Source organism: Ciconia boyciana, chromosome 16 (genome assembly GCF_034638445.1).
Source record: "Ciconia boyciana chromosome 16, ASM3463844v1, whole genome shotgun sequence".
Lineage (NCBI taxonomy): Eukaryota > Metazoa > Chordata > Aves > Ciconiiformes > Ciconiidae > Ciconia > Ciconia boyciana.
In genome coordinates, this window is record NC_132949.1 from 8,171,760 (window position 1) to 8,222,356 (window position 50,597).

The 50,597-nt window shown below is 45.3% G+C and overlaps 2 protein-coding genes across 11 annotated transcripts; both read left to right on the top strand.

Annotated features, from left to right (window-relative positions):
• The first annotated feature begins 3,427 nt into the window (after positions 1-3,427).
• On the top strand, positions 3,428-13,711 carry TSEN54 (tRNA splicing endonuclease subunit 54). Its single transcript, XM_072880894.1, has 11 exons — positions 3,428-3,500; positions 3,644-3,802; positions 5,179-5,242; positions 5,387-5,470; positions 7,365-7,463; positions 7,773-7,825; positions 8,178-8,276; positions 9,414-10,048; positions 10,606-10,666; positions 11,372-11,488; positions 12,582-13,711. Exons 1-11 carry the CDS (start codon positions 3,472-3,474, stop codon positions 12,730-12,732), a joined length of 1,551 nt encoding a protein of 516 aa, XP_072736995.1. The 5' UTR covers positions 3,428-3,471; the 3' UTR covers positions 12,733-13,711.
• Positions 13,712-14,525: 814 nt separating this feature from the next.
• On the top strand, positions 14,526-49,820 carry LLGL2 (LLGL scribble cell polarity complex component 2). Of its 10 annotated transcripts, none has more exons than XM_072880884.1 (27): positions 14,526-14,955; positions 23,238-23,345; positions 29,716-29,813; positions 30,808-30,889; positions 32,127-32,242; positions 32,855-33,013; positions 33,796-33,958; positions 34,139-34,271; positions 35,070-35,124; positions 35,316-35,470; positions 38,820-39,037; positions 39,543-39,610; positions 40,603-40,756; positions 40,867-40,971; positions 41,266-41,558; positions 41,817-41,970; positions 42,308-42,458; positions 43,160-43,276; positions 43,812-43,978; positions 44,721-44,985; positions 45,706-45,859; positions 46,536-46,573; positions 47,048-47,095; positions 47,635-47,677; positions 47,915-47,969; positions 48,405-48,466; positions 49,181-49,820. In XM_072880884.1, exons 2-26 carry the CDS (start codon positions 23,271-23,273, stop codon positions 48,456-48,458), a joined length of 3,120 nt encoding a protein of 1,039 aa, XP_072736985.1. In that variant the 5' UTR covers positions 14,526-14,955; positions 23,238-23,270; the 3' UTR covers positions 48,459-48,466; positions 49,181-49,820. The 10 variants fall into 10 exon arrangements, with proteins under 10 accessions (XP_072736985.1, XP_072736984.1, XP_072736986.1 ...); XM_072880883.1 differs by lacking the exon at positions 14,526-14,955 and adding an exon at positions 15,576-15,710; XM_072880885.1 differs by lacking the exon at positions 14,526-14,955 and adding an exon at positions 15,576-15,710 and having other exon boundaries at positions 49,184-49,820.
• The last annotated feature ends 777 nt before the right edge of the window (positions 49,821-50,597 follow it).

A 50,597-nucleotide genomic window follows, 5' to 3' on the forward strand; every position in this document is an offset into this window, starting at 1 on the left:
CATGTATTGCAACACACACGAGAACTGAAGCACTTGCCAGTTTTAGGGAGTTTGTAACATCCTTTTCTGTCCCAAATCACATAGGGTATCTACACACAAAACCTCCTGGTGTCAGGACATGCTCCATGGCTTGCAACAAAGTCGAAGTGGATGGGCCACGTTACCCATCTCAGACACTGTTTTCCAAGTGTTACCATTTGTTGGCAAATAGATAAAGTCTGAGCCATGAACAGCTGAGGCACAGCTGGTTTCTGCAGAGTTACTACAATATTTCCAAATACCATGCCAGGAACTGCAGGAGTTGTTAACACAGGGATTAAAGCAGGTAGCCATACCTGGCAGAGCTGTTTAGCTCAAGCATAGAGCATGCAATTCCCACCTGGCTGTGCCTTGCATGCTACACGAAACTAGAAAAACAATCCCAAGGCCATATTTTATCCTATTTTCTCGAAAAACACTATGAGTCGATTTACACCAAGTTCATGCAGGAGTTAACCACAAGGAACTTGTGATTACAGGGACTGCACAAACATGACTTGGACACAACAGAAAAGGACTGAAAGGGCTCAAACCCATCCTCTTGCACCATGGCTCTGCCCCACTCCCCCTGGAGTGCCAGGATCAGCAGCAGGAGGGAGAGATGGGAGCAGGCTGCCCCATTCAGAAGAGGCAGTCAGCCAACATTTTCAGTCCCGAGAAACTTTTTACACTTTATCAACATTTTTTCCATCACTAAAAGAAAAAAAAAAAAGAAAAAAAAGAGAAGATAAGTGAGCAAACCCACCACACTTACCTGCTCTGAGAGCCCACGGTTCTGGTGCACAGCGCTGGTGCATTCACTGTTGTGTCTTTCCAGTCAAATCAAACTCGTTTCCCCTTGGGGTGAGGGCAGCATCCCATAGGGGAGTGAGGAGCAGCCTTGGCCTCCACCATCAACTTCCTCTGTGGCTGCTCGATGGCTGTACATGCCACTCAGACGACGAGGGCTGGATGCTGCTCTGCTACCTAGTGCTACACACCCATACTCTTCCTCCCTGGGAGCCTCCAGGCTCACAGTCCCACATCCATCCTTATTTCAGCTCACAGGACCCCCCAAGCAGACCATTCGCTCACAAAGCCAAGTTTTGCCACTGCTCAGCTCGATGACCATTATTTTAGCTCTAAGAGGAACTGCTCCAAAAGCAGCTGTCCACCTTCTCACAACCCTGTCACAAAGAGTCGCTGCAGAGAGCCCAAGACAGTCCCCATCAGCTACTTTTTAGGTTTCCTGCCATGCACAGCTGCTCCACTGGAGATGCACTAGGGTCCCACCCAGAGCAAATGGAAAAAAAACCCCAAACCCTAAAAACCACCATGAGCACCACAGTCATGGTTTCAAGGCAGCTGCACAGAAACTTAATGTTAAAAATCCTACCTTAAACCCAGAAAAATAGGTAAAGAGAAAAAACAAACCCAGCTCGCCCTCCGTTCATAAGCAGGGAAAGGAAAGTGCAGCCCCCCAGGACCATGCACACCCAGCAGGTGACATTCAGTCAATTGGGGCTGATAAAAGGCTTCAGCTGGGGAGAACGTGAGTCCCACCATGGACAAGGCTCTACTGCTGCCCCTGTGAGGAACAGGACCGCCCCCCCGCCCCATGACAGCTAAAATCCCAGTATTGAAAAGAAACGTGAACTGAGATTAGTCTTGACATTTCTGGGTCTTGTAATCACAGAGGGTGACAAAAGCAAATTCTGGATCAGAGCCTTTCCCCAAGTAATTTAAACACATCTATTTTAAGGAGAGACTGAGTTAAACAAAGGGGTGACAGGCCGTGAGTTGAAAGCTGCAGGACATGGCGTCCTGGGATTATGTTGAAATCAGGCAGTCTGAGTAGCTTTCAAAATACATATTTTTTGGAAATCGGGGAGAAAAAGTGCTGCCACTGCACAACCCACTGCCCTTCGCGCCATCTGCAAGTCCTCGTCCCCCTGCATGCCACAGAGAGTTACCGCTGACCAAAATTGCTTGACCCCCTTGCAGGATGAAGGCTCAATTCAGAAGGAGGAAATAATCAGGCAGGAAGCAAAAATTAAACCATTCAGTGGAAAATGGAAAGGAATGGTTTTTGCATTCATCTGCCTATGCTGGCATCTTGTCAAAGAACTATTACTGGGAAACCGCGGTGGGAACCAGGGAGTCCGGTGGGGGGAAAGCTATATTTTTCCTACTTGAGGCTCATTGACTCCTGTGAGCTATCCCGCAGCAACAGGAGACGGGCTTGAGGTGAAACTCGAACTTTTGGTGCATTTCCCTGTCAGGTCCGTTCACGCCTCCCCAAGCAGCAAATCTAGCTGCATCAGCAGACACAAGGCCATGGTGCAGGGAGGTTTCTCATTTTCCAGCCCAGCCAGACCGCTGCATGCTCTGCACAGCCTGGCGGCACTGGCAGCGGTACCGGCACCGTGCCAGCTGCTGCTGGAGCCTGAGCCATGAGAAATACTGACGCTCGCCAAAGAGACAAGCCTTCTTCCCTGGCACTGCAGCTTCTGCTCTGGGGGCTGTGGCACATGCCTGAGTGTGCGCAGCACCAGCTTTGGGGGGCTGTGGGGGGCTCTGTGAGGAGAGGATGGGGCTGCCCCGTGCCAGACACAGCCACTTCCAGATGGTTCTGGCTGGTTCCAGATGGCTCCAACAGCCCCACCGCAGGGCACAGCTGAGCCCATCAGTGATGCTGGTAGTGCCTTTGGGAAGAAGTATTTAAGAAAGGGCAAAACGCTATGCAGCAGTGAGGGGAGAGGGGGAAAAGTGTGAGAAATGTCCCCAAGAGCAGCATGGTCAGGGAGGAAGGGAAGAAGAGGTGGTCGAGGTGCTGGAGCAGGTGTTCTCTGGAAGCCCCTGGTGGAGTCCCTGCCAGAGCAGATATCCACACCTGGGACTAATATTAATTGGCAATAAATTAATTTTGCCCGAGTTGAGTCTGTTTTACCCATGATGGTAATTGGTGAGTGATCTCCCTGTCTTTATGTCAATCTGCGAGCTGTTTCACCTTACTTTCTCCCCAGTCCAGTTGAGGAGGAGGAGTGAGAGCAGCTGGGTGGGCTGCTGGCAGCAGCCAAGGTCAGCTCACCCCAACGGCCCTGGGACACAGCCTCGGGGCAAAGCTCGGTGAGCAGCCCTGGCACATACTGTACTGCAAGGCCCTGGTGCACAGCTCAACGCGCGGCATCAGCGCCCAGGTTCTGTGCATGGTGCAGCACGCAGCCCAATGTGCAGTTCCGCGCACAGCTCAGCGCACGGCCCGGCGCACGCCTGATGGGTGTCCCGGTCCCCAGCCCCGGAGCACACTCCAGTGCCAGCCCCGAGCCGCTCCCGGCCCCGCTCCCCGCCGCTCGCAGCCCTCCGAGCCCCCAGGGGGCGCGCTAGCGCCCGACTCGCTCTGCCGGCGCTAGGGCCCGGCGGCGGAAGGAAGGGGCTTCCCGCGACGCGCCCATGGAGCCCGGCGGCTCGCGCCGCCTCAGGTAGGGCCCGCCCGGCGGGGAGGCCTCGGAGGGGGCAGCGCCGGCGCCGCGGCCCCGGGGTTGTGCCCGGGCTGGGCGGCTGCGGCCGCAGGGTGGGTGTCGGGGCGCTCTCCCCTCACCGCGCCTCCCCTCTCGCCCCGCAGCGCGGCGGAGCTGCTGGCGGCCCGTGGCCGCAAGGCCCCTCAGCGCCCCCACGGCCAGAAGGACTTCATGCCCGACGGCTCGGCCGAGCAGGCGGAGAAGCTGCGCCGGTGCCGGGAGGAGCAGTGGCAGCTCCTCTCCGAGGAGCGCGTGGAGCGGCTGTAAGTCCCCGGGGCTGGGGGCGGCCCGGCTGCGTCGCTGGAGCGGCCGGGGGTCGCAGGGCTGTGCTAAGCCACCGAGCATGGGGTTGTAAATTCCTTTTTTCCCTGGGAGGGATCATATCGGGGGGGGGGCGGGTGGTGATCAGAGCACAGCTGCTGTCCATTCAGGTGTTATTATGAATAGAATCGAGCTGTTAATAGCAGGTAGGTGTTAGCACAGTAAGTTCCCGTGCCCGTCCCCTCGGTTCACCTGCTCACAGCTCCCTGGCTGGAGCAACAGCAGCGCAGCTCACCCCGGCTGTTCCCTCAGGAGCAGAAGGTCATACTGGCACACCAGTGGCTTCAATGTGGGTGTTCAGAAAGTTCCTCAAAAGGTCTTTAGTTTTCTCAGGTGTGTGCATAATCCTGTAGCCTTTGCAAATAGCAGCCAGTGTCTTCTTGGGCATGGTCTGAGTTACACAGCCCCTTGTTGATGCTCGTGTGGCCTTGTGCAGATTTGGCTGACTCTCAATGTCCCTGGTTTATCAGTTTTGGTGGTTTCAACAGCGCTACCAGTCTCTGGAGCTTATCATTTCTTGGGAGATTTTCACACGCTGCCTGTCAGCACACACTTTCCCTGTTTGGCCTGTTGTTTTCTGGTAACAGTTTCTCTGTCTGCCCGATCAGTAGCAGCAGAAACTGTTCATGTAAAACCACACCTCTGGGGACTAGAGAGAGAATGGCGACCTCCAGCAGACAGGCAGGTCAGACAGGGTGGACCATTATCTTCCACTGTTGTCACAGTCAGGTTTGTTTCAAGTACATCTGTAAATGCGCGTCTGGGGCAGCAGTGAAGACTCTCAGGATGGGAGGGCGACTGGGTAGGTTTAGGTTTGCTTTCAGATGGGGAAACTGCGGTACTGACTAAAGATGTAGAGCAAGTCCATGGTGGACCCTACAGGTCTTACGTTCTGTTTCCTTGAGCCAGCTGCTAAAAATGCATGTTTGCATTCTTGCAAAGTCGCCCTCCACTTTTTCTCAGCTATTAATTTTTTCCTATGAGACCATGTGGGTGTGATACAGTGATTTGAGACACTTGGCAGCATCCGAACAATCGTATGATATATCATGTCCCCGCATCTCCAGCAGGCTGCTGTAGCCTATGGACAGATGTCTGCGGTGCTGGCTGAAGACACTCTTAACTAGTTGTTGGTGATAAAATCTTCAGCTGGTACTGCTAGATCCAGAGGATGACGTCCTTCTAAGGCCTTACCCTGCAGAAATGCCACCTGGAAGTTTGCTGCCCTTTGATACCTTCCTGAGCTTGTTATGTTGCTACAATAGCAGTTGATTGTAGGACATGCTAGTAATAACAAACTCATCTTTAACCTTCTCAGGGGGAATCTGGTGAAAGCTGAGTGGAAGCCACGACAGAGCATCGTAGAGCTGCAGTCCCCTGCGGTGAGTCTGCTGCAGAGTGTACTCAGTGCCATCATCTCCTGCTGGCCATCACAGATTCCTTAATTTGCTGCTTGAAATGGGAGAGAGCCTGTTTGTCAGCAGGGAACAGCCAGAGCCCATCACTGGTTTGTACTTCTGTTCCAGGGGAAGTTCTGGCACACCATGGGGTTCACAGAGCATGGCAAACAGTGCCTGCTGCCTGAGGAAGCTCTGTACCTGCTGGAGTGTGTAAGTAGGATACATTGCTTGGATGGGGCATTGGGTCCTTCCTGAATGATTGGGGGAGCTGTAGCAGCTTTAGACTGAAGTCTGAAATCACTTGACTTGTGTTGGTCACTGCTGCTGTTTGAGCAGCTGATAAACACCTGGTTCTCGAGGAATTGTCTCTTTTAGCGTGTTGCTGATGGAGCTGTTTGTCTCCAGGCCATGGGTTCATATGTTGTACTCTAAAGCAGCCTCTGTATCATTGACAGTGCATGTTGGTTGGATCAGTGGCCAGTTTATTCAGCTGGTATGGTGTTTAACCCACTTCTATGTCAAATATGACAATAGAGACTAGGAGAGTTTTAGCTGATCTGAATTTCTGTAAGTACAGCAGTAATAAGTCAGCTCTCTTACCAGTGTGAAAGAAGCATGAGGAGCATGTTTCTAAGTTTTCTTACAAAGTTACGAAGTTTTCTACTGGGATCTCTACTTTCTTGCTCTGGGAACAATAAAGCACACATTTATATATCAGTTACTTCTTTACCAAAACCTGTGTATGGGGACTTGAATGTCCACAGTCCAGGAAAACTCACTGTTCTGAGAATTTCTGGAAATGGGATCAAACCATTATCTTCTGTTCCTTGTAGGAGTTAATTGGAATAAAAGGTTTGACACTGAGAAATCCTTTTCCTCAGAACTGGTATACAGTTAATTAGGACATCTGAGACTGGTCAGTGCCTTTTCTGTCATAAGTTGACTTCCTCCCTTATCCAGTGTGTCTTACATATTTTGCAGTGACAGGGTTTGTAAGTTCGTTAGCACGGTTTTTCTGTGCTTCCCTAAGAAGCTGATGGGAATTAGTGAAACTCTGTCCAGCTTGGTAGAGCCACATTAGCAGCCAGCGCTGTACATGCTTTACACTTAAGCAGAGATCTTTGGGGTTGCTACTTGGCATCTCTTCCTAGTATATATGGCAGAAATAAATTTAAAATGTGGCAGATGGGGGAGTGAGACCAGGTTGCTTTCAGTGCTCGTCTGCTTGCAGAAATGCTGGTTAGGGCTCAGTTGGATTTCTTTGCTGTAGAGAGGGGGTTTTTTGTCTCTCCACTGAAGCCTGTTACCAGTAGAATAGGTGCACCAATGTAAAGGGGAGCCTTTTTCCCTTAGCAAAACTTAATCAGATTATGGGCATCTGATGCCATCCCTTAGATCCTAACTGCAAAGGTAGGGCTTTTTTACCTCTGGCAATTTGACAAACAATAGATCGTAAACAAATTGATGAAAATAAAATCTAGCCAGTTGCTGAGTACAAAATCTCTCCCCAGAAGCAGAAAAGACCTGTTAGGTGCCTTCAGCCCATCCCATGGGAGAGGTGTGGTTCCTAGTGTTTTGTTTTCTTTGTTTATGAGTAAACACATTTAAAAAAAAATAATGGAGGAAAAAGAGGCGTAGCCTAAAACTGCCTCCTGGATGTTAGTTGCTATTGCCTGGGGAATCTACCTATGGGATCACTGGGGCTGCAGTAAGTGCATCTGAGGATGCCATCAGTTCCTCTGCTCCAGCTCTCTCAGTTGTGCTGTGTCCTGAATCACTGAGATCATCAAAGTTAAAGAAAATTGTCTCCCAAAGTAGTGATTATTTTAACAGTTGAGCATTGTACTCCCAGCTGCATCCTCCAAACAGATGCAGCGCTGGAACAGGAGCTGACAGCTGTGGGTGGGAACTTCTTACCTGGCTGCTAAAACCAGGGCATTGGGGAACTGTGCATGGGAGAGGGACTGTAAGGAATCTAGGTGGCACATGGAGATACGTGGATATCATGTGAAGGAGGGTTCTGAGACCAGTGGGAAGAGACTGGTGTGAGCTTGCATAGATTTGTTCCTTGTGATTCTCTCAACACCAAGCTTTTGCCCTGCAGGGCTCTGTTCAGCTCTTTTACAGGGATTTGCCCTTGTCAATCCAGGAGGCCTACGAGATCCTGCTGTCCCAGGAGGCAATGAGCCTGCCACATTACCAGGTGTGTTGGGACCTCCAGCTATTGCAGGGAGGATGAAGGCAGAGAGCCCAGCCTCTGCCACGCAACCTCTTCTAATGGCTGAGAGCAGAGTAGGACAGTTAGGGAGGGAAGGGGAGTCATTCTCAGTTTTTCCCACTCACCTTCTTCCAGATGATCAGTTCCTGTTTCCCCACCTTTACTTTGGGTCTGAACCCTGTCATTTTCTCCTCTGCCAGTGCCACACTGTGTTCACTCAGTTGTAGTGGAACTGAAGTAAATTGTTTGGTTTTAGGGTAGTCATTTAACCCTCTTGCTTTCCTTTGCTCTAAGGTGTTCAGCCACTTGAAGCAACTGGGTTATGTTGTACTGAGATTCGACCCCAGGTAACCAGCTTTTCCTTTCCACGCTGCTTTCTCCTTTCTGAAGACCTTGAGCAGCTCTGTGCCCACTGTATGGCCCCAGTGGAACGGCAGAGAAGAGGACTTTGACCCTGCATTCCGTCTCTTGGGAGGATTAAAGGCTGAAAGTGGCACTATACCCTTCCTTGTTCCTCCCTCTTGAGGAGGTGATTGGGAACATGAAATGGGGCATGAACTGAGGACCATTCTGGTCCTGCTTGTGGATTTTCTGTGCCTGGAAGAAAAGGTTTTTGTTGCTGTATTCTGGGGGCTGAGCAGAAGGGTAGTTTCACTACCTCACCCTGCTCTCAGCCTCTGTGTTGGTGTCTCCTTGCAGCACTGTCCTCTCTCCCTACGAGAGGCAACTGAACCTGGAAAGTCACTGCAAGAGCTCTGGGAAACACCATCGCAAAAGGAGGAGGAGTTCCAGCCCCCGGTAAGGATGTGGCCCAAAGCCGCCTTCCATCTTCTCCTAGGCTCTGCAGCTTGGGAACAGCATCCTCAGCCCTTTGTGCTGTGGGTGACTTGTCTGGCACAGCTGCTCTTGGCTGTCCCCTAGCAGTGCAGTGCTTTTCCTGAACTCTTTGCAGTGTGCCATTTTGTCACGTCTGTACTTCATGCAGGGCTAATAGGGGCAAAGTGCTCCTGAGCTTCCCAGCTGCAGTGGTGAGATGCCAAAATAGAAGGGTAGAGAAGAGAAGTGCAGAAGAAACATGTGGCAGTTGTCTCCTTTTGCTCTTTGTTAGAGGGACACTGCAGTGCCCATCTTGCACTTATCCACCCCCTCAATGCAGCTTACATGCTAGGACTGTACAACAGAGAGCATAGTTGTGTCCTGGTCCTTGCACACGGCCTCTAAAAGTTGCCAAAATGCAAACAGAAACTGATGTAATTATTAATTTTGCTAATAATTATGATAGCTTCCAGTAGGTGGCGTCATCCTTTAAGAAACAAGGAGGATGAGACTGGTCTGCAAGTCCTCTCCTGTTGACAAGTAACTCGGTGCCTGAGGAGTTATGAAATTTTAGGAACTGGGAGATAAAACTGCTGGTTTAAAAACTGCGCCGTCTTCTCTGGGAGCCAGGGACTGAGTCTCATACCAGTAAGAGGTGCTGGCAGGAAGATTTCTGCCTGGCCTGTGCTCGTTTGGCTAAAGTTCATCATGTTTGCGTGGAGGTGTTTGGGTCAGTATATGTATGGGGTGTGTGGAGGCTGCATGGCAAGTTGGGAATGTGTGTCTATACAAATAAAGGCTGGGATTCTCCCAGGCATTGAAGTCAAACCTCATGCAGGACTGCTGAGAAGTTTGTTCTGCCTTTGGCATTCACTGCTTGGTTTTGGCCTGCTTTTTTCCCTTCTCATTTTGTCACACAAGTAAACGCCCTCCTTCCAGGCAAGAGGTTGTTGTCAAGGGTTTTCAGACCTGTCTGGGGGTTCCTGCCACCTTTGCCGTCCTTCCTTCAGGCTTGGCAGACTGCATTCTTCCTGTCAGCAGGGTGGAGGCAGGATTCAAAGGGGATAAAGTTCCACCACACACTCTCCCTGTCTTTTATGTTGCTGCTTCTGTCTTTAGGTCGCATGAGAAGAAACACAAGGTATCCAAGGACCTTCCAGAAGCTGAAGGGACCTCTGAAAAAGCTGGAGATGACTGTGGAGACTCCAGCTGCCTTCCCATGGATGAAAAGCCCTTGTCAGAGCAGCCAAAGGAATCAGATGCTAGCAGTGGAGAGAGGGAGTCAAACCCAGTTCCTCTTGATACAGGACAAAAGGACTCCCTGAGCCTCTCCAGGAGCTGGGCTGGAGACCACAAGGAGAGCAGCACTGGCATCCATGCACCCCGCTGGGATTTTACCACTATCATCTTGCCAAACATGGCCCCAGACCAGCCGTGCACACATCTACCCTCACCTGACAACGGGCTCCTGCCAGAGAACGTGCTGGGGAGGGAGGTTGATGCAGCTTGCTGGTGCACACGCATCAATCAGAAACAGGAGAAGCTGTCACGGAAGGAAAGGGAGCAGCGAGAGAGGGAGAGCAGGTACAAGAGCAGCATCAATGCTGACCGGGAGGTGAGGCGCTGCTCCAACTGGCAGGAGTACAAAGCCCTTGTGGAGCAGAGGAACCAGCAGAGGGTTTGGAGACGACCACCGCATCTTTGGGACCAAGCTGTCACACCGCTTTTGTGGCCAGATGAAGCTACCTCATCAGGTAGTGGCTCTGGGAACTTGACAGGGACCCCCTTCTACCCCCCAACTCTGTGAAACATTGCCTGGTATGAAACAGCAAAAGGGATGACATGGAGAAGCTGAATATCAGTTTAGGGGACAGTACCTTGAGAAGGAGGATCTCATTAGAAGGCCTAGGCAGAGCAGGCACAGAGGAGCCCAGCCATGGTCATGGGGAGAAAGAAGAAAGCTTGTCCTCTGCCTTTCCATCTCTTTCTATAGCCCACTGAAGTGCCAGGATAAACAGGACCTTGGGAGGTCTTCTAATCCATTCCCCATGTCCTACTGTATTGCAGTCCTTCCTGCTAGGCTGTTAGGCATGTGAAATCGGGGCTAGCAAGATGCAAAGCAATTGCAGGGTGTTCTGGGCTGTGTGCTGGGAGGAGATGAGGAAGTTGAGGTCTTTGAAGTAGCCAGGGGTGACTGTGGTGCTGCCAGCCATTGTTGGAGGAGGAAGGCTTGTGGGTGGTGGTGGAGTGTTTGGAGTGCCCTGAGAGAGAAATAGCTGGTCTGATCCTTTCCTATTCCTTCTCCCTCTAGCTGCGCTCCTCCAGCAGATCAGCGTGCTGCAGCCCTCCCACATCCTGGATGGAGCCTCCCGGTTAGTATCCAGCCAGCCAGCTTGTAGCTGTTAGGGAGTGGGGATGTCTTGTGACTGTCCCTGCTTGTGAGGTCTGTGAGATGCTTCCAGCAGCAGCTTGAGAGCTGCCTGGCATCCAGAATGCCAAGAGAATCCTGTGCTCTGCTCTGTGACCCTGTTGCATCTGTAGTGAGTACCAGGTCCTGCAGCAACAGAGCTAGGGTATTCCAGGCCAATTAAAACATCAGTTACTCTCTTTTCCTGGTGTTCCCTCTCCGCCCCCGGCCAGGTAATCTCCCCCAAAGGTTTGGTTGGGTCTCACCTGTGCCTCATCCCTGGAATGGACTGCCATCTCTGCTGCCGTGATTATAAAACCTTGGCTTTGGGACTTTTGGTTCTGCTCTTGCCTCAGAGAGTCTGTGTGGTGTTTGTGTGCAGTCCCTGTAGGGCAGAGCAGTGCATTGCTTTTGTGTCTGTTAGTGGTGCTTCTTGCAAGGGGGTCTGCAGAGAAGGGAGTGCGGCAGGAGCTTGCTCTGGTCCGACTACAGGAAAGATCTGGAAAGTAATTAGAACAGTTGCAGGGTCAGTCCTTTGAGGAGTGAAGCCTTTCGAAGGGCTCAAACTGGCCAGGCTTCAAGACCTTTTGCTCCCTCTTTCCTCTGCCGTATCTATACCCTACCAATGTTTCATTCCCATATGTATGTGGATGTGTTCTGTCTTCTCTAGGCTGCAGGAGGACCCAGAGGGCATGAAGATAGACTTCAATGTGTATCAAGCAGATGCTGTGGCCAAGTTTAAGAAGACAAACCCTGGGAAGCCATATGTCAGGATGTGTGTTCGGAGGTATCCATGGGTTTTATGCTGTGTTCTGAAACATAGGAGCTGCTGTTGCAGAAATGAAGTCCTAATGATCTGTAAATGACCCAGCATCTTGTGAGCTTTACAGATCATCAGAGTGCCTCCCTTGAGGGTGGTCCTGGCCAGAGTTGTTTTTTTTTCTTTCAGTTCCTTCTTTGTTGGAGGCTGTGGATGACAATTCCCCCAGCCCTTGCACTCAGCCCACACTATTTGGTCATCTGGTTGCTGCTCATGTCTGAGTATTACTGGAGTCAGGAATAAGAAGCCATGACTGTATTTATGCAATGTTTGTGAAACTCATGTAGAGCTCAGTTTTGCAGGGAGCCGTATGGTACCTCAGTCCTCAGCCAGTGCAAGATCCCCATGGATTTCTGCAGAGATGTACCTCCCCAGAGCTTGCTATAGGCTCAGGGCCATGGGTTTAGTATTTTGATCTTTGTCAAATGTAACTTTAAGGTCAGTACGAACAGAGGATAGGTGTCCCCTTTCTTGCTGGATCCAGAATCTGATACTTAAACTCCATAGGCAGGTACAAAGTTCAGTCTCTGCTTTTTCTAATTTTGATATATACTAAAACTGTCCCTCCTCCACTCTCTACAGCTGTAGTAGCCAGAGCAAGGAAGCTGGTAATGCAGTTTTACAGGTCTGTTGTGAGCAAGTAGGATGATCCTTGCTTTATAAATATTTTCATTTATGAGCAAACAGACTTTGCAGAATTAAAAGGAGGGAAAAGCAGGTCAGATGTTGATCCCAGCAACCTAAAGATCTTCCTAGCACAAAGGTATTAAGATTGCACTGGATTGGCAATTCGCCAATAGCCCTGTGAGCTGCATGTAATAGGCACAGTGTGGAGTAGTATGCAGTTGCCCTTGTTTTGGCAAAGGATTTGACAGCTCCCAGTTCCCAGCATGCAGTGTACTCTCTCCGGGCTGGCAGCCTCCTGCTTTGACTGAAAGAGGTGGGGAGGTTCACTACCAACTCCTAAGACCAAAGTGAGCTGTTGTGATCGTTAGCCAGGACAGTTTTGTCTCTGTATTCTTCTTGCTTTGAGAACAACGGGATATTTTTCTCTCTGCAGCTTTGACGAGCAGATTCCATCCCTTCGGGCTTTGAAGCAGGTTACATATCAGAGTGGGGACGTCCCAGTGGTCTTTGCGCTGGTCGATCATGGAGAAATTGCCTTTTATTCACTAAAGGAATTCAAGCTGCCAGTTGATGTTAATCACTGAAGTTGCTGTCACTTGCAGAAATGGTATGGGATGAAGGGAAGAGCTTTACTCAGGATTTGCTTTCTTCATTAATGAAATATTACAGAAAATAGAGCCTGTGATAACTGGAACCTTGGGTAGTTGACCACTTTATTCACTGTTACAGACTTCGCCCAACCAGATGGCTCAGGCATAATAGCAAAATGTACAGCAAACAAGTGTGTATGGCTTAGCTGGGCATTTCTGGACTGGAATACACACTGCTTTGTTCTTGAAGCCACTGGTTCTCCAGCTTTCTCATCTTGTGGACTACTAGTTTCCATGTCCTTTTTGGCTGACCTGTGGACCATTAGAAAACACTTTGCTGGTGATCCTCTTGTCACATGTTAAGAACCACTGTGCTACACCAGTCAAATGGTTGGAGAGCCGTTGAGGTCAGTCAGGGACAGAATAAGCTGATCAGATCAGTGGTGGTGTCCTGAGCATCTGTCATTCAGCTACGCCAACAACCGTCAGATCAGATTCTGATCTGAAAAAGGCACAGCCATAAAACTCAGCCATAAAACCATAAAACTCACAGAGTAAAGTTTCTAGGCACTTGAGAGCAGGAAACTGTGCCTTGAACACTATTTTATTAGCCAGAGGTCACAGAAAGCCCCAGAGCATTGCAGATGGCACCCCAGCCTCATGCTGTAGCAGCTGTGCTGAGATGTGTTTTGGCCACACAGCATTATGTCATGTTCAAGTTTGGCCACTGATATCACCACACTGTATCTGATAGTCTCACCAGGGCTGTACTGCAACCCCCTCGGTTTCAGCATGACATCCTCTTTCCTGGCTGTGGATCCTTGCCTTTTCTTTTGCAAGTGAGAAATCCCTGAGTAAAGAAAGAAGCTACAAATTCCTCATGAGCCTTCCAGTCCTATGGCTGTTGCGCTCCAAACTGAGGACATCATTGCTTTCCAGGCTCTACTGTGGGAGCTTTCCACCAGGATATCCAGGTACCAAATTTGCTTTTGCCTCTATGCAAAAGTGCCAGTGACAGGTGCCAGAAAGCCTGCCCAATGGATAGAAGTGCGCTGAGCATGGCTGTGCTTGGTATCGAGGTTCTTGAGAACTGTAATAGCAACTGGTTTAGAAGCATTTTATTTGATAATTTTTGAGTTCCTTTTGGAGATGGGGAGAAGGCTAAGCAATAAAAAAGCCTTTTCCAACAGTGTGAGCTCCTCAGTGTGGTTCTTATTTCCTGCAGAAATGTTAATCAGTTATGCAGAGGGAGACACTCATGGGGAGGCTACTGGGACTCCACTAGCACCAGCTGGTGAATGCCTGCTCATGGTCACACAACCCTGCAGCTGCGTAACCCTGCTTCTACAACCATCTGTGTTTGCATCCAGCCGCTGCCCCATTCCCTGGGAGGGCAGCGTGACTCTTGAGCCTGGAGGAGTCTGTACATCCACGTGCAATTCCTGTTGGCACACGACACCTTGCCATCTTCCTCCTGTGTGGTCAGAGGTATGGTAGCCCAAGGTGGCAGGGATCTGCTGCAAGCACTGCGCCTGGTCCTGTTTCATGCACGCACCCCTGTTATCAGATGCTGGAAGTCAGCAGGGCTGTGCTGAGGTGAGGGTCTGACAGCTCTTTCCACATGCCCTCCCCTTCCTCTTCCTCCCTCCTTGAAGCAGTGCTTTTGCTCTGAGAGTCCTCTTTAAATGCCGGGTTTGTCTGCAGCTCCAGTCTGTGCCATCAGCATTCTCCCAGACTGTTTTGCAGATTAAAGGCAGTGGGAAGAGAGTTTCTAAGAACAGGCGCAGCCTGAAGAGCTCCAGTCTGACCCACAAGGCTCACTTTTGTCCTGGAATTAGGTCAAACTCACTGCTGTTGATTTCGATCAGTCTCATCTGCTTATGCCAAGGTGGAATTGTATCGATGAACTCTACAAGAGCCACCCAGTGAGTTTCGCTGGGGCAGAGACTCCCTGATTCAGCACAAAACAATTACAGTTTAATAACCACTGCAGGGAGTATTGAGAAACTGTGGCTGCCTTGCTCAGCACCACAACATCTGACGGTGCCTTTACCAGGATGGGATTATGATGCAGACTGATACCACTGCTTCATTTTGGCCCGCCGTGTGGATTGGCTGGATGTTGCAAGAAGATGACAGAAATGAGTATTTTATTTGAAAAACATCACTTTTGGAAGCTTGGCTGAAACGTTGACCGTTACTGGCCCCTTGTCAGAGGTAATTTCAAACTTTTGTATGGATGCAGAGAGGTTGGCAGACCTTGGCCTGCAGTTGCACTCCACATAACTACTGATTCCTCGCCCAGCTGTTGTTGTTTCCTGCAGTAGGACACGGGCTGTCTGCAGCCGAGCTGTGTAGCAAGATAGTGGCAGTTGTGTGGCTCTTTCCAACTAAGGCTTCAACTTTCTGTGAAGCCTCTCCATCTCTTTCTTTTTTGCGGGAAGGCTGGCACCTTCCCTCGGCTTCGCGCTAAGTCCCTGCTCCTCGCGGGGCTGGCGGACGAATAGAGCCGGGAGGAGGGGGCCTGACACGGCATGGGAGCAGGCTTTCCCGGCCCGCTATCCCGGCCTCGGCCGGTGCCCGGTATCCGGGTCTCCCCGGGGCCAGGGCGGGCGAGGCTGGGGGGGGCGGGGGGGCGCCCCGACGCGCTCTCCTCGAGCCGGGCAGCGCGGCCGCCCATGTGGCAGTGGCCGCTTTCTGATTGGCTCCGAGCGAGCGGGGTGCTGAATTATTCATGACCGAGCCGGAGGAAAGGGAGGAGAGGCCGCGGCTCGACTTAATTTGCATGCGGAGCCACGCCCCAGGAGGGCGGTTTGCATAAGTGGGGCCCCGGGCCGTGGGGGCGGTTTGCTTCTAGGCCCCGCCCTGCCGCACCCCTCCCGGAGGTGTCTGGGGAGGCCGCCGCCGCCGCCGCCGCGCAGGCGAGGGGGGAGCGGAGCGAGGTCGGGGCTGCCCGGCTCCAGGCCCCGCAGGTGAGCGCGGCTCGCTGGGGCTCCGCGGGGGGGGTGCGGGACCAGGGTCGGCCTGGCGGGACAGGCTCCGGGGAGGGCGTCCTCATGGGGGGTCCGGCCAGCGCGGCCCCGGCAGGGCTTGCTGCGGCGGGCCGGGACGGCACTCGACCCTGCCCGTTCCTCCTGGGCTTCGCAGCGCCCCGTGGGCTTGCTCCCGGAATCCCTCTGGTGGGGCTGGCAGGTGCTTCACCGGTCCCTCCGTCCCCGGGGGGTCCACTTCGCCGGGTGCCCGGGCCCTCCGCGCTGCCCCGCTCCGGCGAGCCCGGCTGCCGGCGCCGGCCCGGACGTATTGGGGCTGTCCACACCTGAAGCCCCCGTGCCCAAGCGCACCCCGGGACACCGGCCTTGGCTCGCCCATAAAACTTCAAGCACTGGCGCTGAGGGGTTGGCTTTGTTCGGGGGTTTTGTTTGCCTTTTTTTTTCCCCCTCCCTTACAAGTTTGATGTACTGTGTTCGTTCTGGCCGGAGCGTGTAGCTGAGGGGACCCGCACGGGAGCTTTACATCCTGGGATTTTCTCGCGGAGGTCGCGGCTGTGGCCGCTGGCTCCATAACTTCCTGGTTTAGCCCTCGGCGCGAGTGGGTCCGGGCCGGGGCCCTCCCGGGGCGCTGAGCCGCCTTGGGGGGCTGCTGGGAACGGCCCCGTGAGGGAAACTCCAAGAGCCGCGGCCGCTTGGGAGCCGGCCCGGAGTGGCCCCTCGTCCTGCAATGGGAGATGTCCCTGCCTGCAACCTGGCCTTGTAGGTCTCGATCTGCTATGACTGGCTCGAAGCAGATGTGATTAATAAGAATTGCAGTATTTCCTTTGGGACTCTCTGTTAGCATTTTCTTTTTTTTTTGTTTGTGTTTTTTTTTTCCCCTACAAATCCTTGCCCATATTAAATATATCGTATTACGTTTTTTGGTTTTTTTTCCTCCCCAAAGTTGTAAGACCTTGATGGGTGAGGGAGCATGTTACTTCTAACAGACAGGGAGCAGGTGAAACAGGAAGGTGAAACAAGTTGTTTAGCCTTTGTCTCAGGTTGCCCTGCAGTTGTGGCATGGGAACAAGGTGGTTACTGACATCTCATCTGCTGGAGGTGAGGCTAAACCTTGGCTTTGGAGAAAGTTTTGTGTGTTTATATTTAGCGTCGCTAATGGTGTAGAGCAGTTGAAGTAGACTTCTGGGTCTGTGTTTCTGCAGTGTAGGGGCACAAAGCTTTACACTCGTGTGAGGATAGTGATAAGACAGGAAGACAGCTTCACTGAGGAGATAAAAATAAAAGTTGCCCGTTGTAATGTGTTACTCGATGGGGAATGCTGCTCTTTGTAGTCATCTGAGAGCACTTCAGTCAACTGGAATATCTTGCTTTACCATGTCCCAGGTGAAGCTGTATGCCCAAAGCGGCTGCCTGGTGACTTTAGCTTTGATTCGGGAAGCTGGTGCTTCTGGCAAGCGGAATGCAAAGCGATGGTACGTCCCAAGGCTTCTCCGTGCATCCTGGCACGTTCTTTGTAAAGATAACCTGGCCCATGGAGGGGACAAGGATGATCTGTGCAAGCAATGAGCAGTCCCAAATCCTGCTCAGTGCTGCTTGTAGCCACTTGAGGAGCTCCATTTAGTTTACAGTATTGAAAAGGAAGAAGAGTTCTCAAACATCTTTGAGGAAAGTCTTTTATTTGGTTTTGAACAAATTGCATCTGCTGTAACTACTGACTAAAGAAAATTATTGGAGGAGTTAAACTAGTTGAGAGTCTTATATCTTCTAGTGGCTTTTTGGTACAGTAATATGATTATTACTGGGAATTGCTTATGGAAGAGGTGTGTTTTTTTCTTGGCTGACGTAAAAGCTTGAGAGATGTTGAAGAGTAAGAGGTTTTAAACATATATAATGTAATGCAGTTAGTACATGGCAATAAAAGTATGTGATACTGCTAGTAGCCTGATCTTTCTTTAAAATAGCTACCACGAGTCCATCCTTTGACAAACTAAAAGTTTGATTTCTGTGCAGAAATTCTATAGAAACTCCAATTCTCATCTAAAAGTTTCTTCTAGCTGGATCTCTTTGTGTTGCTTTAAGAAGCAAATGCTTTCGTGGTTTACTCCATTGACCCACTATGTTTGGTGTAAAATGTTGTTCCAAAGTTACAAGCTATTCTTCCATTTTAATCATGCTTCTTAGTAGAAATGTACAAAGAGTTTTGCATCATGTGCAATGATGTTCAGTGCAAAGACTTTGTTCTGCTGTAGCGTTTTGAAACTTCATGTTGTCATGCTCCCATGACAAGGAGAACACAATAGGAGTCATAATGACACACAAGGTTTGCACAATTAGTAAATTCATTGTGAGTGGGCAGTCCCTGGTAACTCCAAGCACGAAGCTGTGAAAGTACCTGAACTTGGCTGATTTGTATGATTGGTTCTCAATTATTTTCCAAGAGTTCTTGGGGAATCTATCTCTGATCTTTTAGTTAATATTTTCTGTGTTTTGGGAGGGCAGCCACCTGCCCATAGTGTTGACACAGTCTGTTCAGTTGTTCATTTAACTGTCTGTGTCTCCAGGTTCACAAAAATAAATCCTTTTTACAGGAGGATCTTTTGGCTTACCTCTCTGCTAGTGCCTCACTACTGTATGCAAGGTACATCTGAATGCTCTCCTGTTTATAAAACTGCGAGTGCTGGGGGGCTAGCAGTTGATCAGCAGTTGTGTTGTGTAAGGGAGATCTCTGCATGGTCTCATTAAACTATGAGATTAATGTTGTTAGAGCATCTTCCCGGTGAAGCCTTATCCTGGGAAAAGGGGGTGGTATCTTACACTTCCAAGCTTTCTGCGTACTGCAACTGTTCCTTCCCTTGCTCTAGCTGTTCTCCTTGGCTTGTGCTTTCTTCTTGAGTATCTGTCTCAACAGTGTGTTACAGCCGAGTATGATTGTAAGAGATGAACTTTACAGTGACAGTCCAGTTAAAGAATAGCTAGGGGTTGTTTCATCGATTTCAAGCTATAAGCGTTCGTAAACTTGTCATTTCACAGTGAGTCATGTCTGTAATTTCACAGTGAGTCTGATGGCTCCTGTAATCGATAAGCTTGATTAAGACTAGTATTTAAATGATGCTTTGATAATTTTTGTTGTTGTGAGATCATTGGTGCTAAGGAATAGCTTTTTCCTGTGCAATTGATGTGGCTTCTGTTCTGTTGCTGCTGACTGTGTTGGTAACAGGAACAAGGCAAACTTCTGGGTGCGGGAGGAAACCTAGTTCAGACAAGGCCATGGTGGTGACTGTTTGTTATAGGAGCACTAACTGCTTGTAGTTCAAACAAAGCTTGTTGATAAGGCCTCTTTTATTTTAGCAGGGTTGATAAACTATTATCAGATGCATAGGTAGAAGTTCTCCCTTTAAGGACCTGTAAGCAGGAAGGGGTGATGAGGAAGGAATGAAAAGGAGACCTAAAGCAAGGCAGGATTTAAGAGTTCTTGAGATACTTGATGGCATTTTGAAAAGAAGGCTGTTGGATCTTATCCCGTTGAAAACCTGTTCAAGTTGAGTAAAGGTTCCCTAGGAAGCACACAGATGGTACCTTGCAACTCTCCTATGTGAGCAAAATAAACTCATTATGGGTATGTTTTTGTTGTGGGGTTAACTTGGGACCATATCCACACTTAATACTGTCTATGTAGTAAAAACTTCTGACCTGGGCTTCCTCATCTTGTAAGACTGGATTAACTTGTGTGATTGGGACTTACAACATTGCTTCTTTTATACTTTTGGCTGGAAATTCCAGTATCATGGGAGGACATAAGCAAAAATTGCAAAGAATTTCTACAAAGGGTAATTCCCCCCCAGCCCATGCCTAGTTAATGGAGAAAATCCAGAATGTCTCGGCAAGCTGTGCACAGGCATCAAGAAGCATTGCTGCATGCAAAAGCAATGAAGACAAAGCAGAATGCAGAGCTCTGATGGGATTGCTAACAGACAGCAGTGAGGTACAATTAATGCTTCTCCTAGGAAGAAGTATTTGGCCTTCTATTGAATATGGGTCTGTCGTGAGACGTGGCATGTGTACTTGCCATAAATCTCAACATCTAAAATGAATGGAGCTGAGCAAGGAAGCCAGAATGAAATCTGGTTTCAATGTTAACTGCTCTTTAGTCTGTGATTGGAAACAGGATCATCTTGCAACTCATACTTTCATTGCCTTTCTATATGAATAGTGAAGAGCTTTTGTTTTGTGGCTGGATCCAATCAAATGAGGTGAAAAAGGGTGCCTCATCATATTTAGCTAAGCATTCAGCTAACGAAGTGGCAGGAGGTTGATGTTCAGGGCACTGTGAGCTTTGCTGTCAGGTGTCCATGTACAGAATATGAGCAAAATTGGGATTGACTCAGCCTATAAACAGCTGACCTCAATGCATCTTAGAAGAAGAGAATGTTGCACATAGTTTCTGGTAAAAGTCCCGTCTTTGAAAGCCTGAAGAATTGTCCCCCTGGAAATAAGAACATTAGATACATGCAGACCTGGCATGGCTTCAGAGGCTACTGGAGAATTCCTCTCTGGCTACTGGTAGCCACAACTGTTACCATATGGTTGTAAATGCTGACTGGCAGATAACTGCAGAGCACATGGGATTGGAGTTTTATGTAAGATACTGAAGGTGTGTGGGAGAGAAACTGGTCTGCTAATATGTAAATGTGCATCTGGAAGATAAGATTATACAGATTGTGGAATCTTTTTTTCTAGAATTGGAAAAGGCACTTGCTTATTGTACTAAAAAGAAGGTTGTTCTTGTTGATGAGAGCCATGTAAACTTGTAATAATAATTCTGTTTGGACAACCTGTGCTACAGTGGATGCCATTCTCTTTGCTGTTCCTTCTTTGCCTCTGCTCAAAACTGCTTTTCCTCTCATGTCCTCCCATACTGTGACGCTCAGAAATTCTTTGGTCAGGCATGAAACCCTGATACAAGTCAATGAGAGATGACTTTTGTAGCATGCCTTCTCTGATCGTAATGGGCACATCAGCTTGCCAGGATGATGTTTCTTCAAGTGAGTTACTGCTTGATTCTGAACTACTGTGCTCCTTAGCCAGTTGAGCAAGTTGTTGTGGGCTGGAGTGTGAATGCTAGATCTCTTGCATAAGCAGGTTAAAACAACATGCTTCTAGATGCAATTAATATTTCAGGACAAAACATTTTAGCAGGTGTTAAATATAAAGTTGTGTCTCTCAAATCAAGCCCACTCTTCTTTTTTCTTTGCTCGTAACAGTGAGTTTGTCTCTGCTGTCACAGCTGAGGACGTCTCTTTTCTAAAGTGGGGAGGATAATTAGTAGAGTTTCTCTGTGGGTTTGCCTAGTTTAACAGGTCCAGGATATTGACTGACAGTGGGAAAGGGTGCGTCTTTTTGGCACTTTCCTTTCCTTGTCTGGCTAAGGGCAAACTGTGTGTTATACATGGGTGTGATATGCTCTCCTTGCATAGCACAGCAGCTTGTCACTGCTCCGTAGCTTTTGCTAACTTAGAGTAAATATAGCCTTGTGTAAATATGTCCATCTTTCAGGAATGTCTGGTAAAAGAAGACTTATGATCTGATACAGTTTTTGAAATTTTAGTTGAGGTACCTAAATCATGGTAGAAGAATATACTTTCCAAGTAAACTACACTTTTATTCTTCCTCTCTTTTTTGGGGTCCCCTGCTATATGTGTTTCTGTGCATATTCTTCACCCCTGCACGTGCTGATGGCATGGTTCACAAACACAGATGCCTGTAGCTGCCTGCTCAGAGCCACTTTTCTCCATGGTGAGTGGAGATGCTAGTGATTCTAGGTGGGGACTAACTGACTCAGGCTCTGGGTGCTGATGTGATCTTCTGGTCCTCTGAACCAGGACTGCATTGCAGTCCTCTTAGTGAGCTCTGACAGTACTGTGTAGGTGGCCGGAGATTTTGGAGTGTGAGCAGGAAAGGTAAAAGGGAGTAATGCATCAAAGGGATACAAGTTCTAGCTTAGGGATTTTCTAAAGGGACTTGTCAAAATATGGGTATGGAGTATCCTATTTATAATACCATTTTCTTTTCCTGGTCCTTCACAGCTGGTGAGGCCTTGCTAGAAACCATTTGAAAAACAACTCAAGCTCCTCAGGAATGGCTCTCTGATTTAAGTCATTAACCAAAGGCCATCGTTATTGGCAGGAGTGCACAGATAGCCACTTTGTTTGCCAGCTCTGCTACTCCCATCTGTCCAGATAGACTAAGAAAGCTCTATTCCCGTAGTCACCATCCAGCCCCGCAGTCTGAACAAGGGCCCAAGGCCCTCTGTTCACTTGACAGTCCCTTTAGTGCTCCTGGTCCCTCTCTTCCACTTGTGACACTAGCCTTCTCCCCCCTGCTCCCCACCTTGCTGTACATGTGTATGTACCTCTTCTGATGATGGGTACTATAGAATTTCTATGCTGATTCTTCATTGCACCTCAGAATTTCTGGCCCCCACTGTGCGTGTGTGTTGTGTACAGAGTAGCTGGTAAATTGCTATAATTTCCTGTCCAACAAATTAAAATAAAATACTGACTGGAGCATCCAGTAGCTGCTATGAACAGCTGAGCTGTCTGTACGCTGGAAACTGGAGCTTGTGAAAGATGGCCAGGGCAGGCAGGAGGACTTATGCCAAGGTAGGTTCTCAGGATGCAATTCAACTTTGCTCTTGAGTTGGCAGAGTTTTACTTGCCACTTAGCACCTCTGCAGAGGGGAGATGTGACAAAGAATCTCTTGAGCTGTACAGAATATGAGGCTGTAGCCTGGTATCTGCAGTGTGATTGCTAGGTTGCAAGTCAGGTCTAATTTGTGCTGCTTGGATCCTCTTGGTACTGTGAGACACACAAGGCAGTAAGATAAACTGAAAGGCTTGTGCTTCTAGCTGCACATTGAACTGCAGGTGCAAGATTTCCTTCCCCTACCCCCACCTTGAGCAGGGAGTTAGGCTTGATATTTTACAAAAGCAAGTTAATAATTAATGCGTTACCCTGCAGGCAGCACAGCGTCCTTTCTGCTGTACCCATGGAGCTAGCTGAAAATGTGATTCTCTCTCTTTTTAGCTCAATAGCTGGAGGGTTACCTGGGGTGAAAACTGATACTAGTCAATAATGCCTCTGAGCCTGGGAGTTAGCCTTTAGATTGGGTTTCTCTAAATGTTTATGCAAATGCTGCAGTTTTGCTTGCCTCTTTGGATAAGGTCAACTGAAGTGATCGCAAAAAGGCCAGTGTAAAAAACTTTTCTAAAATCCTCTTAGCTTATCTGTACTGGTTTGCTCTAGCAGTGTGAAAATGGTATTGTGTAAGTCCTGCACCAGAGATGCCACTCTGTGGTGGTATCAGGTTTTAGTTACTCAATAATGATGTTGTTTCATTCTGCTCTGGCTGATTTGCATTACTTGCTAAACCAAAATAAATAACCTACTTCTGCTTGCTTCTCTTCTTGGGCTGCTTTTGTTTATATGGCTTTGCTTTTTTTTTTCTGTTAGGTTTTTTGATGCCAAGGTACTACAGCGAGGAAAATGAGAAGGTTCTTAAGACCCGGACATGATCCTGTGAGAGAGAGGCTTAAACGCGACCTTTTCCAGTTTAACAAGGTACAGTGCTTTCCTCAAGCTTCAAGGCATATGTGTGCGAGGCAAATCTATCCTGAGCCACTGCACAGTGTAAAGGGAAGGAAAAACTACTTGAGTGTGGGTGGAAAAGTTAAATTTAGGAGAGGTGGCTTGTTCTCTTTTTCAATTCTGCCCTTCTTTCCCCAGTGTGCCTGACTAGTTTTCTTTAAGCTCACGAGCATGTTCTCAATTCTGGCTTTCGTTTTCAAGAAAAAGGATATTGTCACACTGTTGAGTGGCACTTGCTGAAAGAAGAGATCTTCGCAGCAGCTTTTATATACTCTGAGTGTTCTATAGTTTGTCCTGCTATGTGCTGTGACTACTTATGTTATAGGTAATCTTTGCAGTACCACTGTGAAAGTAAACATTTTTCTAAAGATACACAGTAAGACACAGCTTATGATGCCACTGAAGCCAGAGTACTTTGTCCGTGATTATACTTTGGGTTTATAAGTATAGCTCTGTTTTTTTTAAATGTGAATTTCAAAGTCTGTGGTAGAAATGGGGTAGCACCTAGGGAGCACAGTGGTCATTAATAATGAACTTGCTATTATCTTAGTCTGAATCTAGTTTTTTTCCTTCCCTCTGTGAAGAGGAAACGGCAATGGCTGTGCTATCTATCCAGTGCTCTGGGCATTTTCTTTTGAGCCCTGGCCAGGAACACGGGGCTTTCATCTTTGTAAATGCCTAGTATTAATTCATTGCTAGGCTAATGGCTGCTTACAAACACCTTCATTGGGTATCAGAAATATATTGGTAGGTTTTATATGTCCAAGGTTTAAATGGAATTTTGCTGAAGAGTATAATGGATAAATGAAGTCAGCCTAGGAAATAAGCTCCTTGATTCATTAAAATCCTAGTGTAGATATATACTTAAAGTGGAACTTTGGATATTTGAGATGAATGATGTAATGTAATTTGGTACTAACCCGCACCATTTCCATGCATACCTCCCTGCCATTGGGGAGACAAAAGGAACTCGAGTGCTTCAGGGCTATTTTCTGCTTGCTATCATGAGGAAATGTTAGTGCAGATGCAGTAAAAATTTCAGTAAATGAAGACCAGGATTGAGTTGCTTGCACTTAGCTGAATGCAATGTCAGCTTCAGAAGACATCCCAGGGATGGGTCAGAATTGCTTATAAGCATATAAAATTGTATACGCCTTGGAAAAACCTTTGCAGGGATGTTTCTTCCTTGAATGTGCCTTTCTCTTAGGAAAAGGTTTGGTCAAACTCTCTTATGAGAATGTTTGGCCAGAGACAGGCTAATTTGGATGATGCGAAACAGGGTTGAAAGAACTAGCTTTTGCAGCAGAGGGAAACTTCCAAATATATTAGAAGTTGGCATCAGGATTTGTGACTCCATTTGATTCAGTCCTGAAGGTAAATATTGCATCTTGTTTCTAGGGAGGTGACTACTTTGGACACTTCCTAATGGTTTACTCTCATTAACAACTTGGTAATTAAAGGCCTTGCAAAATGCATTTGCACTTGTAAGCCACAGTAACTTGGTGTTTTCTAACAAGAATCGGAAAGGGAATGAACATTATACCATTACATTATACCAGCATCTTTTACGCTATACTTTTTTCTTGCATAGTTTTCTTTTTCCAAGTCTTGTGTGTCCCATTCCAGTATTTCCAGAGATAATGGATCATTTGAAAGCCTCTACCCTTTGGTACAATAAACATCTACTCACACCTAGGTAGACTGAGAAGATCTGGGAAAGTCAGACCTTAATTCTGTCCTGTTGAAAGTTGTGGCTTCAAGGAGCCAAGAAACATAGTACTTTCTGTGCCAAGACTGTCCTTGTCTAATGTGCTAGTAAAGCAAGCACATTAGTGCTGGTAAGCAAGTTTTTAAACACTTGTTATTTGAGGTCTTTGAAACACTTATGGCTGAGAACCTGCTTGGGAAATATTTCATGGGACTATAAAGTTGCTGATCAGAGAAACTGCATGGTGTATTCGCACCTCTTCATTGTGTGATGCTGGTAGCAACTAAATGGAAGGTCTGCACCTTAAAAGTGCTGGGGATTCCTGCCCTCATTTTATTGTTTACACTGAAGTTGAATATGAATGCATGATGCCACACAAGTTTAGTGTTAATACAGTGGAATGTATTTGGCCATGCTGACCTAGTAATGGACTTAAATTAAAAAAGTCTTTTTAATTGGTGGTGGATTTTTTTTGTTTGTTTACTCCCTCAAGTATAAATAGGTTGCAATCTTTTTACTGTTTCCCTCTTGCATTTCTGTTCCAGATAAGAGGTGGTCCAGATGGTTTTAGAGGACTGATTGACCACTGAGCTAGCTCTTCAAACTGTGCTCAAACTTGTGTTTGTTTCAAAAAACACCTTCCTAAATTCTGCTAGTCACTTAGCTTTGCGTATCTGTTTCTCTGTATGAGTAAGAACTTCCCATACTTGTGTGTACCTGTTGCAAGAATCTGTTTTTAGCTCAGTGGATAGAATGAAGGATAAGGTATGTGAATTTGGCAGTCTACTTCTTTAAGTTTATCCTGCTTTTGGAAGTAGTATTTGGATGCCTTTGGCTCAGTCCAAGCCCTGCAGAACAAACGTGTTCAGGCTGGCATTGTCAGACTAGATGATGGGTAACACACAGGTGAACCAGCCTGTCTTACAGCTGAATGTTACCAAACTGGGAGCATTGCATTTAATTTATGGCTTTGTGTTTTTTCCCCTCTTTTTCAGTCTTCCTAACCCTTTGCTAACCCTTCCTAACCTTTACCTTAAATCTGAATTAGTGTCTATGCAAAGTAGATTTAACACATACAGGCTTCATTGTTTCTTCAAAAGACATATTAACAAACTTACAGGGTTTGTATTGCCTGTGGTTGGGTTTGTCTCTGCTTTGTCATAAAACAATCTCAGAGGACAAGCGGAGAGAAATGAAAGAAGGAAGACAGCACTGAATTTCATCTGCACAGCTTTAGTGTGGGCTGGGAACAACTGTTAAGTTTGGCCGTGTTTTTCCTGCAGTAAATATGACTGACATGAAGCATTTCTGTTAGTTAATGCTGCTGACATCAGGCTTACTTTTACTGAGTCTGACAAATCTGTGGTCTGAGGAAAATGAAAATGAAAGCTCCTACCTTTCCTCAAAGAAACAAAGGCCCTTTTGAGAAGGAGGGCACATTGTGGGCACTGCAGTTTCTTGTTTCAGCTCTGCTGAAAGGCTCCATTGTAACCTCTCCTGCCTTCTGCCCCCCTTGCTCCCCCTTGCTGGGTTTACCTGCTGAGCAGGTGAAAGGATTGGCTGATGAAAGCTGCCGGAGAGAGGGGAGAAAAGGAGGCCAGCCGACTTGATATGATTTAGCAACTGGGTGTAAATAAGTACAAGAAAAAGATCTGGGTAATCAGTACAGTGAATGTGAATGCCTGGCCCTGGTGGTGTCAAATACAGCCAAAAAGCCACCCTTGCCTGGCTGTGGGCTGTGGAAACATATGAATGACATAGGAGGGAGTTATCTTCCTTACGTCTTATGGGCATCTTGGTTAAAGATTCAAAGCTATCAGAAACCATTAGTACATGTACTTTACTGCATAAGCAGTTGTGTAACATGCTGCTGTTGTTACTGATACTCTCTTCTTGTGCTTCTGCATGTGGTACTATTTTCTACAGTGGCCTTCTATTACTAACAGTTTACTCCTGGATGTAGTAGTTACTGTAGCTTTTGCAAATTTGTCTATGGGATGGGGGGGTACTTAAAATTTTCTATTGAAGGAAAACCTGAAGAAAAATTTGCCCTTCTATTATTGTTACTGAATGGTACACACTCAGTTATGCAGTTCATAGGTCTCTTACTTGAAAATTAAAGCTTTTATTGACTTGTCTAATGTATTTACAAATGAACACATCAAAGCCAAGATATCATTAGACCAATATTAAGGCTAGTATTGACAGCTTCCTAACAGGCAGTACAGTATTGTATAAGTCATGGTTTTCTATTGTTAGAATTATGGCTAAAGCCTTATCTTCTGGGCTGGAAGAAATAGAATAAACACAGTTTCTAATTGAAGTTTCATTGAAAATGGCACCTAGTTGTGCTGATGACATGACAGTGCAGTGACTGTGAACAAGCTGAAACTAAAACAGTGGAATTACACTGGTGTCTCCCTAACAAGTTCCTCACTCTGTTTTGGGGGAGAGTGGAACGGTGTCTATTGCCCATGGTATACCTGATTCAATTAAATGTCTGATTTGTTGTTAAGATAACATGTTATCTTGAGTCTTCTTCCCAGAATTGTACACCATGGCTTCATACTCCCACAACTCTGACAACTAGAAAGCTTTTCTGTGTTGTCTCAGTAGCTATCATGGCACAGAGAAATTCCTCTTTGCCTGTGCTGTATTAGAAAACCACCCTGTTTTAATTCTGCGCCTACAGACAGTTCCTAATTTCATACAGTCTCCTCTAGGAAGTTTTATATGTGCAGCTAAGCAAAGGTTGGTTAGCAACAACTTCAAGGCTGACATTAAAAAGATTGACTTCTCAAAATTTGTTTTTAATAATACAAACTTAACACTTAAATTACCTTCTTAGAATATAAGTAAGGCTGAAGATTAAGTTGTCATAAAGGGAAATAAACTCAGTGGTCTTAAAGCCAGTAGTACTAATCTTAATTTACTACATATAAAAGGTTAAAAATTAGTAACTACTCCTTTGCCCAGTCTTATGAGTTGGCAAGAAGAAAATTGGGAAATACTCCAGTATTTCCAATTTTATGTCTTCTGAAATGGCTCATGTTCCCCTAATAGGACCTCAGGCTGGGGTAACTGATGATTTAGAGGAAGGAGGTCTATTTTTACAATTTAGGAATTGTGAGCAAATGGCTAAAACTGAAGCAATCTGGCAGACTGTGGAGTTAGCCACATCCTCCTATGCCTGTGTCTTTGAGCAGGAGCAGTAAAAGGGCATTAAACTACTTTGTAGCAGCTGGGAGCATGTCAGGCTAATGACATGACCACAGAAATGAAACCAGCTTTATTTGATTCTCCTGCAAGGGATTAAGTTGGGAAATCACTATGCAGGAAATAAAGTCCAGGTGTTACTTTTAGGTTGAATAAACCATAAAGCCAAGTGATGTGGTAGCTCTGTCTCAAAGACATGATGGAAATGAGGATGGGAGTGAGGTGCAAGTGCTTACTTCTGTAGATGGAGGGTTCTCTGCTTATTCAATTTTTTTTTTCTTTGTATGAGTGGTCCTCAGGCTGTTTTGTAACAAATTCCTATTCTGTAGCTGACCAGCTTGCCTTAGAAGAACATATTTTCCAGAAGCTGGGACTGTAACGATAACAGTGTTTTCCAGGAAGTAGCTCTATTAATCTTTGGGCACACAAATCCCTCTTTACATGGCTATATGTTGTTGAACACTCATGCATACTTGTTTTGTCTAAACAATGATAATAGCTGTACATTAGCGCTTCTAAAAACTTGACTGAGCTATTTTACAAGCAGCTTGGTTGCATCCTGTAAATATGGCAGAATATTATTTCATAGTGTGTAAATGCATCAGGCGTGCTAAGTGTGGTGTGTACAACATGCTCCAAGTCTTCCTCTTGGTGCAGTGTAAATTGTACTTTAGGGAGGCCACTAAGGCCAAGCAACATACTGCTCCCCATGATAGTGACTGACATCTTTTTATTACCAAATGGCTTTGAATTAGTCTGAGGTGGCCTAGCAGGCTCATGCTGTCATTAAATTCCAGTGTTCCTTGTGCTACCTCTGGGAAATGGATATCAGTTACATTAGTTTTCCTGACTGCCCCATAGGAAATCTGTTTAGTTTTCTTGATGAACATTGATGTTCAGTCAATAGTTCTTCATAGCTTTGCACCATTTCTTGATGTCAGTCAACAGGAGGAGGTTGTGAAGGCTGAGCTGTTGTGGAATCTGGCAGATAAAGCTGACCTTACAATACGCAGTATTTGTGTCAGACTTTGAAATTGTGCTGAGCAGTTGGTTTATAGAAGTAAAGTTGATGTGGAGTGATGGAGTGTATTGTGGTGTCTGACTAAGCTGTGCTTATGCAGAGTTATTTATAATCTTAACATAAAGAGCTGATTGGGTTACTGTTTTCAGAATATTTCTTTTATTTCTGTTACACTTCTGCATATCCTGGCTGCGGAGCCAGGGGTTCTTGGAATAGATTCATCCTTAGGCTATTGTTCAGCAAATCTAACCTGTGTTTGAACACTTTTCAACAGAAAAAGCTGCCATTAAGTGCTGTCTTTCAGAGTGCCATGCCATATTTAACTTCTGTTTTTTACCGGTATACAACAATGCCTATGAAACATGCTGTTGATCATGATTTTTCTTTCTCTCTACCAGACTGTGGAACATGGATTTCCCCATCAACCCAGTGCACTGGGCTATAGCCCATTTCTCCGCCTTATGGCCATTGGAACGCGATCAGGAGCCATCAAATTGTATTCTTTTGAACAACTTTGGCTAGATTTCTCTGACCGCATCAGAATGTGCAACTTTGAAGACACTGTAAAAAGCTACGCTAAGTATAAATTTGCAAGCAAGGGTTACTGGAACATTGGAACAGTTTGCCTAGGTTTGAAGTGATTTTGGTCTGATCAGAATGGGATTATCTTGCCAAGAGCTGAACTATAGCTCAAACAGAAGCTGAGCTGATACAGATATTACACAAGACTCTTTGCTCCTGCTGTGCAGAAGGTCAGACTAGATCTGGCCTAAGTTTAGCAATCATTCATGTTGTAAATTCCAGGGCTGTTTAAATATTTGGGGCAGGGTTCCTTTTTTTTTTTTAAAGCAATTCTATTTCAAAGGTTAAAACTGAAGTCAGAAATGCTTTCAGCTTCCTGAGTTTTTGACCATCCAGGCAGTAAAGACTTAAACATTGAAGGTAGTGACTTTTTTTTTTGCTAATGTTGTCCAGTCCAATTTTTGTGTATATGCAAGGCACTGAGGTGATTCCCATGGCACAGTACCAGCTAGGCAAGCTGTAAAACAGGCATATCACTCAGCCCAGAAAGGAAAAGTTGGTGCTCTCTCTGCCTGCTTAATCATTCATTCCTGGTGTTGTTTGTGTTCAGAGGCTGGACTCCACATGCAGGCGGTAGCCATCTGTCTCTTGGTTACAAATTAGTTAAGCAGGATTGTAGTGTCTGGGAAACCACTAAATATCTCTGAGAAAAACCAGGGTCCAGGCACCTCTTCTGCATATGCTCAAAGGATGAAGTAAACTTCCATGTTCTCCTGTAGTGTGCATAACCTGCCACAAGCATATAAAATCAAAGTAGATTTGCGTTGGTTCTTTTCAGTCCAGATAATTAACAGTAAAACATGGTTTCAAACTAATCCCTTTTCATCTTGCTTGCTAGCAAGCTTCTTATCAATTAATTCTAGCTGTGGGTCATCTTAAATACTGTAGATCCTCAACAAACTCTTCAGATATGGTGCTCCTGGGGTGGAGTTCATGGGTTTACATGAAGAAAACAATACTGTAATGCAGATTCACTTTATACCTGATCAGGTAAGTGTATCTTCAGTACCTCTGCGACTTATGTAGACCTCTCTTAAACAGGTGTTGAGTTTGTTCCATGCAACTGGGCTCCTATTACCAAGTATATTCAAATGCTGCTTGGTCAGGAATACTTATCCCACTGTATTTTGTGCTCTCAGCAGCACTTGTTGCTGTGGAGATGCTTGGTAAAACTTGAGAGCAGCTTTATTGTTCGTAACTGTTAGTCATTTATCTCAAGCAACATATTGGGAATGGTAATAAGGCCAGAATAGTTCAGGCAATCTGTTGCAGAAGCAAGAACTTCCTTCTTTCAATAGGACTGGGTGGTCTTTCTTCTGCAGAACAGATAGAACAGTAGCTGCTGCTGAACTGATTTGATTATTTTCAGGAGTTCAAAACAGTACTGCTAACCTTGCCTGCTGTTAAGCTTGTTGCCTTTGTGTTTTGGGGTATTGAATCTTGCTCCTGGGGATTGCCACAAACTAAAAGTAGGAAGGCAGAATTTTCCAAATGTCTGGTGGTTGTCTAACCGCTTTCCCTTCCCTTGACTGGCAGACTGATATCTTGGCCACATACTTTGTTGCCTGATGCCCCCAGTGTAGAATGAGTGCCCTCTTTATGACAGGGACTTAATTCTTGGGGCGGTTTTGGGTGACTGTTTGCTTAACTAATGGTATAAGCTGAAACTCCCGTGGGGAGTGTTGCACCAGGTGTGGCTTCAGCAGGTAAAATGCTTCAATTTGAACATACAGCCAGCATGTATGGGCTCATAAAAGGACTCTGACACAACCCTCCAGAATGAGGTTGGACGCGAAGAATGCAAGGAGTGTGGTGTAGTAGACTGTATCAGCCCCACCCAAAGCTGGGGTGTGTTGCAGTAAACCATGCTGAGCGAGAAGGTGGTGAGCTAACAGCCTGCAGCTGCCTGGCTAAGCTTTACAGCATAGGCTGATCTTTTTGAAGAGCCTAAATCCTTGTCATCCCCCTCAGTGATAACCTGTGCCTTTGTCCTATATAAGAGGGTTTTCAGCCTCTAGGCTACTTCTTGTCTCACCCCAACCCCCAAATCCCTCGCTGTTAGCTAACAGCATTGCTGCATTATATACCCACCGCTATAAAGAGCTGTAGCTGGCTCCTCAGTCCTGTTTTAGCAGAGAATTAAGAACAGCAGCAACTTTATTGCTAGATTTACTGTGTTATATTTAATATTGTGATTCTGGAAAAAACATATTGTGTGGTGTTGTAGTGCCAGCTGGTGACATTGCTAGATGATAACAGCTTGCATCTCTGGAGTCTGAAGCAGCACAGTGGAGCATCTGAGCTGTGGGAGGAGCACCGCTTCACCTTGAAAGGGCCACCTGGGTAATCTGCAAGAGTGTTTTTGAGCTAGTTTGAGGATAAGCAAGTAAGAAAATTCTGCTATTCTAGCTAGAGCTTGTCCTGTTCTTACACACTCTCTCTCCTGTGAATCCATTAAAGGGGCATCCATGGAAACCAAACAGGAGTTGGCTAGGGCCCGGGAGACCACCTTTTAAGTGTTGTACCAATGTAAAGGGTGACATCTTTTTTTAACATTGTGCATCCACTTCTGTGTGTACAGGAGCTGTAAATCTTAAGGTTAAGTCAATCTAAGCATCCCTTAAGTCAGAGTTTAAAATACTGCTGTGGTTTTAGTTTCACTTGATCTTGCCAGTTTTGGGTGAGCTATTTTTAGCTCCTTTGGGGACACTTAAGAGAGGCTTCTGTAAAAAGGCATCTGGGTCTTTGTCCACATGCTTGTCAAATTATGTCTTTTGACATAATTTATCTTAAAGCTAGTGTTTTCCCCCTTCAGAAAAATAATGCCTGGCTCAAAATCTCTGCCTATAAAACAAATGACACTTGTAAATGTCCTTGTTGAGTTGTTAGTTCTCTCAAGTTCAGTAACGGTAGTCGTCTTGCATGCAGTTGATGAGAATCTCTTTGCATCCCCAGGTCTCCGCCGAGTGCCACACAGATAACAGCTGTCCTTCCCTATTCCTCACGGGAAGTCCTGTATCTTGGCACAGAGAGTGGCAACATCTTTGTAGTGGAGCTTCCGTCATTCAGAGTGCTAGAGGACAGGACCATAACCTCTGAGGCTGTGCTGCAGCGGTGAGTGAGCAAACAGGCACTGCTGTGTAGAGGTGGAATCCCATTAGCAGGCATATCCTTTGTTAAAATGTCACCCTAGATTATGTATTGGGGCCTCAATGTTGTGTTAAGTGTTGTCCAAATCTGCATGACTCCTGTGAAAGTAACTTTTGGTCCTGGTATGTGTTAAGTAACAGTTTCTGTCCTGGTCAACGCAGTGCTGTCACCGTGGAGTTATAGCACATAGGCAGAACTATACAGGAGACACTTGGAGTAAATATGCAAACCTTGTGCCCTGTCCCTTGTGTTTACTTTTGCAAAAAATGTTACGCTTTAACATAGCATTTTTGACCAGTGGCACAACTTCTGATGATGCTTTGTCCAAATGAGGGTTTTGCCACTCTGGAGATTCAAGTGCTGCTGAAAACTGTCCTACTTCATGTCATTGTTGCTTCCTACTGACATTTCCATGTTACCTGTATTCTGTAAGGGTCATAAGAGAATAGGGTGGGTGATTCAGACTGTCTTTACAGCCCTGGGATCCAGTCCTGGAATTCGTTGTAAATCTTGGGTTTTCCCTGAAGAAAATGAGACTGGATGCATGTTCATGTGGCAGGCCTGGTGTGATGTCTTGCATAAGACTTTTCTGCTGCTTGAAGGATTCGTGAAAGGATCGTGCTTATTCTCATCTGTTTGAACTTTTTGTTCCTTAATTTCTCATTCTTATACCTGAACTGTTATTACAGTCATATTGGGTTGTACCTGGAATAAACTTCTCTTGGTTTTCTCTTCTGCTCCTGTAGGGTACCAGAAGATTACTGTAACAGGCGGTCATGTGAATTGGTGGAAGCCCTTCGGGAGCATCCTAAGAACCCTGACCAGATCCTAATTGGATACAGCAGGGGCTTGATTGTCCTCTGGGACCTGCAGAATAACAAAGTGACGCACCACTTCCTGGGCAGCCAGGTATTAATTCAATCCAAAGTCAGTTCAGCAGGTGAGCAAGGGCTCTCTCCTCTCAGACCACTCTGAAGACAAGTAGGAGCAGGAAGAGCCTGACAAAGCTTCTTTTTTAGTAAGAATGCATTGGTTTTGGGGGGGTTAACAGCTCTCTGGAGAGCAGTCATTGTGTGTCTTCCTCTTCAGCAACTGGAGAACCTCTACTGGCAGAGGGATGGCAGTAAATTCATTAGTTGTCACTATGATGGAAGTTACACACAGTGGCCAGTATCCAGTGACAACAGGCAGCCTGAGCCTCTGGAAAACCTTGTGCCTTATGGTCAGTAAGTGAGGTTTAATTATTGCATATTCGTCTAAACGCAAACTCACTTTGAGCTTGTGTGGGATATTTAAGTCGTGTTCTCCCCAGTGTTTAATCCTAATGGCAAAATGCGGAGCTGCCTTTTGAATGGGTCATGAGCCTAGACTAAGGGATTTCAGTCCAGTTTTTTTCTTGGATTTTAAACTGCTTTACAATGTTGAGGTCTGTCGTGAACATGGAGAGCAAATGTGTTGAATAAATTAGTGTCCCTTATGAAGAAGGGTGTTGGTGATTCAGCTCTTTGTTTTAGTTCAAGTGTCCTGTTCAGCAGGAGTTGCTTGGATGTTCTGCAATTAATAGTGAGCCAAGTGTACTTTTTGTCAACCTGAGCAGTGATGAAATGATGCCTCTGATTTGCTGAAACCCATCAAATGGGGATGACCTCATCTTTCAAGCATATAGAAGCTTCTAAAGCTCTATCACCTTTACATTAGTTTCAGGAATGTCTGTGTTTTTAACAATCCTTTCTAGTTAATCATCTTCTACAGCAGCAATTCCACTCCCTGTTAGCCGTCAGCAATGTGGTTCAAAACTTCCCCTGAGTCTAAGCCTTGTTTTGCTGAGGAGTACTGTGGTCAGTGTGTCCCAGAAGACTTGTCTGATGTGGCTTGGTCTGGGGAGGTGGTGGTGGTGCCTACTAAATCAGGTGGCTCCCCTTGACCTGGAGGCTGAGGTGACCTAGGTGAAGCAGAATAAGGAATTTCTTAATGTAAAGATGCACTCCTTGAATTATGATGAATAACACTGTTCTCTTAGGTCCTTTTCCTTGCAAGGCCATCTCCAAGATCTACTGGCAGACAACAAAAAATGGGTAAGTTCGTGGTGTATCCCTTCAGTCTCACCTGTTTAAAGACATTTAAAGGGTGTAGTGCACAATACCATAAGAGCCCTTTAGAGTAACATTATAAGAATTTTTTGTCAAAGTTTGACTTGCCTCATGTCTTTGAAATTTTGCTTGCTCCTCACTTCAGCATACACTACTAACTCTGTCTTTCTCTTAAGGCTTCCTTACATTATATTCCAAGGAGGCATGCCCCGGGCTAGCTATGGTGACCGGCACAGTATCTCTGTTGTCCATGGCAGCCAGCAAACAGCCTTTGACTTCACATCACGGGTGATAGATTTCTTTATAATCTTCAGTTCAGAGCCTACTGCAGGTATGTCATGAAAGGGCATTACTGAGGAATTAGAATAGCTGTGTACACATGTGGAAATCTGCCTGGTATAAATAGCATATGAAATGTGATAAGGAGGTCAGTTGTTTGGGGGTTTTCTGAGACTTTAACAGAGAATCAGAGAATCATTTAGGTTGGAAAAGACCCTTAAGATTGAGTCCAACCATAAAAGAGATTTGCCGTTTAGAAGTGAAGTGTAAAATACTGGTATAAAGAATGGACTGGTTACAAATGCTGTACATTCAGCAAAAAATTAAGCTACTCCGTTAATGAGAAAAGATCTCTTAGGCTCATGTCTTTGTAAGCTGGACACTGGACACAACCAGGTCGTGAAATGAGGATCTGAATATTGCTGTTTGGAAATAGCACTTCAAAGGAGGCAATAATTAAAAACAGAATTTACTCCCACTGAGACACTGTTTCTTTTAATTACTACCGGGATTTATGACTAGGGCTCTGGGTAATAAATCAGCAAAGGGTGACATAGAACCAAGGGTCAGTATATAGAGAACTTAATTTACTTACTGCTGGTGAACATGAATGTAAACAGTTCTAAAACTGAATAGCACTCATTCCACAGTTTGCTTAGAGCTTGTCAGGTTCTTGCTTTTGTTGAATATTACTTCCACAGTAATATTCTTTCTTTTCATGGAATTGTAAAGGATTTTCCACACGAACTGTTTGTCTAATGCTGGTGTAGTTCTTGCTTCTGGTTAACTTGAAGTAACTGAGTATAAACTGCACATTTGCAAAGCCTGAAATAGCATTATTGGAAGTTGGGTCAGACCAAATCGCAGAAGTCTGGATGCTTTTTAGGAGCTTGTAGGCAAATTTTCCGTTACTGAATCTTCTCAGGCTTTCTAGTTTCTGGTTTGCCTAGCAGACTAGTTTCCAAACGTATTTGTCTTGTGTACTGCCAGTGGTGGTGGTGACAGCTCCCAGCTACACACTGTGCAGGCGTGGGCATTCAAATATGTAGACGCAGGTTGGCTCCCTCTGGCCTATTGTACAAAGCAGACCACAGATCCAGGGAGGACTGTCTTGGGAAAGTAGGCATAAAGAAAGAACTTTTGGATGTCCCCCCGCCCCTCTCACTGGACCTTAACAGACCCTCTCAAGTCACTGAAAAACCAGTAAAGACATAGGCAGAATGTAACTGAGATGAAGTGCCTGTATATGTTTATTATAGATTCTCCCTACACAACACTGCCTTTTATAAGCATCTTCCAAATGTGCAGAACCTATGTCTAAACCTTCAAGCTTGACAATGCCATTAAACTTGAGGTACTGTTTAGCTTTTATCATTAAAGAAACTAGACTTTTTTACTTGCTATGAAGTTGTCAGAGCTGAGATTCTAGATGGTGGAACAAAAAGTCTTAAAGATGAAAGAAATCTGAGTTTTTTAGCTAAGAGATTGACTACTTTAAGTTAAATTCCTGGATATGATTAAAAGTCCTTTAGGATGAAGTAACTGAACTTAACAGCCTTTATATCTATACTTCTCAAGGATTGAATTGTCTAGTTAAGACGACTTCTAGTGCTTAGACAGGAGCTGCTACAGGAAGCTGAAGCTGTTGCACTTAGATGAGGAAGTTTTTTTACAATAAAATGAGGTTTCTGTGGTTGACAAGCTTCCTTATGGCTGATTGCCTAAGCTTAGTGGATCTACGTAGCTTGCCTTGTTTGCCCTTAAGCAGTCTTCCCTGCAATGGCAATACGAACGTATTAATTGTATACCAAAGCCACTTAATTTAATAAGCTCAAAGCTTATGCATTGCAGCATGGTGGTAGCTGGTGACTTTCGACTACCCTGAATATGCTGTGGAAACAATTTTTAAGACTAGCCCTTCCTGTTTTTTTTTTTTTTTAAATTAGCAGGTGGATGAGTGTATGGCAGTCATGACAAATTCTAGTATGCTTGCTACTTCAGCAACTTAAAATAGATTCTTGCCATAAGCAATGAGCTCAGAGATGTGCCTTTGCAGGGAAAAAATTATTGTTAAAACAGAGTATATTTGGTAAATGTTGGCAGGAGCAGAGTGCAGGGCTGATCATGCATGATGTAGTACAGCTGTGATATTATTTGTTCTATTCAGAAGTCCTGTAGGGAACTGCAAGTGATGGCACATAAGAAAGCAAAGTAAAACTGAATAGAAAACATTTTTTCATGAAGAAACTGAACTGATTAGTGGTGGGTTATGGCTGTGGCTAGTCAGAGGTGAAACTTGGGGTGTCTAACAAGAGTGGTGCCAACTACTAATTACTTGAAGTTAATTTTGCTGAGTGAACAGCGTTGGTAGGTGCTTGCTTATAGACCTGCCTTCTTGCAAGTATATTCCAGGTAATCAAACAACTAAAGAAGGGAAGTAAAAGTACAGGTTAGCAGGGAAGGCCAGTGAAAAGCTGCTAGCTTGCTTATGGCTCACTGTTTATCACGCCCCCCCGATGTGACGCATTACAGCTATGCATTCACTTAGATTTCTGTAGCTGTGTTAATTGTTATTGGTCTGAACTGATTCGTGGCTTTGGTTTTCCCCACCAGTTGCTATTGTGGCTGTCTCACGAACATTACTGCAGTAATGTCCTTGTAGACTAAATTTTTTTCACTTCAATTCTCGTTACAATGAAAAGTCTTAAATTCTTGATTGTGTCAAGTGTCTTCTGTAAAGTTACATTAACAGATTTCCTGTGTTTGTAATTTTGTCTAATATACATATGAATATACATTAGATGATGTACACACTTTTTAAAAAAGAAAGTCCAGAGGATGTGTCACAACATATGAGAAGCAGGGAAAATTAAAAGTAAGAGAGCTGAATTGTAAATACATGTCAGTTCAAGCAGAGAAGCATTCTGCAGAACGCAAGGCATTACTGTGTTTAAGCAGCTTAGCCTAGATGGACTGTGGTCCTAACACAGTACTAAATGGGTCACTACTGGGATGTATGCATGTCTGTCCACCCCGTGCTGTTAATTAGCTGTAGGTAAAGTCCTCTGAGTTCTGGCTGTTACAATGGTGAATATGAGCTTGTGTTATTTAGCCATGTATGTTGGTTTTTTTTATTCTGCAGTGGAATCTATAAAAAGCCGCCCTGACAGTCCCAAGAGTGGTGTAAAGAAACATGAATTTGCAGTAAATGTTAGTATCTTGAAATCTATTAATATTAGTGCCTCAATAGGCCCAGTTAACAGAGAAGCATTTAGAGGTTTTGCCAACAAAAATGTGTAAAGCTCTGTGATAACAGTTTTCAAATAAGCCTTACAGGAAGCTTGTTTCTATTAACCTTGAATGGTCATTTTTGTCAGCCTCAATGAATCTTGTTTCTGCAGAGTTTGATGATCCTTCTGCTATGGTGGTGCTGGCAGAAGAAGAGCTGGTAGTTATAGACTTGAAAACTGCAGGCTGGCCAGCAGTCCATCCTCCATACCTGGCTTCTCTCCATTGCTCAGCCATTACCTGCTCACACCATGTCTCCAACATCCCACTGAAACTGTGGGAGAGGATTATCAGTGCTGGGAGCAAGCAGAACATTCACTACTCAAATATGGTATGTCAGCTTTAAATGTACATGTGTTCCCATGCATTTAAGAACAGCATGACTGTTCAGAATGTGGGTGGTCTGTGCTGCTGACTGCATGTGGAGGGATGAGTCCCAACAGACGTTGTCCTGCCTATTAATAGGGTCGAGAAAGGCTTTTTCCCAGAACGCCAACAATACAGTTACTCGCACTGGGGGATTAAAATGTGATATTTTTTTCAGGCTTTGACAAGCTAGAAGGAAAGTCTGAGTGAGTGTTCCCAGCTGTCAGTGGTAACAAACTTCTTGTTTAGAAGCATGAAGCTTTCGGCACAGCTTCTTGAGGAAATGTGTAGAATATCTTCTAAAAAGCACAGCTGGTGTCAGAACAGGAACATCTAATCCAAACAAAAGCTAACAGCATGGACTGTTTTACTGCCACTTGCACTGGAGTTCATTCTCTCCTGCTGACTGCATATTTTCTTCACGCTGTCACTGCCTAGGAAGTCACAGTCTTCCCTTAATGTATTTGTAGCCGTGGCCGATTGATGGTGGCACCAACATAGCTCCAGATCCTCCTCAGAGGGACTTGCTTCTAACAGGGTATGTACTTAATTGATAACAATCAAGGAGCCCTTTCCACTTTCTTGTTCATTCTTCTGAACTAACTGAGGCTTTCCCATGGGATTAAAGTCTGCTCATGTTGTAGGGAGAAGGCTGCAACTTTACGATACAGCTTCTCAAAGCTGGGCTGCTAGCTTTGTAAAACTAAGCTAGATTCTACTACTTCTGAGCAAACAGGTCGTGATGTCCACAGATAACCTATAAAGTTGGCTTATTTGTAGTTCTGATGTGTTATCCATTCCCCCCACAAACATCAGTGTAGAAGTGCAGGCAGTAATCCAGACTGGTTCAAAGGGAGCAATGTAAAAGTAGAGCTTAACCTTGCAGGTTTTGAAGCATTTTTTTCCCCCTACCTTGAATCTCAAAGAGGTTAGCTTGGACTCTTGTCTGCTTTGATCTGCATGAACAGATCTAGCTAAGCAGTGGAAGTAGCTAGCAAGAGATTGTCTCATTGCATAAAAATGTATCATTTTCTTTTCAAAGCACTTTTAAGAATTTCAGACTATTCTTCAGACTTCATTCTTGATGCAGCAAGTTGTTAGAAGTCCTTACCCTTACATTGGAAGAATGTTGCCAATTTTCACCTGGAGAACTAAGATTTAAAGCTTGATTTCTTTCCCTCCCTCCCAGTAATACTATTTTTGTCAGGATGAGTTTTTTATTCTATACGCTAAGCTTTTTTTCCTTTTCAGTGCTTTTTGGAGTAATCTCCGATTGTACACTGGTGTCAGATCATCAAGAACAAACAGGATTAAAAAAAAAACAATGTAAAACAAAAACAAAACCCACAAAAAAACTAACAAAAAAACCCCAAAAAATCTTTCTCTTGAAGCTCTAAGTTGCCACAGCTCAGGTCTTTAAACAGTGTGGTTTAATCTTTGTGTTTTTTCCCCCTCTGTTTTATCGTCCTCATCTGGGTGAATTGCTCTTCTCCTGTATGATGTGTGTTTCTGTAACCCTCCCCCATACAGGCATGAAGATGGCACTGTGCGGTTTTGGGATGCATCTGGTGTCTGCTTACATCTCCTTTATAAGCTAAGCACAGTGAGAGTATTTCTCACAGATGCTGATCCCAATGACAATATGAACACCCTGGGTGAGGATGAATGGCCTCCACTTCGCAAGGTAAGATAGCTATTGCTTGTGGAAGCTTTCTGGAAACCTAGAAGGAGTTTTGATTCTTGTCCTAGTTAATGCACCTGTAAAGACCAGCCACTGTGTATTCTCTTCCCTAGGTTGGTACCTTCGACCCTTATAGTGATGATCCTAGACTTGGGATCCAGAAGATCTACCTGTGTAAATACAGCGGATACTTGGCTGTAGCTGGTACAGCAGGACAGGTATTGAAATATAAACAGTCATCATAAACCTTGCTTTTTAGTGCAGGTTGTCACAGTACAACTGGGAGATGCATTAAATTGGAAATACTCATTTCTATAGTGGTAAATCGATCCAGTTGCTGGAAATACTGTTTTATGGTTCTCTGCTTTTGCTAATGTGTATTTTAGACTTTATCTAATGCTATCTATCAGCCCTGAGAGATGCTGTAGTTTTGCAGCTGCTGAGAAGGCCTGCAGCTTGGAGGACTGCTTCAGTTGTAAAAGCTGTAGCAAAGTTTGTCCTCTTCCTTGCAGGTGCTGGTGATGGAACTGAATGACGAAGATGCAGAACATGTTGTGGACCATGCTGAAGCAGATCTTCTGCAGGACCAAGAGGGCTATCGATGGAAAGGTCACGAGAAACTGAAGACTCGAGATGGACCTGTTCGCTTTGAAGCTGGTTTTCAGCCATTTGTCCTTGTCCAATGTCAACCACCAGCTGTGGTCACCTCATTGGCCCTTCACTCTGAATGGAAGCTTGTGGCCTTTGGTACCAGTCATGGTTTTGGGCTTTTTGACCACCAGCAGAAACGACTGGTCTTTGTCAAGTAAGTATCTTCTTTCCAGGAGGTCTGTGGTAATCCTCTGTTAAAGATGGCCTGGAATTGCTAACAAAGCAAGTTGTGATAAGTGATTTCTCAAGAGCAGTCAGTGTAGCAAGAAGGCCTGCCTCATTGGACTCTGTCCTTGGAGATCTTCAAGAATATATAAGCGTGTTCCGGCATTTGTATGTGTCCTGTTGGACTCTTGGGAGTGATTGCCACCCAGTAGAAAGTGACCACGTGCCTACTGTCTTCCTTTTTCAGGTGTACACTGCATCCCAGTGACCAATTGGCCTTAGAAGGCCCACTGTCTCGGGTGAAATCCTTGAAGAAATCCCTCCGTCAGTCATTCAGGCGGATCAGAAGAAGCCGGGTGTCCAGTAGGAAGCGACGAGGAGGTAGTGGAAATGCCTCAGAGGTGAGGGGTCCACCTTTTTGGGGTCCTGTCTCTTTACAGCTTGGAGCACGCAGAGTCCTGATTAGACTGCATAGAGCAGGAGGTGGTCTGCAGTCCTCTCTGGTATCAGTAGCTACTGGTATAAGGGCAAAAATGATCCTGCTATCTGTTAGATAAATTAGTCACATTTTTAGAGGAAAAACCTGCTGTCTGTAGGTGAACATATGATGCAGAATATACCTGTTCACTGGTATGATGGTGCTTTCCCTTTCTATTGCTGCCACTCTTACTATCTCCCCCCCCCTCCCCCCCCCCCCCGTCTTTGCCTGACTGACAAAATGTCTCCTCATCTTTGAAGGTGCAAGAAGCAAATGCCAAATTTGACCAAGATGCATTGCAGGAAATGGAACTGGCTCCAGTCCAGCGGAAGATTGAAGCCCGGTCTGCAGAAGACTCTTTCACTGGCTTTGTGCGCACCTTGTATTTTGCTGATACCTTCTTGAGAGACAGTGAGTAGAAAAAGCATCTCTCCTTTCTTCCAAATGGGTTTTTCCTCCTTTTGCCAAGGAATGTATTAGGATTTACTGCCAGGAAAATTTGGCTCTTCCTGTGTCCTACCTTGTGCTATGCTGAAAAACTAATATAGAACAAGAGCATATGTTGTCATGCAGAATTGTTATTTAGCCATTCTGGCTGCTGGCTAATCCAAGGCAAGTAGTAGTTCATCTTTGGATGCAGCCTTTATGTATGGCTTTCAAATGTGCTGGAATGACATCTGACTTTTTAGTATAAGCTTTTCCTTGTCTTATTAATCTAAAGTTCACCCCTGCCCCCAGCAGAGCCTTTTAATTTTGATGAGGGTGGTGGCTGGTTGTTCATCAGAGCCCAAACTGATATCATGCACAAGTTTACTCTGCTCATATGTGATATAAATATGTGAAAACTAGATGTGGCAATTGTGGTGTCTGATGGAAACAGCGCTCTGTTCTCGTTACTCACATGCCATGTCCTTTATTAGGGCTGCTGATGGACATGTATTGGGTAAAGAAGCGTGAAGAACCTGTAGCTTCCCTGGCAAGTCTGCCAGGGACTTGCAAATATAGAGATATTTAGGATATAAACAGAGGGAGGATGTGTATAGCTAGTGAAAAGCAGTTATCCAGGGATGTCACAGATGGTGCCTAGCTCATGAGCCTTGTTGTTGCTCCAGGCTCCCGCCACTGCCCGTCATTGTGGGCAGGCACCAATGGAGGTACAGTCTACGCCTTCTGTTTACGTGTTCCTCCAGCAGAGAGGAGGATGGATGAACCTGTCAGGGCAGAGCAGGGTAAGTATGCCTTGTGAAAGCAAGGTCCTAATGGATCTGAGCTGTCACTTGTATAACCAAGCATTACATACAGAAAAGCAAGGTAGCTCAGTTACTGCTGTTTATCAGTGAGAGTGGAGCTAAATGTGGCAGTGTCTGAGCTAAGCAATGCTCACTGCAGCAACTGAACTGAAGAGTAAATGAGCTCCGGCACTGCCTGACATGCCTTAGCCTTGTTTCTGTGATTCTGTGACTTCAGAAATTTAAACTTGCGTCAATTGTCACTGAAGTTTACCATCAAGCCTCAGTGCACGTGTACCTTATTCTGACAGCTGGACCTGCTATCTTTATGTAATAATAGTTACTGTTTAATATGAACAAGTTCAGTCCAAATACCCTTGAACTACTAAATCTTTTTAGGCAGGGTTTCTGTAGCCACATTGTATAGATCTGCAGCTCTGAGAGGATGTGAGTGAGGTTCTAACACTGTGCCCCTGACTAGATTCCTGTTTGTTTTTTCTGCTTGTTTATTTTCCTCCTCATCTTGCTTGTCTAGCCAAAGAGATTCAGCTGATGCACAGGGCTCCTGTTGTGGGTATACTTGTCTTGGATGGACGCAGCACTCCCCTCCCAGAACCTCTAGAAGTAGCACATGACCTTTCTAAGAGTCCTGATATGCAAGGCAGCCATCAACTGTTGGTGGTGTCTGAAGAGCAATTTAAGGTAAGTCTCACGCAGGAGGTGCATATGGACTGTGCATAAAATCTGCTAAAGCACTGAGCAGTGCTCAGTGGAAAGCTCACTCGTGGGAGTGCTTATACTTCTGTACCTGAATAACACCCCTGTGACAGTGTTTCTGCTTGGTGCAGTCGATAAATTAGGTGTGTGCTGACAAATTGGGTATTCAGCATAGTGATGCATGTGCTGAACATAGACATTTTATTCCTTTATTACATTATACTCTTTGGACAAGGCTGCTTCTGCTTTTGGGAAAGAGCTTTTGCTGTGGTCAGTACAGAAACAGGAATTGGTAGGCATTTCTATGAAGCAACTAAAAAGCTTCTTGTTTTTCACACTAACTGGTCAGCATAGAAGAGAAGACTTGAAGTAGCTTGCTGTAGGCTGACCCTGGGTTTTTAATGTGGAAGAGCACATAGTGTAAATCTTGTTCTCTTTCTGTAATTTGTAGCCAAATACAGAGGGGTTTTGAAAGAACTAGGGGAGAAATGCAGTTTGCAGCCTGAAGGGTAAAACTGCTTGATGTCAGAACAGAAACAGATTCTAATACTGACTGTGGCTGATTACTTCTTGTCCCATGAGCAAGGGGCCAGGTTGACTCAAATTACACCTGTGTGTATTCACTGTGAATGAAAACATTGTTAAAGGAGGGAGCAGCAGATATCCTCGGGTGCAGCTGCTGCCATTGTGCAGGAAAGAGATGTCAGTGTCTTGTTTCTATTGACAGGTATTCACGTTACCCAAGGTTAGCTCCAAACTGAAGCTCAAGCTGACAGCCCTGGAAGGCTGTAGGGTACGAAAGGTGACGGTTGCTAACTTTGGCAGTTGCAAGACTGATGATTACAGTGAAAATGACCTGGCTGTCCTGACTAACCTGGGAGACATTCAGATCATCTCGCTGCCCTTCCTCAAGTTACAGATCCGCTACCCTTGCATCCGCAAAGAGGATGTGAGTGGCATTGCATCCTGCGTCTTCACCAAATATGGCCAAGGTAAGGTGTGCTTCTCCTAAATCGCCTACCTCTGTTGTGTGTTTGAGACAATGGAAAAGAGATTATAGGGTTTAGTGTTTAGAACTGGCTGTGTATACATGTGAATATTACAGAAATATGTCCATTATATGTTTCTGGCCAGAGCCAGTTGCCAATAGGTACTGACATGTGAATTAGTAGAAGCAGAAGTGAGTTTATTCCATTATTGTTAATGAATACAGTGGTTTTCAGCTAACAGGTTGGATGTGCCCCATAAGTAGCTTCCATCTGGCCACCCTCCTCAAGGAGGAGTCAAGAGAATGGCTCTCTAAGCAGCAGGCACTGGGGAAATGGCTGCGTTGTGCCTCCTATAAATGCCTGTGGCTCAACGCTCAAGTTGCAAAACTGGGATCCAACATCCTAAGGCTGCTGAAGGTGGATTGCTGCCTTGCAGTTTGGTTTTTACATCTTTCTATGCTGCTTTTCATAAGTGTCAGCACAGGACGATACAATTATCTGTCAGCATAATCTTAAATTGCCCAGTTTCTAGGCTAACCAATCCTTGGGAAACTGGGGTAATGTCTTCCTCAATTATTCCTCCTCACTTACATAGGAGGAGATGCAAACCCTTTCTGCCAAACATAGAGGATGCTTAGATCTGTTCTTTTTTTGGATCACCTCTAGTTCTGGAACTGTATTCTTGGACTTGAGAATTGCTTATAAATTCCCAATCATCTGTAGGTTTCTATCTGATCTCACCATCGGAGTTTGAGAGGTTTTCCCTTTCTACCAAATGGTTAGTGGAGCCCCGATGCGTTGTGGACATGCCAGAAGTTACAAGCAACAATCATGTGCACAACAAGTCTGGCGTGGAGAATGCTTCAAGAAAATCCAGGTAAAGTCTGTAAAACTCTTGCACACTGACTGTGGCTGAGTAGAGATCTACTCAACTGTTTCCAGCAAAGTTTTGTATTTTATAGAGAATGTTGTCTTTCAAAAAAGAAAAAAAAAAAAAAAAGACTTTGAAGTCTTTGTTAACGACATTCCTAGATGGATTGGCATGAGGAAATGTAACCTTCTCCCTGATGGTTTTGCCTACTTGCAGCACAGCTGATGGGACAAATAAGTGAAGCATTGGAATTGGTATCCCTAAGCTAGAGTCATAAACTGTAAGCTCTGGCTTGCTTTACTTGTTCCCTAATGATGTGTCTGACTGACACCTGACTCTTGCATACTTCAGGGGCTGTGTGCTACTGATGAGGCTGAACTGTTGCTCTGTGAAGGGAAATCCAGCGTTCCTCCTCTCCTCTTGGAACATCAGCAAATAACAGTAGACCTGACACTCATGGAGATCCTGTGGAATTTTATTCCAAAAGTTTAGAAATGTGCTCTGGTGCCTGCAGACTTCTGCATCACCAACATGTGATTAAGCCCTTCCTACATTCTTGCTCACTAAACCATTTAGTTAGCATGCACTGGAGCTTCTTGTAGCTGCTAAGAGTATACATGAATTCTCTGCACCCCTATGCCTCAGAGTCAGTGACTGTTTTCTGCCTCCTTTCCTTTTCTAGGGGATCAGGAAGGAGTTTGGGTGACTATGGAGAAGATGGTAAGCAAAAAATAATTGTACGAGATGTAGCATGGTGACATGTAAACCTGAAACATCTTTCCTATTGCTGCAGTTGATATTTTCTATCTAAGAAAGGGGAAAGTAAGGAGGGACGTGAGGGAAACATTGTGATCTGCCTGGACACAGTAGTTGCTAGCTCTGAAGTAAGTTGCATGTGGCAAGATTGCCTTGAAAGGATAGAACGTAGTTTCTGCTGGAAGGAAGAGGCTGTGGGAAAATAAGGTCTGAAATTACAGATGAGATCTTCTGTTAGCCAAACTAGTATTGCTGGAAAATACAGTTCAGTATGTGGGAGGCTTCAAGGATTAGTTGTGAAGCATTCAGTAAAGTCAAAAGGTACTTAACAGTGGGGGGGGAAATTCCAGTTTTATTGTGGGTTTCCAAAACTGCACATATTTTGTGAAAAGGGGAAAATATTGTTAGGTGAAAGCTTTTTTCCTACTCTTTTTTTAGAAAGGAAGGCTGGGAGGCTGATGGAACATGCCTTACTCAATGACGAAAGTGAGTGAGATGAAGTCTTGCTACTGACAGGGCAGGTGCCTTTTTGGGTGGGAAAAGAAGAAAGCTGCTGGGAATTTTGTGGGTTCCAGTACTCGGTTCCAAGGGATCTGCAATTACACAAGACTGGTAGAAATACTGGGTTTTCATAAATCGGTAGAAGTGAGGGGTTGGACAGGTAGTCATGCCCTCAGGCAGCGGTTGTTCCACATAGCTGCATTCGTTGCTGCGATAAGAGAAAGATCTTTACTTTCCAATAGGACCTGTGTAAAATGACAGCTTGAACAGACTGTTCCTTTGGGGCTGTGGTACACTGGGACTGGCAACATTTCCTCTGGCAGACTGCTTCAGTCCTTTATGCCAGCCTGTTCAGTAAAAACCTGGTACTGTCGAAGAGGCAATGATGCTATAAGGTCTGACCTCTGTGTTGTGGGAGGCAGGTTTGAAAGGCTGTTCAACAGGGAGGTGGAATGTGGCTAGGCTGCTGCCTGAAACCAGATCTCCATTGGTTTGGCTCACTGCTTTAACCCTCTGCTTTCCAGAAGTCCTGAAGGAGATCCAGAGTACTCTGGAGGGGGGCAGAGGGTGAGTATCAACTGCTTTCTGTTCCTGATGGGTGGGGCTGGCAAGGGAGGGCATTTCTAGTTGAAAGCAGGGGGATGCCCAACATGATGGCAGGGATCCTTGTGCTGGAATCTGGTCGTGTATGTGTCCCACAAACTATCAAAGGGAAATAGTAAGAGAGAGGCAGGTTCTCTTTCATGTGTTGTCCCTTGACGTTTTTTATGAATAATGCTTTGTCTCTTTCTCTCCGAAAAGCAGGAGAGATCACATTCCCACATCCCAAAGGAACAGGACTCTGAGTATTCGCATACAGGTTTCTATTCGTGTCAACCCATACTGATCTAAGGGCAGGCCACATGGGCTTAGTTGGTCGAGGATGGGACTCTGGAGTTTTAATCCTGGCTTGACACTGTCACTTGGACGTGTTCAGTATCTCTGCTCCCGTTCTGTCTATACAATAGAGCTAAGCTACCACCATGGGTGCGGGGCTTTATCTTGTCTCCCTAGAATACTGATGTTCAGGTGACAGGGGCTACGGAAGTGTAGACAAAGGACTACTGTTTGCAACGGATGCAGGAAGCTTGGTGGGATTGGTAACTGCTGGTGTGTAAGGATAAGTGACTGCCTGACATGCTCTGCTCTGCGCACTTCCTCTGGACACTACCTAATCCTGGTCTTCTGTCAGCAGCTGGGAGTCGATGGGATGATACTGCATTGCAATAATGAATCTTTTCTCGTGTCATTGCAGGAGCTATGCAGAAAGAAATTTGGCAAGAAGTCCATTAGGACATGGACTAAGTAATGGAGGAGGTAGGTGAGGCTAAGGATATTTCAGGCCCAGTCAAGTAGCCAAAGGAAACAAAGTAGAATGAAGTTTGTTTATAAAATTTAGCTTATTTAAATGGTTTGTGATAGTGCAGAACTCTGGTCTGAATTTTCAGGATGGGAATCTACTGGCTGTGTGAGGTGCTAGCCCTGTTCAGCACCTTATGTGCCACATGAGTAAATATGCTGCATGAGCTTTAAAGGAAGAGATGATAATCCTTTAAAGGCTCCTGCCTGACTCTTAACTTTACCATAAAGCAAGCTGGAGAGGTAGCCAGAGCTCATAGCAATAATCTGTTGAGACTTACTAAGGACTCCCAAATAAATGGGTGCCTTCACTGAGCATAACAGGATGCACAGAATTGCTCTTTTTACCCTCTTCCCTTCCTCTGTGCTTCAAGGAATTGAGTAGTGACCACAGCAACATGTGAGTCTGCATTAATTCTGAAAACCCTTGGGCAGAAAATAGGGGAGGGAGGTTACAATATTTTTATAGTTTTATATATTGTCTTTCAAAATAAGCTCAGATCTAGTGTATGTGTGTGGAGATGTGCCTTGTTAGAGCTTTTGGGTCCAGTGTAAATTCTTGTAGTTGATTCTGTGATATGCATTACATATAGCATAATATCAACTCATCAGCTCTCATTAGCTTTAAACTTTTGTTTTCTAAAATGGCTTTTGCATTCTTTTATCCCAAAGCAGATTGACCAGAATTCATCAAGGACTTTCTGGCATTGAATTGAGTGCCATAACACTACTGATTGGGCAAACCGTCCCTGGGGAGAGGGCACCACTGCTCCCTGCACCACAGGCTAGTGAGCTGCAACTTGCATGCATATGCATGCCTGCCTCTGCCTCCCCTTTTAGTGCCTCATTAGAGACATCTCCTCTTGGAGCCCGCCTTGCATTAGGACAGAAGTGGATTGCCAGGTCTGATGCACCACAAGCCTCTGAGTACATCTAACTTTTAAATGTTTGCACATTTCTCTTTTCTACTGGGCTGGGTTTTAAATTATAAATGTTACTGCCTTGGTGCAGGATTTTAATAAACGCACACTGTTACCTCCAACTGGTTTAAAATTATTTTTTGTACAATTTTTTTAAAATAGTATGGCTATTTCAGTTTTAACAGAAACATTTTAGAAATTTACTTTAAAAAAAACATTAAGTAATATATGCTAGATTCCTGTGACTGCTGTATGTGGTATCTGAATGAGTAATTCTGGTTTTTGTTTGTTATGGTACTGTTAACTGGCTTTATGGATTTGGGTAGAATCTATTTTTGTAGCCATTCAAATCAGAGGAAAACTAATTGAACTTGATTTTTGTTTCAACACTACATTGCTCTTTTTTGGAAATAAAACTCTGAATTCATTTTTGTGATTCTTGTCTGCTCTCAAATCTATTCTTTCCATCAGCAGCTTCTTTCATGTTGGCAACAGGCTCATGCCCACTTACCCCTTGAAGAAGGTGGAGCTGTCCCTCTGAGCTGTCGGGGCAAAGAGCACTCCTGGAGATTAAGTGGCCTCGTTAAACAAGGTGGTGGTTTGGAGAAGACACGTGTGGTGCAAGCAGGTTGATTGTATCACTGTCCTGCAATTCATACATCCTGTTGCCAGAAAAGGGCACTGGTTCAGATTATAGTCCCTGGAAGGTCATCCACTAGCTTGTCCTGAAATAACTTGGGTGATAATACACTGAAGGGAGAAACAGTTGATCTGGCAGTGCTGCTGTACTAGTCAGCCAAGGGATTATGAATTTAAATGGGTGAAACTCTGTGTAGAGCCGTTCGTTACTCTTTGAACTTTTTGGTTCCTTTGTCACTGACCTAACACTACTTTCTTCTTTTCCAGCTAGGAAAAAGAATGGAGTATTCTCCTATTTCTCTCCTGTATTTTGCTTGTAGCACTATGAGAAGAGTCAGTGAGAACTAAATCCTCCCAGATGGGGTGCTGAGCTGTCATCCTTGGCATGCTTTGGAAACCCCTCCTTGGAAGCCCTCTTGTTTGGGGCTCTGTCTTTATCTTCCTGAGCAAGGCGGAGAGATCCTTTATTTCCTAGAGTACTAGGGTGGCACTTTCTATTCTGCAGGAGAATATGGTTGTAGAGTTGCTGT

Excerpts from the sequence above, each read along its gene's own strand:
- TSEN54 (XM_072880894.1), top strand. The coding sequence starts at position 3,472 with ATGGAGCCCGGCGGCTCGCGCCGCCTCAG. Across the intron at positions 7,464-7,772 it reads TGAGCCTGCCACATTACCAG|GTGTTCAGCCACTTGAAGCA; the intron begins GTGTGTTGGGAC and ends CTTTGCTCTAAG. Across the intron at positions 7,826-8,177 it reads GTACTGAGATTCGACCCCAG|CACTGTCCTCTCTCCCTACG; the intron begins GTAACCAGCTTT and ends GTCTCCTTGCAG.
- LLGL2 (XM_072880884.1), top strand. The coding sequence starts at position 23,271 with ATGAGAAGGTTCTTAAGACCCGGACATGATCCTGTGAGAGAGAGGCTT. Across the intron at positions 35,471-38,819 it reads CAGTTCAGAGCCTACTGCAG|AGTTTGATGATCCTTCTGCT; the intron begins GTATGTCATGAA and ends TTGTTTCTGCAG. Across the intron at positions 46,574-47,047 it reads GGGTGACTATGGAGAAGATG|AAAGGAAGGCTGGGAGGCTG; the intron begins GTAAGCAAAAAA and ends CTCTTTTTTTAG.